General features: G+C 35.5%; 1 protein-coding gene and 1 long non-coding RNA gene across 4 annotated transcripts; one reads left to right on the forward strand and one right to left on the reverse strand.

The window, feature by feature from the left end:
- Positions 1-39,240: 39,240 nt before the first annotated feature.
- Positions 39,241-55,773, reverse strand: LOC126721135 (disease resistance protein RPM1-like). Its single transcript, XM_050424159.1, has 2 exons — positions 52,972-55,773; positions 39,241-39,474 (listed from the first exon to the last, which is right to left on the reverse strand). The coding sequence occupies exon 1, from the start codon at positions 55,544-55,546 to the stop codon at positions 53,000-53,002; it is 2,547 nt and encodes an 848-aa protein (XP_050280116.1). The 5' UTR covers positions 55,547-55,773; the 3' UTR covers positions 39,241-39,474; positions 52,972-52,999.
- Positions 44,390-50,187, forward strand: LOC126721136 (uncharacterized). Of its 3 annotated transcripts, XR_007653836.1 has the most exons (6): positions 44,390-44,656; positions 44,747-44,941; positions 45,231-45,297; positions 47,601-47,668; positions 48,083-48,157; positions 49,873-50,187. It is a non-coding gene; the product is annotated as an uncharacterized LOC126721136 (long non-coding RNA). The 3 variants fall into 3 exon arrangements; XR_007653835.1 differs by lacking the exon at positions 48,083-48,157 and having other exon boundaries at positions 44,392-44,656; XR_007653834.1 differs by lacking the exons at positions 47,601-47,668; positions 48,083-48,157 and having other exon boundaries at positions 44,393-44,656.
- Positions 55,774-72,089: the final 16,316 nt, after the last annotated feature.

The raw sequence follows: 72,089 nt of genomic DNA on the forward strand, positions 1-72,089 counted from the left end.
CTAAGACTTAATTGTCTTTCTGTCTGTCCTTTGCTTTAATTCTTTCCATCTAAAGTTGGACTTTCTTTCTTGCTTTCTTATTTGTTTTTGGAATCATGCTTTCACGCATTTGCATCTAGTTTTATGCATTGCCTTGTTAAATTTTTTTTTTTTTTTTTTTTTTTTGTTTTCTTTTCAGTTTTGGTTTATTTTGTTTTTCATATTAAAAAAAAATTGAAAAATTGAAAAATACAAAAATAGTATGTGCATGTATACATTGGTATTTGTGTACTTTGGATGGCCACTGAAGCAAAGTTTTCTAAACTTTGTATCTTTTGTAGCTTAGATGAGCATCTCTATGCACAACTAAGCAAGTGAGCTTTGTGGCTCGTGTTTGTGATGAGTAAGATTAAGTAATCTCTTGTACTTAGCACTCGTATCACTCTTTTTGATGGGAAGGACTAGAAAATCCTAAGAGAAAGACATAAATAACCATCTCATCACTATTTCCTGCCAATCATGAATGACAATTGTGTGCTTCGGCATAGCAAAATTGGAATGTCAATTGCTTAACATAATTGGGTATTTCTTTTCTATCTCTTTCCATGCATGATTTGCTTAAAAGAAAAATATGCAAAGAAAAATAAAAAGCAAAAAGAACAAAATGCTTTATATATGATTGCAAGCGTGTATACTAGGAGATGTGGGAGTTATAGGATGTACCTCGAAGGTGATAGTCCCCATCAAACAATTATAATTGTGTGTGAGTTAAAGTGATTTTCTCATATCTCAAATCGTCATAACATATATACACTTATGCAATCTTGCGATGTTTTTCACACAAAACACGCAATATTCTATGCTACTCTTGATACATGTGCAGGTACAATGTGATTTGGCCATCACAAGGTTTACATGTGTTAATGTATGCTCACTAAACTGGTTAGACTTGTTTAGTGTATGTGTGTGTGTGTGTGTTTTTTTTTTGGATCCATGTGCTTAAAATTTTTGTTGAGAGATGATTTTGAGAGTCTAAATGTTGATTGGATCATTGATTGAGTTGCATGCTTTATTGCATTCATATCTGTGTTTTTCCCTTCTTGAAAAACTATTTTTAAGTAATCTCGACAACTCCTAGATAGCTAGCTTATCTGTCGAGCTCTTAAGCTGTTTCTTATTGCAATCTCGACACCTCTCGACAGCTAGGTGGATCGATTGAGAAAGCTCCTGACCTCTCGATAGCTTCTCGATAGCTGGTGGATCGATCGAGCTTCTTTAATCGTGTCTGTTGAATTGTTCCTCGACACCTTCTCGACAACTGAATCTGTCGAAGCCTTTTTGCTCGACACCTTGTTCGACACCTCTCAATCGATCGAGATACCCTTGCATGCATTTCATTTTTCTTTGTTTTGCATTTTTTTTTTTCCTTTGTGTCCATAGCATCTTGTTTTTCTTTTTCTTGTAGGTCTATGGTTCCTTGTTCTCCTCGTTCCCTTTATATCAATTTTCTGTTTATCTCCGGTCTTGTCTTTTGGCTTTTTGTGCCCTTTGACAATCGTGTCAAAAAGGGGGAGAAATTTGAGAATTGAATGTCATTCCTCAGGGGGAGTAATAGACATAGAGGGAGAACATCATGTTAAAAGGAAGAAAGTTTTTGATGTAACTAACTTAGGGGGAGAGTTAGTTTGATACACATTGATATTGATATATTTTTTGTGTTGTGTATCTTTTGGTTTTGTAACCATTTACAGACATCATGTGTTGTTTCTATATTTGATGATGATATATGTGTTTCACTCTTTATCTCACATGTGTTGTTTCTTTTCTCTCTTTATACACTTGTTTCTTGTTTATTTAACTTGTCAATATTTTCTACATGGTACCTTGATGTGTTTTGTTTAGTGCCTTTCAGGAAAGACAAGTTAAAGCCAAGTTAAGTTCCAAACCTTCTTCTTGCAGCAACTTCCAAGGTTCAGATCTTTTAGACTAGGCTTATTTATTATGCAATTTTAAGTAGAATGTATTCTAGGACATTCAATGTACTCTTGTGGTTTTGTCACGGATTGCCAAAGGGGGAGATTGCTAGGGACATATTTCAATGTAATTGGCATATCCTTCGACAAAACGCATTTTACTTATATTTGGATAAATCTAAGTAGGTTCAAGATGATCATTACAAGTGGTTAAATTGAAGACATGAAGATTACTCAAGAACTGCTCAAGAAAAGTGCAATCTGCAAGTCTCGATACCTCCCCGACAGAAGCTCGATCTATTGAGATTCATTAAAGCTCGACAGATGTCTCGATCTATCGAGCTTATGGGATTTAGATTATAGCCATCAACGTTTTTATTCGAAAAGGCTATTTATTTATGGGTTTTGTATAATCCTTATAGGACTAGGAAAACCCAAGGTTTGTGGGTTTGTATAATCCTTATTGGACTAGGAAAGCCCAAGGTTTGTGTAAACCTATTTGAAATAGGAGAGCCCATTAAGCTCCTATTTAAAGGAGGTGGAAAAAGAAAAACCCTAACCCTAGAGAGCTTCATAAGGTTTTCTTTTTGAAACCCTAACCTCCTCCTACAGAAGAAAGAGTTCTTGCTGCGTTTCTTGTACGCCTTTGGGTTCTGTAACCAAGCAAAGTCTCTTACACCAACATTGAAGATCTTATTGGTGTTTCTATGTGAAGCTATTGTAAATCAACTACAACAATCAAAGAGTTGCTATGGAGTTAGTCACGTACTTGGATTCATGTAAAGGAGTAAGCCGCGTACTAGGATCTATGCATCAGATTGGTTAGTCAAGTACTGGGAGCCGTGCATCAAAAGGAGAGATTGTCACTATAGAACAAGTCCAATTGGATATTGGGGTATGGGTTCAACTGTAGATTGGTATAAGGTACTAGGTTTCCTTTACTTGTAACCGCTTGTTTTGATAATAGTGGATTCTCGAGAGTGGTGACCTTAAATCATTCGGTAGGGTTTTGCCTTGGTGGTTTTCTCCATTCGTAAACAAATCACCTGTGTCAAATTTAATTTCCGTTGCATTTAGTTATTTGGTGATTTGTTTGTGCTACCACGCATCTTACATGTTAATTTGATTAATTAATAAACTTGGCTAATTCATCACAAGGGGTCAATTCATTTTTGGCCTATCACAGTCGACCACAAGAAATGTTACGTCCTTAGTGATCTGTTGGGGATAATTGCCCACCGTTACGGATAATGTGACTGCGCCAAGAGGGAACACCCTCGTTCCTCCAAAACCAACGAGCGGAGCGTTCGTCGGAACTAGTCGCTTTTTATCAATCCTCGTCTATTGGAATACTGGGTAGTAAAGGATGTCTACCGAGTTGCCATTGTCGACCAAAACCCAGTGTGTGTTGTAATCCCCTACTCGTATGCTGATGATAAGTGCATCATCATATGGGTGGTGAAGGCGTCGGACATCTTCTTCCGAGAATCTGATGACAGGGTTGTCTATCCATGCCATTTTAGGTACAGAACCCGTCAGCTGGACGTTCTGAACCATCCTAAGGTAAGTCTTACGGGCCTTTTTGGATGACCTGGTAACCGTCGTCCCCCCTACAATCATTCTTATGTCTCCTATAGGCGGCTTGGGATGCTCATTCTCCCATCGGGGAGCCTACTCTTGAGGTGGGTCCATCCTCTCCTTGCTGATGAACCTCTGCAGCTTTCTTTGTCTGATAAGGGCTTCAATTTGTTGCTTTAAGTCGTAACAGTTAACTGTGTTATGGCCGTGATCACGGTGGAGGTGGCAATACTTGTCTCTAGACCTCTTATTTAGATCTCCCTTCAGCTTGCTAAGGAAGGTCAGGGACCTTTCGTCCTTAATCTGCATTAGGACTTGGTCGATCGGGGCAGTCAGCGGCATGAAACTCGTGAATCTTCCTGTGAGGGGCTTGGAATGCCTGTCCTCCCACCGTTCTCCGGTCCTAGCCATCTTCCGCCCCCTATCCTACCATATGTCCTCCTGTCTTTCCCGCTTCCTTGGCTTTTCTTCTCGGGCCAGCAACACATCTTTTGCGTTTATGTACTTGGTTGCCCTGTACAGCACATCCGACATAGTTTTTAGGTCGTTCTTGTATAGGAAGAATAGGAACTTACCCTTCTGTAGTTCGTTCGTGAAGGCAACCATAAGTATCTTGTCATTTGCTTCATCGATCAAGAGAGCCTCTTTGTTAAAGCGGGTGATGTAGGACCTCAACGTCTCATCCTCCCGTTGCTTAATGTTCATCAGGCATGTTGTGGACTTCTTATACCTGTGCCCCTTGCTGAAGTGTGAGGCGAACTGGGCACTTAACTCCTTGAAGGTACTAATGGAGTTGGGTGTCAGCCTGCTAAGTCAGATCCTTGCAGATCCCTTCAGCATGGTGGGAAAGGCTTGGTACATGATCTCATCTGGCACCCCTTGAAGGTGCATCAGGGTCTTGAAAGACTCCATGTGATCTAAGGGGTCCTTGGATCTGTCATAATTTTCCACTTGCGGCATACGAAACTTCGATCGGAGGGGGAATGTAGTGACGGATGCTGTGAATGGTGAGTCAATTCGATGGACCAAATCATCGAGGTCACTAGACACCCGTCCTCTAAGCGCATTCATCATAAATTCCATCTGTTCCTTCATCATCTACATCTTGGTGACTATATGAGGTGGGATCGTATCTGTGATGGATGGGCAACTTGTGTCCTATCACTCTGGCCTGCTCAGGGCGTTGCTTCCTTCTAGCCCCTCTTGGCTCCTTCTCTCAGTGCTGGTGCCTTCTTAGTCTTCCTTTTGGGTATCCATCGTTGTGTTCTTCTAGCGTAGTTGTTCCTCTAGGTCATGATTCTGCTTGGTAAGACGTTCCACTGCTGTCGTGAGGGTTTGGACTTGCCTTTCCAGGGCAGTGGGTCGCAGTTCGTCGCCTTGATTGTTGGTTATGGTCGCCATCAAACGAGTAAGTACCATGCAATTTTTTGCCCGGGAAGCGATGAATGTGGCTTATTTCTCATTCCCACAGATGGTGTGAACTGATGATGCCGGAAATCGTCAGTAAGCCACATGGTACCTACGTGCTCGAAACGATGCCTGCAAAACAACAATAGAGAAAACCCTAAGAGAGTACCGGTGTGGTACTGGCCAAACACCCTCCAAAGGTTAAGTCAGAAAACCCTTCTACAACTCTAGAGTGCCAGAGCTGGGGTGAATTATGCGTACCTTTTTTCGAGAGCCATTGGGTTTTTATAGTAGTGTAGAACCGACCTTCGTTTCTTGCGTAGGAAGGTGTTTTCTTATGGAGAAGATCATCATTAATGGGCGTATATTACGAGATCCCTTTTACGATAGAATCCTATTCATATCAGGATTCTATCAATTAGGGTTGATCGTGGAACGCAAGTTATTTCCATTTAGGATTCCTTGGAGGTTACCCGAACCATGTGGAGGTCACGTGGCTTCTTGACCCATCCACCTTATGCCCATGCGTCTTGGATCCGTCCACCATCAGCGCCGTCAAGTTTATTTGAATAGACTTGTCGTCCCCAATTTTGCCCTCTTCAGTTATGTTTTTGTTAAATTTTAGACAATGTTGGCCTATTCAGTGACCATTTATGTAATATCAAAACTATACCTGTTCCTTAACCTTTGAATGCATTCCAGTGTAAGAAACAAATAAATACACATTTCCAATATCATAAAGATGAAAAATCCCTAAGTTGCTGTTGAAATATGCTAACCAATTGCTAGATATCAATCCCACATTTACAAAATGAATGATCACTTAAATGTTTATAAGATTCCAAACAAGGCCTGCATATTGCCGAACTCAGTAATGTGAGCTTGTAACCCAAGTGGGGGCATAAATATGATGGGACTTTGGTCCATACCAGTTGGTCGGATTCAATGAGGCTCTCAGTCTGGCCCGCTCGCTCCAAGCAGAGAGATGAGCCAGTGGATTTAAGCTAAGGCTTTGAGTTTAGTGGTTCCTAAAGATGAGGGAAATGCGTGAGGCTGGTTTCATAGATAAACGACAACCTCCCACTCTTTGCAGTGGAAGGATAACGGGCCACTACCAATTGGTTCCAACATGGCCCATTGGGTTGCCCTACTGACCATCACTTTTTCTGTTTTTTTATCTCTAGTTTTTCATTTCATTTTTATAACCAAATTAACTTTTCCTCCAACGTTGTTATTGAGGATAATTGAAACAACATTTCTTTTAGAAGAATCTAAAACAAACTTGTCCAAGATATGAACTATCTAATCTAAAATGTTGGTTTTGGTTTAAAATGATACTATAGATTTATAAAACTTGGATTTGATCCTAATCTTTAGTACCAGTGTTCTTAATCAAATTTGATTTTCTTAATAGATATTGAACAGGGAAGTAGAAAATGGCATGCACAAATATTCTAAAATTTCAGCATCTTTTTTTTTTTTTTTTTTTTGGTAAAGATTGAGACAATAAAGAAAATATTGTTGTTGTTTTTGCTTCCAAACTTTGTCCATGCCTTTGAACAAGATTTCTTTCCCCTTCGTGAATATAATTACTTCAGTATTATATTGTTTCCCTTCTTTGTGTGTGTGTGTGTGTCTATATATATATACTACTATTTAAAGGGCTTCCCTTGTTTGGGATCCTCATTTTTTTGGTTCAAAAATGCCCCTACACCCCTATGTTTAAGTAGAAACAAAACTAAATGACAATCTGGGAAAAATACAACTACAACTCCCAGTAAAATATTGCCTAAAAAATAGGATCACTCTTTTGTTGGTTTTCAAATTGCTTTATCTACCTAAAAATTGGGCCACTCTTCCGAGATCCTCATTCAATCATCATAAATGCGATGCGACTTCCCTATCAGGTGATGGACATATGTCCCTTCTTCATTTGCTGCTCATGTCGATTTTTCATTGAATTTCCGACGCCTTAATTTCTGCTTTCTTCCTTTTAGAGAAATTGTTTCTCCTTTTTTCTTCTTTGCAGCCTCTGTGTTTGAAGTTTGAAGCTTTCATAAACTCCCACACTTATCCTGGTAAGATTTCTATGCTCCGAATCTCCTTTAATGGTTGATTTTGTTTTTCTTAGGCAACAAAATTCTTCTGTTTCCTTTTTCTTCGCTAGGCTAAGGGCTTTCCTTGAACATTCTGGTGGGAAATGCCCCCAAGTAAATTTTTTTTTTACCCCGTTGTTGCACTACTTTTAGGCTTGTCTTAGTCACCCTTTTTCCTTTAATTCAACATTCTCTGATTAAATACCATTTAGAGATGGTCGTCATAGAGGAAGGGGATTCTGAAATTAGGTCTAACGAGCTCAAAATAGGTCAGTCTTCGAACTATGAGTTTGAGGAACATGGTGTTGACACTATTGTGTCGAAGCTTTTGCAACCCTTAAACCCTTCTTCATCTTCTTCTTCAACCCCTTTTCGTGCTCTTTCTGAGTGTTATTGTTTAAAAACAAAACAACTAAAATCGATAAGGAAGAGGTTCCAATTCCCTCGTGGCACTGTCGCTCACTTACCTCGTCTAAATGAGAAGGCTTGTGCCTTTGCACACGGCGAGGTGTGCTTCTACGAAGATGCCTTTTCATGTGGACTTCGCTTCCCCGTCCATCCATTTATAATGTAGCTTCTTTCTTCCCTCAATATCACTCTTGGACAACTTGTCCCAAAAGCTTGGAGGACGATTATAAGTTGTATGTCAATTAAGGCGTCTGTCCATGAAGGGTATATGATATCTCTGAACGAATTCTTCCATTTATACCGTCTGAAATCCTCTACACACTACGGGTATTACGAGCTCTTGCCTTAGGATAGGAAATCTAGGATTGTCTCTGGACTTCCTTCTTCTTTTCGAGATTGGAAATCACAATACTTTTTCACTTCTAGCTCTGGATGGGAAACTATGTTTGATGACCTTTGGGGCGAAGTCCCGTGGTTACTACGGAAATGGGAGATCCCATCCCTTGGTGCATCCTTTTGAACCTATGTTTTCTTTCCCCATCTTTTTCTTTTTTACAACTTTTGTTTCATATATGTGATTGTTCTTTTGCTGCCTATTTTGCAATCTCTTAGCGTCCTGACTTGGAGAGCTGCTACCAAATTTGGGTTCTAGCTGCCTTAGAATTTGCTTGTGAGATTGATGACTTTGATGATCTGATGGATCCTTGTCGACTATACGACCACTGCCTTGGACCTAAACCTTTAGAATATGTGTTGAGAAAATTCCTTCGAGAAGAGAAAAGTATGTATACCTCCTTCCCCCCCCCCCCCCCATCCCTTTTTCCTAAGGCTTACATCTTCCTCTGATCCTATTCTTGTAGAGATGGCCACCAGATATAGCAAGTATAAATATTCTCATGTTAAGGGAATGAAGAAAGAACCTTTGTCTTAGCTGGCTGTCGACACGAAGAAATGCAAACTGACCCAATAGAAAAGTGAGACGATCATCTCTCCCTTTGTCCACACAGTCCCTCATTCTCCAACTTCCTCCCTCGAAATGATGACGGTAATGCCTCCAACTACTCATTCTAAAGGGAAAAGCAAAGTTGGGAAGAGCGTTTAGGAGGACCTAGCTACAGCTCTTGGGTGGGCCGATAATGTAATTACCGACGAGGAACTTAAAGGGCTGACTTCCATTCCATCTTATGAACTAGTTAGTCATCATATACATAAACTGGTGCAAGTATTGTACTCAATCGATTTTTCATCATTGAATTTTTACCTTGTTTGTAGAGTTTGATTTTGTACTCCCCTTTCAGGTTCTTGGAGAATCACTACGTTTGACGAATGACTACCTAAGCAACGAGGAGAAGGTAATGGTGGCCAACTCGAAGGTTGAATCTGTCGAGGTTGAAAGCCCGAGACTGAGAAAGGACTTAATTGAGGCTATGATCAAGCCACAAAAGCCAAGGAGAAGGTCAAGGAGCTCAACGAGGCATTGAAGGTTGAGAAATTGCTTGTCATATAGAAGGATGACAGAATTTAAGCTACTCTTCTAAAGACTGACAAGGAGCGTGAAAAATTGATTGATTAGTTTCTGAAGTTCGTTCGCTTTTCTGACCTTCAATTTATCCAGTATTACAAAAGCTTTGAGCTCTTTCGTAGATGGACGATGAAGCATCATAATCAAGCTGTGGACTTTTCCAACCTTGACTTTGAGGCTATTGATACTGAGATCCTTGCCGATGAAGCCAAAAAGCAAGAAGAAACTACTTTTGGAGGGGACGGTGCTACTAATGTTGAGCGAATGGACCAAGGCCATGAGGACGAGGTCATTGTTGCACCGTAAAAAGACTTTTGATATCTCTCTTTTTTCTTTTTTATTTGGAAACATTGGTTGCCTCCCTATTTTGAGGCTTTAATATTTCATCTTTGAAGACAATGAACATTTTGGATGTTGGTTGCCTCCTTGTTTTGAGGCTTTTTTAATCCTGTTCAAAAGACAACAATTATTTTGAATGTAGCTTTAGTTCTTGTTTTTGTCTCCTATTATCTACCTAGTTTTGATTGCTTTGACCTTTCCTTTGGAAGGGCCTCCTTTGCAATTTGGATTGAGGGAATTCGTCAATTAAACCTTCTGATAGTTCGTCAGTTAAGTTCCTTAACGAACTTTTACCACTAATAGTTTTTTCCATGGCCTTATGATTTAAACTCATCGAAGGAGTTTTTACCATCAATAGCACTTCTTTACAATTTAAACCCGTCATTAGAGTTTTTTACTGTTAATAGCTCTTCTTTATGATTTAAACTCGTCATTGGAGTTTTTACCACTAATAATTTTCTTTTATGATTTAAACTCATCATTTGAGTTTTTACCATTGGTAACACTTCTCTACTATTTAAACTCGTCATTGGAGTTTTTACCGTTAATAATTTTCCTTTATGATTTAAATTCGTCATTGAAGTTTTTACCATTGATAATTTTCTCATGATTTAAACTCGTCATTAGAGTTTTTACCATTAATAGTTCCCTTACAATTTAAAATCTTCGTTTGAAGTTTTTACCATTGGTATCTATTTTTCATGATTTAACCACGTCTACGACTTTACCCTTGGAGTGTACTGCTATAGACAACTGAATCGAAGGTCAAGCCTTTTGAGGAAGAAATAGCTTGGGAAGCCTTATTATTTCATTCACCCTTATTTATGAAGGGATTACAAGGGAAATAACTGGACCAAATTGAAATGCTGAAAGAAAATGCTAAAGTAAAAGCAATTGTTAAATAAATCTCACTTATGTAATGTTTCATCAGACGAGGTACTCTTATGGATGGAGTTTATTGATTTAAGTACTTACTATTGATAGTACTTCTTGAGGTGCTCCGCATTCCAGGGACGAGGCAATGGGTTGCTGTCAAGGTCTTTTAGGTAGTAGCTTCCTCTTCTCGAGTAACGGATGACCTTATACGGACCTTCCCAAGTTGGGCCTAACTTCCCTTGGGTCGAGTCTCTAGTGACCTGTGAAACTTTTCGCGGTACCATATCTTCAGGGTTAAACCTTCTAAGCCACACCCTCTAATCATGATACTTTGCCATCTTCTGTTGGTATCGAGCCATTCTTTGAGCTGCCTCATCTTTAACTTTAGATAAACAATCCAAACTTAATCTCAGCTCTTCATTGTTTGACCTCTCGTCATAATAAGCTGATCTAAGGCTTAATAGCCCTACTTTGATAGGAATTACTGCTTTCATACCGAAGGCTAGCTTGAAAGGTGTTTCTCCTATTGGTGTCGTTGTAATTGTTCGATAAGCCCATAGTACACTTGGTAACTCTTCTAGCCATGCACCCTTTGCCCCTTCAAGTCCTACTTTGATGAGTCTGAGCAAAGTATGATTTGTGACCTCTATCTATCCATTCGCCTGTGGATGGCCAGGTGACAAGTAATGGTTCTTTATTCCCAACTCTACACAATTCTTTGAATTTTTGGCTATCAAATTGTCGTCCACTGTCAAATATGATTGCCCTTGGGATTCCAAACCTACAAGCAATGTTCTCCTAGATGAAGTTTTGAATCTTTTTTTTTTTTTTTTTTTTTAAACTTAACCTGCTTTTTGCCTTGTGCCAAAGGGCCAACAATGTCAATCCCCCAAGTTGAGAATGGCCATGGGAAAGAAATGCTCATCATTAGTTCTTCGAGAATATGCTGCACATTTTCGAATTGCTGACACTTATCGCATTTTTTTACGAGCTCAATTGTGTCTTTTTGCATGATCGGCCAAAATTAGCCTACTTTGATTGCCTTCCTGACCAGATATTAAGGTCTTGAGTGATTCCAACATATACCTTCATGGATTTCCCGTAACATATATATTGCTTCTTGGGATTCAAATACTTTAAGTGGGGAAATGAAAACGCCCTCTTATAGAGTTCATCATTCATGACTGTGAATCTCGCGGTTCTAACTTTAACCTTCTTTGCTTTAGATGGGTCCGATAGAAGCTGGCCGTCTTTGATGTAAGAAAGGATTGGATTCATATAGGTGCATGATTGCTGGACTGGGAAGGCTTGTAATCCCTCTATGCTCAAGACCATCTGTTCTTCCATATATAGCCCAGTCTTCTCTATGGCATCTTTAGATGATGCCAACCTGGCTATCTCCTTAGTAGCTGAATTGTTCTCCTGCAAGATTTGCTCGAACCTAACATCATCAAAGTAATCAACCAATTGGTTTGTTAGCTTCAAATACCTCTTCATTCTTTCCTCCTTTGCTTCATACTCATTGGTTATTTGCCAAACATTCAGCTTGGAATTAGTTCTCAGCTTTAAATTCTTAACTCCAAGGGCTTTTACTATCCTCAGGCTAGTGAGGATTGCTTCGTACTCTACTTCATTGTTCATCATTGGAAATTGGAGTTGAACTCCATTTTTAAGGACATCCCTCTCAAGTGATGTTACAATCACTCTGAGACCTTCGAGACTTGTGACAGATGAGCCATCTACACACATTGTCCAATTTTCTGCTTCTAGATCAGGATTTGGAAGAGTGAATTCAGTGATAAAGTTTGCTAGTGCCTGAGCTTTGATTGTTGTCCTTGGTCTATACTCAATATCAAACTAACTTAGCTCAATCGCCCATTGGACCATGTGTCCTGCTACATCGGGTTTACTCATGGCCTTCTGGATTGGCTGGTCCGTCATCACCATGATAGTATGAGCTTGGAAGTATGGACAGAGCTTTCTTGAAGCGACAATCAAGGAGAAGGCCATCTTCTCTATTCGTGGGTATTTCATTTCGGCACCATGAAAAGCTTGGATAATGTAGTAAACAGGTCGCAAAACCTTGAACTCTTCACAAATCAAGGCTAAGCTAATGGCTGTTTGTGATACAGCCAGATACAAAAACAAATCTTCCCCTTCTATAGACGAACTTAAGAGTGGTGGTTTAGCCAAATACTCCTTAATGATCTAGAAGGCTGCTTCACACTCGTCTGTCCATTGGAAGACTTGCTTAAGAGTTTCGAAAAAGGGGAGACACTTATTAGTAGCCTTGGAGATGAACTTATTCAAAGCTGCGATTCGACTTGTTAGCCTTTGCACCTCCTTCACCATCCTTGGTGAAGCCATATCAAGCATAGCTTTTACCTTTCTCTGGGTTTGCTTCAATCCCTCGCTGAGAGACAATGAAATCGAGGAATTTCCCTAACGAAACTCCTAATACACATTTAGCAGGGATGAGCTTCATTCGATATTTTCTCAGGGTATTAAACATCTCTTGGAGGTCATCGAGGTGAGTCCTTGCTTCCTTACTTTTTACGAGCATGTCGCCCACATAGGCTTCCATATTCCTGCCTATTTTTTTGCTAAACATTTGGTTCACCGGTCTCTAGTATGTGGCACCTGCATTCTTATAACTTGAAAAAGTATCCATGAAGGTTAGTAGCTCATGCCCAGCTGTTGAATCAATGAGCTGGTCAATTCTGGGAAAGGAAAAACTATCTTTCGGGCATGCATTATTTAAGTCTGTGAAATCCACACACATTTTCCATTTTCCATTGGACTCCTTTACCATGACAACATTGGCAAGCCATTCGAGGTGGTAAACCTTTCGAATAAAGCCTGTAGTTAGGATCTTCTCTACCTTTTCCATAACCGCTTTTTTCGCTCTAGGGCAAATACCTGTCGCCTTTGCTGGATGGGCTTCTCCATTGGATCAACATTGAGATGATGCTCTATCACATCACCATCGATCCCTAGCATATCTTCGTGGCTCCACGCGAAGACATCTAGGTTCATTTTCAAGAATTTCACCACTTCGTCCTTTAATGATGATTAAAGCTCCTTTCCTACCTTGGTAGTTTTAGATGGATCACCTTTCACCAATTCCACATTCTCCATCTCTTCAATAGGCTTAGGCTTCTCTTCCTCCATTATCCAAGTATGATTTTCTTTAGAGACCAGTACTGCTTGGTAACATGCCCTGGCTAAAAGCTGGTCTCCACAGATTTTTCTGATCCCTTGAGGGGTTGGGAATTTCACCTTTAGGCAGTATGTAGAAGTTGCAGCCTTAAGGCGATTAAGAGCCAGTCGTCCTAGAATCACATTGTAAGATGAACGACAATCAATGATTAAAAAGTCTACCTCCTTTGTTACCTATGCTGGATAGCTCCCTGCCATGATCAATATGGAAATGATGCCCCTTGGGAATATAGGATCCCCACTAAAATTGACTAGAGAAGATCTGAAAGGTCGGACTTGCTTTGGATCCAACTTCATCTATTGGAATGCTGTCATGTACATCGCATCTGTCGAGCTTCTGTTGTCTACCAAAACCTTCCTGGTATTGTACCCTACGATGGTTAGCATAATAACGAGGGGGTCGTCATGTGGCTATCTGACTCCCCTTTCATCTCGTTCGGAGAAAACAATATCTTCATCTCCTGAGCGACGATGCTTGGCTATTGGGTGCTTTATGTGGACACTATTGACTTGTCTTTGAACTACCTTTTTCAAGGACCTATACGAACCCCTTATGACCAGTCCTTCGGTGATCATCCTTTTTTTCCCTACATCCTGTTTAGGATGGTCCCACTCATCTTCTTTTTGGTCATCATTAGACTTTTCTTCCATCCTAGGGCGGGATTGATAGTCTTTATTGACAAATTTTTGGAGTTTTCCACTCTGAATTAGTTCCTCTATTTGTTCCTTCAAGTTGCGACCCTCATCAGTGTAATGACCATGATCCTTGTGAAAAACGATAATACTTCTTTGGATCTCTTCATTTTGAGGATGAACTCAACGGTTTAGGCCATTTCAGTGCAGGATCATCCTTTATCTGCATGAGACTTTTGTCTATAGGCAGTAGTAAAGGAGTAGAATTCAATTTTTTCTTCGATGGTGCTTTTGGGCTACTTTTACTGGTCTTGGTGTTTGAGGAATTGTCTTTGCGATCCCTCTTCTTGCTCTACAACCCAACATTTTGTTCTTTCTTTCATTTGCCCACTAATCCCTTCGCGGTTAGTGTGTCTTCTCCATTCATATACTTTTGTGCTTTAAATAGTAGACCTATCATCGAAGTTAGTGGGATCTTTCCTAGGGAGAAGACGAGATCAGGATTGTTCAAGCCTGCTTGGAAGGTTGTCATTATTACCTGATCATCTGCCTCATCGATCTCCAATATCGCCTTGTTAAAGTGCTTCACATATTCCCTTAAGGTTTCTCCTTATTGCTGCTTTACAGTCAGTAGGTATGAAGTGGACCTCTTATTGCGTTAGCCTCCAATGAAATGTCAGAAAAAAAAGTTGCTCAATTGTTCGAAGTTGGCAATTGACGACGCGGGTAGCTTGCTAAACCACACCCTTGCTACTCCCCTGAGGGTTGCTAGGAAGGATCTGCAAATCACCTCGTCTGGGGTTTGTTGGAGGTTCAATATCATCTTGAATGTCCCTATGTGATCTAGGGGATCTTTAGTGCCATCATAGACCTCTAGCTATGGAAGATGGAATTTGGGAGGCAAGGGGCACTCCAAAACACTAGCGGTGAAGGGTGAATCCATCCTTTTGATTATGCCCTCAAGGTTCATTGCCACTTTTCCTTTCATGGCATTCTTCACTTCGTCTAACTCCTTCCTCATATTTCTCATCATCTGATCATTGCTGTAGGTCTATTGCGCAGTATGCTCAGAAGTCTCTCTCCTACTGTTTTCTGGGCTATGGGCTTTGTCATCATTATTGTTACAGTTACGCTGCGACTGGGACGTGTTAGTGCCCTCTAGACACGCCCACCGCTTCAAATCTTCATTTTGCTTCATCAATTCTTGCACATTGGCTGTTAGTGCTTGAATTTGTTGGGCCATTACCATCGAAATCGGCGGCGCAGTTATAGTTAAGTCCATTGGCTTCTAGGAACTTTATCGATAGAGATTTAATGGCTTGTTGAATTATAGCTTGTCATTCCGCACAGATAGCGCCAAACTAGTAAAACAAGAAATTGCCTTGTCAGTACGTTCCTCATCAGCATTGTTGGACAATGAACGTTCCTGTTTGAGAGAAAACACCAAGTAAATGATGACACCTATTTGGGGTCTGCAAAGGACCCTCCAATACTTAAGTTAACTTAAACTCTTTAGAAATCAACAATCTGTAGAGTAATTTGTGTGTAATGTAGATATGATGCACTTACTTGTCTCCTCTGGCTTTATATAGCCCATTTGTAATTAAATGCGTAACTTGTTGGCTTTACCTTGTGTTGCACCTAAGCTGGAGGATTAAATGGCTTAGTAATGATTATTTAATCCTATCCATTTAAGGTTTGTAACGGTCATCCACGGCTCCATATCCGTTCTTCATTCGCCATTAAATGCTGAGTTTATATCTGAGATTAATGCGCTTATGTTCGTCCATTTAAAACGAAGTCACTTGTTTGGATGATCATTATATGGACAACCATTTATCGCTACTTGTCAAAAAGTATCACATGATTCACATGTAAACACAAAGTAGGCCATCTGGTGTATTGTCTTGTTATGTCATAGAGTAATCAAAAAGGGATAATGATAATAATAATAATAATAATAATAATAACAACATTGTTATTAATATTGTTATCATCATCATCAACTAAACTTAATATACATATATATATATATATATATATATATATATATATAACAAAAACACTTGACTTTCTATTGACCTTTTGATATTTTGAAAAATTAGCTTTTAAGGCCTCATAATTTTATACATTATTATTCTATTATATATTTTTTATAATTGTTTTGGTATTGTTGATACCGTATTTTGTCCGCTCTCGATTTGCGTGCTGAACTCCAAAAAATCAAAAAATATTATTTTCTCTCCATGGGGCTGTGAGAACATCTAGAATAACGTGGCACAACTTGTTCGGACACCGGAGCACTTAAAGTGCCTCTTTCAACCAAAATGACTCAAAGCGCCCCTAGTCAACCCTGGGTTGACTGAAAGTCAAACAAAGTCAAAATCCTCACAAAATAACTTTTTTCATGGTTTTGTATCAAACCTGAGCTTTTCGGAGATTTTTGGCAACTTTGACCGAGTTTGACCAAGTTGACTCTTGGTGGGCCCCAGAAGCCCTAATTTTGATCCGACTGTCAAAATGGGTTGAAACCAACGTTATTGCAAATATTATCAAATTCTCATTTCAACGACTATTCATGGGTCGAAATCAGACTTAGAACGGCTGAGATATCATGAAAACCGGGATAATGCACCGATCAATGCGCCACTAACTTCCAGGAGCCATAACTTTTGATCCAACCATTGGATATTCAAGTTCCATACCTTTTTAAAAATAGGAAGTCAAGATCTTTCTAGGGGTGTCAAGAACAACCCAATCCGAGGCTATTTGAAGATGGAGGCCCTTGAAGGGCCACTGCCTCAAAAAGCGTGTTGGGGCTATAAAAGGCCCCAGGCACCTTTAAACCAAAAATAATAATAATAATAATAAAGACTTTTTTGGGTTTTGCTCTCTACCTGGACATTTTCTACACATTTTTCCCTCTCACAAACATAAAAAACACACAAAAATCCCACCAAAGCCTTTTGATTCTTCCTTCTTCACCAAAAATACAAAATATTGTTCTTATACCCAATCGTTTTCTCCTTTGTTCTATACTTTTGATTTGGGGTTTAGGGGTGTGGATGTAGCTTTTTAGCTACTATCCACACCCCTAACTTTCTAAATCTTTTTCTAGCATTTATCTTGCTCTTTTATTCCTTAATAACATGATTTATTTCTTTCCTTAGCATGTTTCTTGCTTTATCTTGCTCCTAGCATGTTCTAGGTTTAGATCCATGTTCTTCCATGCTTGTTTACATGTTTATTTGTCCTTCCTACATGTTTTATGCTTTATGTCATGCTTTAGATGCTTAGATCTTCTCTTTCCCATGTTTTGGTGTTTGGGTCTACATGCTCACATGCTTGATATTACGTCTCCGTCCATGCCTTGCTTAGATCTACATGTTTACATGCATGTTTCTATGCCTATATGCCTATGTCTATGCCTTCACATGCTTTTATGCTAGGATTTGTGTTCTTCCATGCTTTTATGCTTACATCTACATGCTTAGATGTACATTTACATTCCTACATGCATATTTCCATGCTTATATGTGCAGATCGTTCTATTTACATGCTTAGATCGATGTTATCTACATGCCTTATGCCATTATCTATGTGCTTGCGTGATTCACGCCTTGTTTATGTGCTTAGGCCTAGACCTTGTTTGTCATTCCATGTGCTATTGTATCCCTTTTGTTCCTTTTACCACATTTTCTTGTGTTTTGGCCATTTAGTAGGATTTAGATCTTGACAATCATCCGTACACCTTGCCCCATATCAAAGGGTTTGGATCATCCTATTTGCATGTCTATGCTTTATGCTTGTGTTAGCCTCTCTAGTTCTAGGTTTTGCCATGCTTGACACCCTTAGCGGGTTTGTGGTTGTGTGGTTACATCTGACGCCCATGAGGTCTTGTTTGGGTATGACCACTTGAGATGCGTCTCCAGATGCCGGATTGCTTCGTGCATACCCTTCCATTTTCCACTCCGTGCGATGATATGCTTGCCATGCCCGTTGGCTTTGTACGCATCTTTACATGCTTGTTCACATGTCCATGCATGAGTCTTGCTTGCTAGTTTGTCGTCCATGCTTCAACACAATGAAGTTATGGACATTTGATCCAAACCTACATTTGTCCCTCGCGAACACCACCTTTTGTTTGCTTTCTTGCTTGTTTGCCTTCTCGCTTGTTTGCTTGCTTTCTTGTTTCTTTGCTTGCCATGTCTATCATGCTTATCTGCTTTATGCCTCTTTCATATGCTCTTTCCATCTTTTCCTTCCATTGCTTGACTGCTGGTTTCTTGTCTTTGCCTTTGCATGCACACACATGGAGCGAGGACACATGGTGCTAGGGCATTGTCTCCCAGGCGCAAGCAAAAAGGGTGAGGATGCGAACATGTGGATATAAGCCAAGCGGCTATATGCAATAGATTTAGGAGTCTAGCTTCACCCATTTGGTTATGTACTCTTTTAAACCCCCTTCCTTTCTCCCTCTTTTCTCTTTTAGATGGATTGTATTAGGTATGTCATGCCATGTACCATTCGTCCTCAACTCTAGAGCATGGCGACTCATGTTTACTTTCCTACACCTATATTTTGGGCCATGCTCTAGGGATGTAGGCATTTACTTTCCTGCTCTGTGTGCTTGCATTGTGCATGATGTATGTATATATATACCTACTCCCCCCTTCCGGTGTGATTGTCACAGTCCATGTCACCTGAGGCAAAGCGATGCCTAATTTCCGCCGCAAAAGTAAGGTGACATGTCGCCAGATTTTCGCCGTGAAAATTTGGTACTTTACCCAAATACCTTAGGAAAGCATAGATTGGGACCACACCCATTCAAAAGCCAAACCTCAAAACCCCCATGCATGCAAAGCCCCGAAAGCCAATGCCAAAATCATGTTTTTACTGCAAATTTCCGAAAATTAAGGTTTTATCAAAACAATGGACTGTCCTTGGACAGGCGTTATGGGGTGCCTAACACCTTCCCCACACGTAACCAAACTTCCGGACTCAAGAATCAAGATTTTTTGCCATCCACATTAGATTAGGAAAAATGCCCTTTTTCTTAGCCTAGGATTGGTAATAAAATCAACTAGAAACAGGTGACCAATCACACCTTAGAAAAACCCAATGATTGGTAGCGACTTCACTTACCTTTGGTAATTCCCTTAAAATTTGGCCAAAATTCCTGCCACCCCTCCAAAGGTAGACCTACCTTCCTCCACCAAAAGAGAGAGCACCTGAAGCTTCACGCAAACCACACCATCATCGAGAGGGGCCTCCAACAGGCCCCGCGCACATGGGAGCATCGCCACGGCGTGTGGTCGAACGAAGGCCCAACGGTTCTCCATTTCGAGGTTAGGTGTCGACAGGTATTCTACTTTACTTTTAACCATTCGTTGAAATCTTACCATACTGCTTGGTTCCCTCCAAATTCACCTCTTCTCAACTCCAAGAATTAGGCATCACAAGGGTTTCTAACCTTATAGACAACTCCTCCAGAGTATGGAATCAACAATTATTGAACCAGGTTTAAAATTTTGGGGAAGCCAAGCAAATCAGCTCAATCCCCATCTCAAAAATGTGGGGGAAGACCAGCTCATCTGGCCCCCTTTATTTTTCTGGCACATATACTGTCAAGAAGGGATACCAACTGATAATGGAAACTCTAATCAAGATACAAACTACAATACGGACAAAGGGAAAATTTGGAAACACCTCTGGAATGTTGGCAGCAATGGAAGCAATACAACAGGCAATTGGGAGGGGATTCACAAGCATGATGATTCTAACCAAGGCGGACAAGGAAGCAGCATATAATCCGGAGAGATTCAATCCTAGACGAAGAAATCAATCATTGGAAAGATGCAGGAAGAGCAATAGGGTGCATTGTAGTTAATGATTTGCTAATGGATCATATTAGAAAATGGGCTAACCAAACTGCTTGTTTTTTTATAAACCATGTGGAACCGTAGTATGTGTTTTCTTTTGTGGTGTAACAAAATAAAAAATAAAAAAAAAAGCTTTACATGCTGGAAACAGGTGTACTTGTGTATGTGTTCGATTATACAGACTAGGTTCTAGATCAAGGACATTGGTCCTGTAACAAATTTGCTGGTCTAACAAGGTAACCATTTTTGTATAGACAAGCTTCCATCATAAAATTTATAATTTGTGTAGCAATGGAATTAATACTAATCAAAGTTGCAAAAATATTGCCATGGGAATGGTAGTTGACTAGCAGATTGTTGAAAGACCTTTCTATTTTGTTTTTTGTTTCTCCACATCCTTCAGGAGTGAGGCTTTCTTGTCTTTGGGTCTTTATCCGTTCTTCATCAATCCAAACAAAAGAATTGAAGGAAGAACATAAAAATTACTACTCCATCATAGCAGTTAACGACATTTGTTTGCAATGTGATGGATACTTCTTGATTAAAACCTTCTAATTGTGTATGGCAATGTCTATTCCTTTGTATGACAGGTTTGCTTCTTATACAATAAGAAGAAACAACCTGTCCATTGCTGCAAGTCAAATAAGGAAATAATATCTATGTTTGGGATGTTATAGTTAAATTCTACACAAATTGATTTCAGCCCTCAACATTAACAGTCATATCTGTCTATGCACAACACAAACCGGTCTTCAATGGACCTAAATCATCAGTTAACTAGTGACCAATCTTAACCTATTGACTTTTGGAATTGGAAGTTTTCATGCAATCTCTAATTCCTTTGCTAAACAGTATGTTGGGCTTTGTGGAGCCTAGTTTGTTTGATCCGGTTCGACGACCCGACCCAAATAATATTACGTGGTTTTTAATGGAAGATTTATTGATCCCTGTACATAAAAGGCTTGCAATGAACAAAATAGGAATAAAACAAGTGAGATTATGCCTCTTTTTTTCCATGAATGATGTCAAAAATCAATTGCTAGAATAGAGATTGCTAAACCTCAAAGCACCAGGTGAAGTGGAGACAATGAGGTAGCAGTCCCACATCGACTAAACGAACAACAACGTATACGTTTATAAGCTTTCAAACAATGCACCTGCAGCCAAGCTTGGTCAAGTGGGGGGTTTTGGCTCACGCTGGCTCGCCTGCTCCAAGCAAAGAGTTGAATCAATGGCTTTGGGTGAAAGCGAGCTGGTGGCAAAAAGCTCTGGGTCCAGCCTTTCCTAAAGTGAAGGGGAATGCGTGAGGCTGGCTTCACAGAGCAGCGACCACTCTCCGCTCTTTGCAGTGGAAGGATAACGAGCCGGTGCCATTTGTGTTCAATATGGCTTGCTTGGTTGGGCCCAACTGGACCCGTTTTATATAAATTATCTAATGCACAACATTGTTGGTTTTTGTTAGTCTTAACAGTGATAATTTTATGGTTTATAAGAAACTAGTCGCTAACCCGTGTGATGTACGGGTTGTTTTAAATCAAATGTTAACATGTTTAGGTTTAAACATTTCTTAAATTTCAATTATTGAAAGCTAAATTGTCTCTAATATAAGATGACACATGTAATATTATGAAGTAATATTAAAAATGAGATAAATACAAATATTATGAAGTAATATATTACAATAATCATAATGTGCTCTTACATTTGGTTTAATAAGTAATATACAATTGTGCTTACATCTTCAAGCTTTATCCAATGCTTTTCAAGAATGTATTTCCTCCCTTTCTTAGGCTCTTCTCTTTTCTCAACTTCTTCAAGCCACTTAATTTTTTGCCAAATTAGTATCAAGAATAACACCAAATTATACCAATACATCAAATATTTACAATGTAAAACCAAACACTCTTAATGTCAATAAATTTCATAATAACCCCACCCAAACTATTGAATTATTAAAAAAGTTCAACATTTCTATAATCTTCATGAAAATAAGTATTCCATTGGTTTTCATCATGAATTAAAGAAATAAATAACAAAATAGATTATTCACACACAAAAAAACTTCAATATATCCAAGTTATATAAAAAAATACTAGTACAAATTGTGCTAAGGTGGAAAATGGTACTATCTTTTGCCATATATAAATACAACATGACTTGAGACCTCAAACATTAAGAATACAAAAGCCAAAAATCTAGATAGTTATGGCTTTTGTTTCAAGTTTATGCCAAACCAAAACTAAAGGCATGCTGAGTGCAATTCACAAAGGCTTAAAAAACAATCCAAAAGGGGAAAAAAAAAGTCAAACCATCTCAAGCAAGGTAGTTCCAACAATTTTCCTGAATTTCTCATGAATCGAGTTGCTAAGATAGGATGGTATTAGACATCCAATTAAATGAGCAAAAACCCAAAATCAATGTCATTGTCAACATGAATTACCAAGAATTATTTAAATAGGTAACTGATTTAGTAATATATTCTAAATGTGTTTCCGCTTATGATTTAGTGATCATTGATTGTAGTAAAGACAAAATAATAAACCAAAACTACATCAAATAGAATGGAATGATGCAAGGAAAGCCACACGCATAAAATTGTAGAGATAGCAGTTGATGATCAAGGAGAAATCTGCTCCCATCAGCACCACTTCAAACACAGTTTTTTGAGGCATCAATCAAACAATTTGATTGTGATAGCAAGTAGCTTACCCTCTTAAAAAAAAAATGAGAAATATTCCTATATATGTTATTTGCTTCAAGAATTAAAGAGATTAGCATAAAAATTTCAATGTTTCTATCTAATGAAAAAACAATCACCTGCATCACCATAGTTGCTGCTGTCAGCTAAATTCAACTCATGTTTTCCATAGTGACCAGTAATTTATAGAGGCAAAGGAACCTAGAAATTAAAAGCAAAAGCCTAAACTAAATCCTCTAATTGATTTAAGAATTCCATTTTGTTTTATGCAATTACTTTCAGTTATAGTCTTGCAGCCTTGCAAGTATTTGAATGTATCTTATCTAATCAATGTGTCAACTGCATCATACCTTGCATGTCCATGCGTTCATGTGTTTGAAGACAAAAAATCTTAACAATATTCAAATCTGAAAAACTAACCAACATTGTGCTCATGGGCATTTCTAAAATCTTAACAATGTTAAACTACACTCTACAATTTTCTATTTGTGTTGAAAAAAGTTTTAAACACTTGGGTCACATGGGCTACAAAAAATCTACCCACACCAATTTCGCTAAGGTAGCATAGCATCCTCAACATATAAAATTTAGATTGTGTTGCGACACACAATCTGAACAATGTAATGAATGTCTAACCTCAACGTACTCCACACCAATTTTGCTTAGTTTCCACTAAACAAATTCAAACCCATAGCTCAGTTTCCACCCAAAAAAAAAAAATCAAATTGATTATCACCATTTTAATATCTATTTAAAATATTGAAGATGTGACTCACTTCAAAAAATATTATAGTCAAAACACACTACTAAACTCAGTTAAAAAGTTCCAAACTCAATTATAAATACAAAGAGAAACACAGCTAAAACTTCAATTCAATCAACATTAAGTCTGACTTACAACTTTCTGCTTCTAAAATTTTAACAATGTTAAGCTACACTCTACAATTTTCTATTTGTGTTGAAAAAAGTTTTTTACACTTGGGTCACATGGCCTACAAAAAATCTACCCACAACCTACAAAAAATCTACCACACCAATTTCGCTAAGGTAGCATAGCATCGTCAACATATAAAATTTAGATTGTGTTGCAACACACAATCTGAACAATGTTATGAATGTCTAAACTCAACGTAATGAATGTCTACAACATGCATAAAAGAAAATACATACTTTCTAAGCACAACTCAAAAAAGCTTTAAATCAAGTTTAGTGTAGTTATATCAATTTTGGCATAAAAGTAAACCACAATCAAGTGAACAAATCAGAATTTCTCAAAGCTTTAAATCAAGGCAGTTAAAAACTAAAAATAGAGTTCAGAAAATTTCATGTCCCAAATCATTTCATTAAGCAAAACATTGAAACCAACCACACAAACACAAAAACCTAGTCACGAAATACAAAACCGACAGAACAATATGAAATACATAGCATTAATTTCAGCGAAGCTTAAATACATACATAGTATGTACACATATACGCACAAACAGAACACAACTAAACAAATTGAAACCCATAGCTCAGTTTCCACAACAACAACCAAAAAAAAAAAAAAAATCAAATTGATTATACTAAACTCAATTACAGAGTTCCAAACCCAAAGACTTATCTAAGTGTGTGCACAAACTCAATTACAGATACAAAGAGAAACACAGCTAAAACTACAATACACAATTTAGTTGCAAACAGAATGTAATAAACCATTTAAAAAAAAAAAAAAAAAAACCCAATATAAAATTTTCTCAATTGAGTATATTTTACAAATTTTGAAAACCAAAACGACATAAAAAGCATATTATGATCCATTTAATAGACAAAAAATCAATTGAAAGATATAAACTTATATGTATGTATATTATAACTCTAACCCAAATATACAACAAAAACAAGGGTAGGTATATAAGAGAGAGAATAAGATCAAACACGTATTTCTATTTTTGCTTACTTTGAGATTGAATTCCAAGATTGAAACTTAAAATCCAGAATTCCAACAACAAAAACACACAAGAACCTCTTTATCTAATAGATCAGAAAATAGAAAATCAAAATTTTTGTATATTAAATTAGAATTTTTGTTTTTTTATAGAGCAGGGTTTTGATCGCTTACCGTTGCCGAAAAGAGATTGACTCAGATGGGAGTGATGACCAAGGAAAAGGATTTGCATCTAGGGTTTTCAGTTTTGGGGTTTCCTGCGTATTCTCTTGCAGACTCCAATCGTGTTTCCTAGCTGAGTTTGTGTTTGTGTCTAACGTTTTTTTTTTTTTTTTTTTTTTTTTTTTTTTTTTTTTTTTAAGATAAGCATCCAGTCAGATGGGAGTGGAGACAAAGAAGAAGGATTTGGGTCTAGGGTTTTCAGTTTTTGGGGTTTCTGCGTATTCTCTTGCAGACTCCAATCATGTTTCCAAAGCTGAGTTTGTGTCTAACGCTTCTTTTTTTTTTTAGATAAGCATCCGGTTTTTTTTTTTTTTTTTTTTTAGTGAAAAGAGTTTTTAATTTTATTTTTAAAATTTATCAAAAAAAAATTATTTTTAAATATTGTGCTGACGTGGAAAATTGTGGAAGTTTCAAAAGTTTCGGTTTTATATACATGTAGATGCCTGAAGTGACAATGGCTTGAATGAGAGAATTGTAAACAAATTAAAAATAAGCCCATAAACATCATCACCAGTAATTTAAAGCCCATAACACATATGGCCCATGCAATTGTCAAAATTTGCCAACGAATCCAATTAAACGGAAAATTAGGGCCCACAGCTGGGCCAATATTTAGTTTACTTATGTTCTTTTTCAATATGTGGGGTGGACCATACCCACCAGTGCAAGAGAAACCGACAAAAAGAAAAATTAAGAACTGTGGATTAGAGGGCGAAAGGGTAATTTCACATAAAGTTTAGGCGCACTAGAAAGTAAGAAGTCTTTCAAATGAGGTTAAAACATATATGAAAGTAATTATCAAGAGAGGACTCCATAAGTTAAAAAGTCTCTCAACACATATAAGACTCAAAAAAGAATATCATGTCTGTTGAATAAACATTCTTCCATGACATGTAGCCATTTTTCATTAAATTGGAATCAATCATTATTTAATGCTAATTATCTTGATCCCTTAAATTTAGCAAATTAGGACATGGCACTTAGATTGCCATTTCTAGAGAGAAATTAGAATATGTTATCCTTTTCAAGATGGACATTGCTCAATGCTAATGAGTGTTAATACCTAGAAAATATAATTGATCTTCCTCAAGTTTAGAAGGTCTTTGTGTGACTTCAGCTTCATTATAACAACAAGAAGGATTCCAACATAAGGAAAAATGACTAATTAGGAGAGAAAGAAAACATAAAACCTTCATATACTTATACACTTATACACCCTTGCATTTTCAAATACATTCAGCAAATATGGAACTTCTTTATGAGTTTCTAATTACGCATACATGGGCGAGTCACCACTCGTGAGTTAGTAGCGAGATCCAATCGCGAGTTGCCTCCTGATTGCACACACTTGATCAACTCTTCACACTCTCTCACACACAACCCTTACATTATTCCCACCTAAATACAGGGTTTCTAAATGCTGAATTACAAGCAAATTTGGCATGGAATAAAACCAACACATAGTTGAATAAATTCAACCTTACAAACTCTTAATTATCATTTCTTTCAAAGTTGAGGTCTTTCTTCTCTTTTTCAAGTTTGATATGTATCACATAACCTCAAGATGCACTACTAGCCTTCATCATTTTTTGTAGATGTGAGTTGCATAATTTGCTCCTAGAACTAAACCTAGGTCAACAAAGAAGTTCAATCAAATTTAAACATGTGGAAAATCGACAAAAGACCACAAACAAGATTATCATAATTGAGTTTGTTAGTTTAATTTGCAAATAGTCCTCACTTTTAAGATTTTATTGAGTACAACTAACAAAATGTGTTCCACACACATTACAATTATTATTTAATTTTCAACTAAAGACATGAATTGTTCTTTCTCCCCGAGCGCACCAAAATGCTATCTCCCCAATTTGGGGAGAAAACTCAAGAGAAAAGAGGGGGCAATAAGGTCTCGCTTGGGAGAAACCAAAATAGCCCTTATGCCTGTGCAACACTCCCTTTGATTTTGTTGTTTTATCTCCTTTTTTTTCCTCATTTTATTTTGATTTTGGTCCCTTTTTTTTTCTCTTTTGATGTAGTGCACATCCATTTTTTTAATAAAAATATAATGGTATGTTTGGTAACTATTTTTTTTTTCTCAATTCTCTACTTTTAGAATAGTTGTCTATTTTCTAACACACAAAAACTTGTTTGGTAGCCTAAAACAATTAGAAAAAAAAAAAAAGTAGTTTTCATTTCTCAAAATAAAAAGGAAAATAAAAACAAGCATTTACATGTTTTCTATTCATAGTTCTTGGAAAACACAAAGAGAATAATTTGAGAACCACAATTAATGAGCCTACACCCTAGTTCAAACCCCACTAGCAACAAAACATAGAATTTCAACAATTTTTTTTTCTCTCCACTCCATATTGTGGAACTTTAAAACCTCAGAGAAGATGACCACCTGTATTCATGGTATCATCATTAGGTTTCAGAGGGCTTCAATTTATTTTTTTCAAGTAACTAAATGTGTTTTTTATTTTGAAAACATATAAAAATTGTTTTTTGATATTATTCTTAAAAATAAGTTTTTGAAAACAAAATTTAAAAACATTAATCAAACATAACCTAACCTGTTACTTTATTTTTTATCTAGTAGGGGCATGAGAGCAAATTTATTCAAACTACATTTTCCATCATCTCAATTTTCTTCTCTATTTACCAAAAGAGTCATCCTTCCACTTTTCCATTCCCTCAACCAATTAACTAATCACCATGAGAGAAAATTAAAATCTCTTCTATCCTTTTACTTTTCCATCTTATCCCCATTTTCTATCCTCCTACAGGTCCATCCCCCAACCAAACAAACCCTAAGTCTCCCTACACTTTTATGATGTAATTGCTATTAACTATTTTTTTTTCTCTCTCTCTCTCTTATTTAGTACATAAATTTTGCTATTGTAACAAGTAGATCCTTAACAAAAATAATCATGTTGAATTTATGTCTTGCTTAAAGTTATATTTAATATCATCACCATTATAAATTAGCAAATTATAATTCATAATTACATCGTATTCCTACCAAGTTTGGCCTACTTCCAATACTTTTCAACTAGACATGTAGTTAGTTTCTCATTGAGATAGAATGATATGGTAGTGGATTTTAATCTCCATATTGTATTTAGTGAGTAGGTAATGTAGGTAATTTTAATCTCAATTTAATAAGGTACTTAATTATCCAAACTCAAATGCTAGATTAAGTAAATTAACACATTTTTCTTAACCCAAAAAAGAAAGTAAATTATCACATAAACAAATCTAGTTTGTAGTCACTATATTTCCTCACGAGGATCAACCTTGCAAAAATGACCCAACATTTTTGATTTATTAAGTATTTTTTTATGGAGGTAAGAAAAAAAAACTTTTTTGGGGGGTGGGGAAGAAATAATACTTGTGGTTTCTAATGATAAAATACAAAGCCATTGAGAGTGGGAAAAAAAAAAAAAAGCAACAAAAATGGTGTTTTTCATTTTGATAGAAAGAGAGTGGACCCTTTCCAAGCATTCCCCTCCAACTAAGTTATCTGCATATTAACCTTTCACAAACCCATCAAGCAAATTAAATTGAAAACAAAAAATAAATTAATAAATAAATAAACAAAATTTTAAAATTAGCATGCTTTTCCTCTGATATGTGCCCTTACAAAAAATAAAAAATAAAATAAAATAAAAAAAGCTTACATTTTTCTAGCTAAGGCATCTATTACGATCAGTGGTGGAGTCTGGAAATTAATCTAGGGAACCAAACTAAGTATTTAAAAAAAAAAAAAAAAATCTTAGATCAAAAAAATTCATACTCAAAACAAATACTTTATTTTATAGATTAGCTTTTAACTTAATAAAGTTATGTATTATTATGTTTTATTGTATTAAAATTATTTATAATTGATTCTGAATTAAAGTATCTAACTGCCTCTCTTTCACATATTCTAGCCTTTTTAGAGGGTTCAACATAGTAGAAGATTGTGCAATAGTTAAGATTGTTTTTATAAATTAGTTATATAGCAAATTTATTAGAGAGAAAAATATATGAAAGTGTAAATTATAGTTTAGGTACAATTAAACAATCGTTTGTCAATATCTCAAAAACTCTTACATTTAATAATTCTATAACTCAAACCATTACTACCCAGTATGCAATATCTATATTTACTAAATACCAGTTTGAATTGCCTCATTCCTCATCACTAGAGAATCCTTTGAAGAATGTTGATTAGCTAACAGATGACGTATGCCATACTATTATAAGTCATTTAGCTAACAAAGTTTTGATATTTTCATTTTTAATTTTCAATAACTATAAATCAAAAATATAGATAAATATTCTGGTAATTCACTGATTTGATTACATTAATATTTATTATTAGCTTCATAAGTATTTACTTCTTGTTATTCTTCTTTTCCTTCTCATCTTCCTCTACTAACTGTAATTGTGTTTCTCATCGAAAAAACCATTAAAGGCATAACCGTACAATTTAAAGGCTTGGTAGTTGAAGCCTCTTCAAGTACACATGATGAAAAGAAACTTGAAGATGAGAATAAGCAATTTCATGCTTAGTTTGCAATAGCATGCAATCACATATTGAGGAGCTATGTGAACTACTTTTGATCCTACTTTCTGAAAAGTATGTCTTGTATGCTTGCTTTTGAAAATGGATGTTACAGCAATACAAGAAAATTTTGAACTGAGGAGGCAAAAATATATCCCCATCTTTGGATAGCATTGCTATCTTTGAGCACATTTTCTTCTTTGAACACCTCTATGATCCAAAAAATGGAGCTATCAAGAAGATGGGTAAGTTTCCTTTCCTTTATTCGAATCTGTTTATTAATTCCACAAGTAAATGTTTGGAAAGTGTTATAGCAACTAACAATTTTACAACAACAGGTTTATAAACTAACATGACAATAAATTGCTTAGTGTCACATCAATAACATGATAAATTAATTAAAATAAATATTTACTTTTTGTTTTTTTTTTTTTTCAGTTTTAACATTGAATGAGGTTTCTCCATTTTCTCCTCTATATATTACAAACTCAGCAAACACTTTAATCTATGGAGACAACTTAACTTTCAACTAACAATATTCATACCAATTAAAAAAAGATAGGATTGAAGTCTGTATCTGTGATAGAAAGCTATAAATTTGTCCAACTAAAGCCAACTAATCAATTATGTTATGTATTCTAATTTTGGAATAAAATTAAAGTTTGAAAAGATAATCCAAAAGGAGAAAAAAAGAGGTGCAAGAAAAAGTTTTAATATAATATGTTAGGGACATATTTATGTAATTGGCTAATCCTTTGATAAAACACACTTGTAATTGAGTAGATCTAGGTTAAGTTTAGTACTTCAAGAAACAAGTGTTCAAGTTAAGTATTGAAGCCATGCAAGTCTGACCAAGAAACAAGTGAAGGAAGTGCTGTTCATTAAAGCTTGATAGCAATCTCGACAAAAAGACTTCTATCGAGATTTAATGTTGAAGCTCGACACAAGCTGTATCTGTCGAGAATTACGAAATTAGGTTTTCCAGATCTGATTACATGCATATCCGTGAGTATTTGTATAGGGTTTCTTTTCTCACAACCCTAAACATATATAAGGATTATTTAAAGAGCCGTCATAAGGGTGCAAGGTGATGCAAAGTGATAATACATGCATATTGTGACCGAAGGCAAAAATTGCTCTTGTTCATCATTCTCTCTGTAGAAGCTACTACATCTTTAAACCAAGAGTTTTATGACCAAGGAGCTTCTTAATCTTCATTATTGATGAACTGATGAACTGAAGAACTTTGCAGCCAACATCTTCTTCAAGTTGGTGAGTTAGTCACATACTGGGATCCGTGCATCATTGATTAGTTACCTACTAGGTTTCGTGCATTGAACGGAGAGATTGACGCTACAATATAAGTCCAATTAGGTATTGGGGTAAGGGTTCAATTGTAGGTTGGTATTGGGTACTGGGATTCCTTTTACTTGTAACCGTTTGTGATTGATAATAGTGGATTCTTGGGAGTGGTTACCTTAAATTCACCCAGTGGGGTTTTGCCTTGGTGGTTTTCCCCATTTGTAAACAAATCACCTATGTCAAATTTATTTTTCGTTGCATTTAGTTATTTGGTGATTTGTTTGTACTACCACGCTATTGCATGTAATTTGACTAATTAATTAACTTGGGTAATTAATTAATTTGCAAAGGGGTCAATTCATTTTAACTCAACATAATATTTACATGGATGTGTGTAAACATACAAGCCTATTGTACATTTAAATAGTGTTGCAACTTGCAAGGCTACTATATATGGTCCAATTATATGGCATGAGATGCTTTCACCTTTCACCCACTCCAATTAAAGTTTGTTAAAGAAGATGGAAGAGTTTATAATAGAAGAAGAGAAATGGGGAATAGAAAGACACAAACTTGAGAGAAGAAAAAAAAAGGTGCAAGAAAGTGAAGGATGGAGAGTAGTTTCTGTATAGTGAATTAGAAGGTTTACAGGTGTAAATGCTATTTCCAGTGCAAACCATGCTAGTTCAATAATACTTCAACCAAAACACAATCATTTTGAAATCAATAATTCAAAGATAGCATAACCACATGTTAGATCATTAACCATTTTAGTGTTTTAAGGTTCAACTTTCTACAAGTTTCCTCTTTTGCATATTTATATAAATTAATGACTTGAAAGGGCCAAGTAGCCTTGGCTCAAATGACACTTCCTTTCACATGTTTGGGTAGATGGTGAGACCATCAGTTCAAAACCCACCTAGATATGTGTGTATAGAGAAAAATATAGATGACTTGAAATGTTTAGATATACCTCAATTTCAAAAGATTTTGGTAATTCACTGATCTGATCACATCAACACTCATCATCTTTATAGGTATTTTCTTCTTTTTGTCTTCTTTGCCTCTTGAATATTTTGGTCCTTCATCTAGCCCTCCTCTTACTCCTCCTTTGCCTCTACTAACTATAACTGTGTTTCTCATCTCAAAAATCACTAGGGTTGTAATCATACAATTCCAAGGTTTGGTAGTTGAAGCCTCTTCCAATACACATTATCAAATGAGACTTTTATAGGATATTTATATGAAGATGGTGTATTTTCCACCCAAAAAAAAAAAAAATTAGAATTCTATTAAAGCACAAAAAATCTAAATCCCAAAAAATCCGGCATAAATCTAAAATTTTTTGGAAGAAACAATAATAACAGTGTTTACTAGCCTATCCACACGCACCTTGCGTGTGTGCTCATAGCCTTTTCTTTTCTTTTAATAAAACATATGACGCTTTAAAGTTATTACCACAAATAGTTAAAGCTAAAAATTAAATGTGTCCAAATTTATGGATTTAAAATTTTATTTTTAATTTTCAATTTTCAATTTACCTTTATCTCTTAATAGGAAAAAACTTATTTTATGAACATTAACGAATAATATAGTATATCATTTTTATATCATATTCAATTATATTATTATTATATAGTGAGTCCACTTTTGAAATTGATACAGATTTACTAGAATATGATTTTCTCAAACTTACGTTGTTGTATGTGCGAATAAACATAAGTACGTAGTGTTCAACGCTTCCCGTAAGACTTTTGCACTTTTGCATTTTCTCATTGTCTAAAACTATGCTAATTCCCATATACTTACATATGCTTTATAAATCTCAACTTCATTTTGTGTACACCATCATATGAGTTCAATAAATTTCCAATTTATATGTAAAAGAGGTAAATAATACAGCCATACCATCTATATTTTGAATTCACTTAGACATTAGCAATTGGTGAATTTGTAACTCTTTGGGATCTCCCAAAAAAAGAATTTGATGTTGTTTGTAACATGCCAAACAGTATTATGAAAATGTTGGATGTTCTAAGGCTTAGTTTTTCCAGAAAAAAAAAGGAGTGCTTGGTTGATGTTTATGTTCAAATGAAGTGGATGTGTTTAATGCAATTTATAAGACAGTCTACAAATGTTTTTTCAAATAAGAATGTGCATAAATACATACATCCATATATCATACAATTCTATAATTACTTACTTGGAAAGACTGTAGCTACATTACTATCCAAAAAAAAATGGTGAAGAAGAAGCATTTTGCATTTGCATCACCAAAAAGTTGGTATTTTATTTACATTTGTAAAGTTGTGATTTCCAACTAGCCTTTGTAAAGGCCACATGTGAAGCACATGATTAGAAACTGAAGAGTCATGCCAGCCTGTCATTTCGCAAGTACTTCTTGAGAAAGGTCATCTCGCGAGGTACCCACAAAACTCTCTATTTGGCAAAAATGAAAAGTGCTTTTCTAAATTCTTTACACACACTATATATACCCTCATTACTCACGAAATTGTAAGGAGTTCTTTTAAGAGAGAAAACCCTAGCAAAACACTTGAGAGTTAGAGATTGTCATACCCACAATCATCTACACAAATTCTCTTGGTTTTTCTCTACTCCCACCTCTCCATCTATACATCCTTGATAGGTTCTTAGCCCAAACACTTACCTCACCTATTTTAAGTGTTGAGAGAAGTTTTGGTGCCTTTGGGAGTATTGGAAGAAGCCATTGAGTGGCGGATGCAGTCAAGCGGAATTGCGGGATCCGAAAAGCTAGTGAAGACAAGACTCTGAAAAGTCCGTTGGTAGCAGGAGCTTGGAGGGCTCAAGTACATTGGGTAGATTAGGTTTGGAGGGTCTTTTTGATATTCGTGTACTCCAACTTATTCACTAATTGATCGATTTCGACTTGGAGGGTCGCGGAGAGATTTTTTGCTGAGTACTTAAGTTTCCTCTTCGATAACACGTCTCGGTGTTATATTATATTTGTATCTCTCTTCCCTACTCTTTAAGTTTTACATTTATTGTTCATTGTGGTTTGCATATAGCTTAGAGTAGTGTTACCGATTTATTGCACTTCATTTACTCTTTTTCTGCACTTAGATAAGTTAGAGAAAAAACAATTTAGTAGTAGAGGTAGAGGTAGAACAAGCAAGAAAAGGAGAGAAAAGAAAATAAAACACAATAAACTAGAGAAAAGAATAAGTAATAGGAATAAGGGCATGCATCAATAGGCTACCCATTTCTCTCCCTCTTGACAAACCCACTCTCTGAGAAATTAAGAGTTAAAGTTTAAACCATCTAGGTTCTTTTTCCAAAGTGCGCAATCTCTATGGCAGAAGCCTTCTTTGAGATTACTCACATTGGAGATCAGCTCCCTTTTTGGACTTGCATTTGCTAAGAAGCTAAGCTCATTTCTCTAGAAAACGAGTGTTGATGCCCATATTTTGGCAAAAGGGCCAATGGAAAAAGAATCCCAACAATATGAAAAAAGGCGAAGAAAGAAAATAGTAAAGTAAAAACCATTAAGCACGAATGGTAGGAATAATGGTCCACGAGCCCACAAAGTAACAAGCTGGCTCCCAAGCAAGCAAATGGGCCAAGGAAACCCTAAAGAATGAAGTAGTAAGCTTGTGGGAATTATGAGAAATAGAAAGAAATCACAAAACGGGCTGAAAGAGCCCAAATAAAGGAATTAGTAAATGAAATTGATTTAAAAGACCAAAGGTAAAGGATGTGGTAATTGGGCCGGGGAATCCCAAAAGATTTAGCAAAAGCCCATGAGAATGTAAGAAGCAAGAAAAATAAAATGGGCCAAGGATGCCCATAGGATGGGATGGGCCGAGGATGCCCAAAGGAATAAAATGAGCCAGGGAAGCCCAAGATGTTGTATGGACTGACCCAATAGAAATACTGGGCAATGTAAACTAAAGAAATGAATAACACATGAAACTGGCACAACAGGCCCAAAGGAAGTCCAACAAACAATGTTAAACAATATCATGGCAGAAACAATGCAGTGGCAGGCAGGAGTATCAACTAGCCCACGAACTAGAAATGAAAGGAGACACGGGCTGAATCAAAGAAGAAAAAGCCCACACCCAAGCAATACCCAGCCCAAAGAAGAAACGAGATGCAAAGAATGAAGACCCAATGACTCATCCACGCCACAAAAAGTTAAACAAGAAGCAGAGCATGCAGCAAGACCAAACAAACTCGCAAACAATGGCAAACGCGTGAACACTAGACAAGCAATGGACTCATATGGGGGTGGAGTATACACAAGACTTAGGCACCACCTACTTGTACCCAGCCAATATAAGGGCGGTAGGCCATGAGTTAGAAAAAAAAAAGTGTGGTCTGGCGGTAGGGAGAAGGAGGGAAACCTATTCTAGGGTTCTTGCTCAAGCTCTTTTGGGGCAAATGTCCTGCTGGGATAACATACCACCCAAAAGAGGCAAACATGAGCTGGAATCATTAGGTGCATGTTATAGGAGTTAGTAAGAGAGAAACTCAGCACTTATCTAGATGGGAATGTCATAGGAAGCAAGAAAACAAAACAAAACAATTTTTGTCTGGGAATGAAGCGTGGCGTAGCCAACATAGGATAGTGGTGGTGGCTAGGCAGCTAGTGGACCAATGGGCAGTTCGAGAAGGACACCCACAACATGCCAAAAGTAGTTGAGAGGTAAAATGGTAAATCTTATCATGGTAGGCAGTATAAAAAGGCCTTAGTCGTGCATAGTGAACAACAGAATGGGAACAAGGAGGAATAGGAGAAAAAACTGAAAAAAGAGAAGTAGGAAACAAAGAAAAACAAAGAACATAAACAAAGAAAAATTAGATAACTGAGAGTGAGCAAGAAAATAGGAATGATAGAGTGAAAAGCACACGCCAGTAGGCTGCCCACTTCTCTCCCTCTCAATACCCTACTCTCTAGCAAGTTAAAAATATGAGATTTAGCCACTTAGGTCCATTTTCCAAAATAGGTAATTTCTATGGTAGGATTCCCCTGTGAGGTTACCCGCATTGGAGATTGGTTCCCTTCTTGGATTTGAATATGCCAACGAGCCAAGTTTAGCAAGCTAATCCTCTTTCTTATTTTGTTATGATTGTCTAAGGACTAATGTTGTGCTTGTCAAGAGTTGACAAATAAGTCTAAGACCCATTGGAGCTAGAGCCTTATTAGTCCCTTTGGCCCAAAAGGCTAATCTAATTAGATAATCAGTTATTTATATAATAAGAGTTATTAAATAAAGTAACTGCCAAGGAGGTTAAGATGTACGTATGATTAAAAGAAGATAAAATAGTTTTTCTCTATAGAATCTTGGATATACACTTTTCCAAAGGAAAATCAATGTACACAAGAACTGATTGAGAGACCACTCATCTTGGGCACCATGTGGAATTGGGATGAAGATTGAAAGTATTCTCAAATTTTGTTTTTGAATCTCACTGCATCAAGGTACGCTCTCTTTTCTTTGTTCTAGAATTCAAGGTTACATGTTATCTTTCATGAATGAAGTAGATCCTTGTGTTACTTCCGCTATGGGTTTTGTATGTTGCTTTCGCTGTGGGTTTTGTATGAGATGCAAAACCAGTTTTTCCAACACTATTCTTCCAACCCTCTCTTTTAAGGTATTGTGTTTGTTTTTGTATAGTACATGGTATCCACATGCTAGCTCTGTAATAAATAAATACTCACATGCTATTGTATTGTATACTTGTATGCTCTGTCTCACATGGTTTATGTATATATCTTACATGTTTTGATTGTATATATTTTGTTGAAGTTAATATTCACATGATAGCTATATGTAAATATTCACTCACATGTGTGTGGGTGTGTGTGTATTGTTTGCAAAAAAACATTTAAAAAAAAATCAAAATGCCAATTATTCTATTTTTTCATAAAGAGTTAACATTGGGAATAAATTAAAATGAGATACTATCTTCGGATAGGTGTTATGGGTTGCCTAACACCTTCCTCACATGTAACCAAACGTCTGAGTCCAAGATCTCTCATTCAAAGACTTTTGGTTTACCTTAATTAATGAACCTTTAAAATTTGGTTTAGTTAATTAGGTAACTTAAAATAAATTAGACATCTAGGGAACCAATCACACCTAATACAAAACCAATTTTTGGTGGGGACTGCTAAAATAAAAATAAGAAAAATGGACGTACACACACACTACCCTAGATACATAAGCACATATAAGTCACGTTGCCAAGGACCTAATGAGCAACAAAACCCAAACAAAAGTTCTAAAACTTTTTTTTTTTTTGTTTTGGGGGGGGGGGGGGGGGGGGGGGGGGGGCGGGGCGTCCACAAGTATTATACTTGATCTCAATCCCACAGAATTTAGTGGTATGTAAGGAAATAGTACACAGCTTTGGGAAAAAAAATGACCAACTGAGTATTAAAGTTGATTTTTCAAAGTCATGTCTCCTATGACTAACTCTTGCTACAATTCTTCTTCTTTTCTTTTCTTTTTCCTTTTTTTTTTCCTTTTTTGAGATAGTTCAACCTGTGGCGTCCGCTCTTAATGATAGCTCTATTATCAAACCAAGATACCAATCGGTTTTTAATGAGAAATTCATTCACCGAATCTAACAATGCATATCAAAAGTCAAATGCACAAAGCTAATAAATGGGGCAATCTCAACCTCTTTTGTATTTATCCCCCTGCCTATTCATACTCGGCATAGAAGTACTGACTATAGTGTAAAACATTGGTTTTCATGCCTTTTGCTCTTGGTCTAGTCAAACAAGTAATATTGAGAAATCCAGTTTTTTCAGTTCGAGAGGAGTTCACCCAAGCTTTATCATCTCCCATACTTCATTTCTCACAAATTGAAACTTCGTTTTTCAATATATATATATATATATATATATTAATTTTATCAATTTTTTAATGTAATAAATTAATCAAAATATGAAACTATGATGTTTTGAGAGTCACTAATAGCGCAATCTTGATGGACACTTACAAGGAGACTAAATTGAATAAAGTTGAAGCTTAGAGGATTGAGTTGAATGAAATTGAAATTGCATGACTAAATTAAATTTTAAACAAGATTATAGGATGTAATTTGTAATTAACCATTTGTTTATAATGTGTGGAAATGAAGTAGAAATATCAAGTTGATTTTTAATTTGAAATTAAATCTTTAACAAATTAAGAGAGGGAAAAAAAAAATCAAAGAATCAAACTAAAGAATCTATTGCTGTCAATCCACTTGCACGTCATTCATGATGAAGATTGAGTTCCAATTGAAGTGGAGCATATGAATATTCCCCTGGATTTTCTATATTATGCTTTTTACTTTCCAGTTCAGTTCACATTATTTTTCTATAATGAGGATTCAATATTTCAATGTGTTGGTTTTTAAGAATGATTGTAGTTGTTTATCAAAAAGTAGGGTTTCTTGAAGCTTTTCAATGAGCTTTGGTTTGGTCTCCTATGGCTTCCTACGGCCATGGGGGAGCACAAAAATGAGCCTTTGGCTTGACATTAATGTAGGAAGTATTGCATGTTAATAACAAAAAAGTTCCAAGTTGCAATGAACAAAATAGGGGTAAGGGAGAAATATGCCTCTCTTCTTTTCCAGGAGTGATATCAATTTGATTAAAGTTCGAGCTTTAGATTATTGGCTAATCCTATAGAGTGAGAAGAAGAAAATTTTTATGGTCTAATGAATGTGTCTAAATTAGACATCATAGAGATTTCTTCAATTGAAAAATATATTCCCTACATGAACATAGACAAATATTCCCAAAACTGATGTTGAACCAATTGCTGGAATAGAGATTTCTAAACCTCCAAGAAGACCTAGAAAATCTAGGTGAAGTGAAGATAATGAAATGCAAAGACAAAATGATGGAACATTGACCTGCCCATCCAAGCAAAGATATGAATAAATGGGCTCTTCGCAATGGAGAGTAAGAACAGATTGCTTCCAACTAGACTTCATTCCTCTGAACCAATAAGTATCCATTGAGACTAGTCATCACTTCATTACTTTCCTAACAATATCCTTTGATCAGGTTTGGTTGTCTAGGAACCAAAAAGATTTCAAAGGAAAGGATCCATGTGCCCAAGAGATTGTGTTGAGAATCAAGAAAGCAATGATAAATCATAGCCTTCTTTGGATGCCAACGAGCACTCACGGCACCAGTAGACCAAGGGTCAAATTGATGAACATAATTCTAACATGGCCTCTCCCCCCACCCATCCCACTCTTCTATCACTCTAGACACAACTAATGATCCGTTTGGATTGAAGAGGAGTAGGGTAGAGTAAATTTTACCTAAAATTAGCCTATTTTCAGCCAACTCTACTCTACTCCCCTCCACCCCCTCCTTCGTCCCTCCCTATAAACGGGCCCTAAAAGTCCATATTAGAATGGATTAATAATTCAAGGACATTGACAATCTAGCGATTGAAATGAAATGCAAGCTTCTTGTAAAGATGAAGCTCTACAGTCACGACCCAAATCCATATTTCTATGGACTTTGAGCTAAATATATCTTTTAGTAATAAAAATAATTAATAAATAAATAAAAGTTTTTGAACTAAACTGACATATAATACCTTTACATTCTTAGTACTTAATTTTTTTAAAAAAAATGAAACAAACTATCCTCACCATAACATGTCTATTATACATATAAGTCTAACTCTCATTTTTCTTTTCCTTCTTTTTTTTCTTAGCGATTCCATGTAGCAATTACCATGATAACAATCTCTAATGACCAAAAGTCTCCAAGTACAATGAAAATTCCAAGCATTACAGAAATAGCTAATAAACCAGCCTCTGCAACTCCACGAATCAATTCTTCCCTCAAAGCTTTATATCTGAAACATCAGAATAGAAATGGATGAGCTTCACAACTTAGTAGCAAAATACATAATGCCAAGTTAACAGTAAGATTTAGTTTCCCTATTTCATAACAGAAATCCGAACACCAGGTATGATAAATTTAATGTGGAATAAGGACAAATAGAATAATTTATTTCAAATAGAAAATGCATGAATTTTGGCTAACATAATAATTATCTTTCAAATACATATAAACAATCATGGTTAGGCATGTGCCACATAACATACAGTCCTGTGAGTGAATAATTCCAACATTTTTAACCCCTCTTGGCAGGGCCAAATGATACCAGTACTGAACAAATATGTATAAATTATACCCTTTATGTAACGTCAGATGATCCTATGAACAGGACTAGACTCCACAGTAACTAAGTTTCAAAGTCAAATATGAATAACTGTTTCTTAAATAAACCATAAATCATATTGCTAGCATGCATATCAAAACAGAGTCTGAGACTAAAGATTATAAACATATTCACATAGCATCATAATTCAAGTTAAAATATCTGATTACAAAAATTTATTTGGGAATTTCTAACATCATAATCTGTCTAAAAACTATATTACTTATTTCATAAGTGAATTTCTTTAGCAAATGAAGTATAAAGTCTATAGACAACAAAGTGTTTGGCCCTGGAAGTATGACCAGATATCATATCAGAACAGTAGTTAACAAATAATAATAATTATTGAAGTACATTTGTTATACATAAATTGACAAACTCATAAGCTCAAAAATACTAATTTGAGATTTTTCAAATGAAAATTGAGAAGTAGAAGATTTACAAAGAAAATCAGCTATACATATATGTTACCTCAAAAATTTAAGATACTGTATTAACTGATGGTAACCACTAGAAAAACCTTGTCTGAGTTCGAAGAAATGCCTATATGCTCACATTTATTGATCAACATTACAACATGAACACAGAAAATAAGGACTTAAAAATCATTTTGTTTCAATCCGCTACCTCAAGTTCAAACATAATGTTGTACAAGTTTATCTATTTTCTGAACCTCATATGGCACTATACTGACAAGGCCATTCTCACCTGCTGTGAAAGATTCCAAATGTCATGTATTCTAATGTGATTGTCACAGCAGATCAGCCTACTTCTACCCTAGATTTAACATAAAAAAAGAAATTTACAAATCTCAAAATTTTCAAGATATAAGCTTCTATATATTGACCAACTGTACCAAAATTTGAAGTCAATATTCAACTCCTCAATCGAATTATAAATAATCCAAGTCAATGTCGTTAGACTGCATTCTGCAGCGAGTCAATCCTAATTAGGTAAGAATTACTGCCTGCCCAGTTTTACCCCATTATAATCCTCCCAAACATCTTTTTTTTTCCCCCTAAACAGCATAGATATAGTACTATTAGAGTTATTCTCACCACATTGTGATGTCATCAAAAGGGACCCATCAAGGTTCTCTGGGAAATCCTAATGTACATAGTTAATATTCTATACTAACAGATCATATCCAAATAAAAGTCAAATTCAACCTAGCTTATGAATTCATATGACAATTCAATGCCAGCATGTGCAGTACTCTCTACGGTCCAACCTAAAGCTGGTTATATGGCATTCAAAACGTGCAAAGTTATCACGTAGGTATTTGTCAAGCAGTCAAGCCTATCTCACAAGTTTGACGCAGCTTCACGAAAAGTATAACATGTTCTCGACACCTAGTATCTCACAAGTTTTACACACTTGCAATAGATTTTGAGGTTATAATCCATTATTGGCACCTAAAGGTTATTCTGATAGAGAACAGAGAAAGATGGATAAAGTGAATACCTAATTGAGAATCTAGCTTGGACATTGGATGACTGCCTCTAGCCCTCATTGTCTCTCTCTTTCTCTTCAATTAACATGATAAAATCCCTAGTTCCTCGTCCCTAGCTTTTAAAGTTGGTCCCTCTTTTTTCCTTATTCTGGGATGGGCCTTACAACAGTGTATATCATTAAAATTCACTCAAGGTCTTCTAATCTTTGCTAAGGCAGAAAGAAACCAGCCATAGCTATCAAATAATGCATAGAGAAATTTCAATTATCATTAAGTCATTCTGTCAATGCCAAGAATTCAAATGTAATTTTTAGCAAAAATGTTAATTAATCAAAAGCCACAGAGATTTGCTCCTATGTTAACCCCAGTAAAGCAGATTTCCACTCAAAATACCTCAGTCTTCCATTGAGTTGCAGCGAGTCACAGAGCCACACTCTCAATGAAGTTGTGTAAAAGATTCAGAGTCAAGTCCAGGAAATAGCAAGGGACTATCTAATAAGGCCAATAGCAGTAGCCTCACCAATTTATACTATGTCCTCTCTCAATTTTCAAAAATCTGCATGTTCTAAAATGAATGGGTTGCCATATGGAAGATAATTGGAGAAGACAAACCATGGGTGAAAATTCTAAATTGTAAATGCTTGAGAGGCATGCCCTTCAATGCAATAAAAGTCTAAAAAATACCTTTTAAGAGCTCATGGCAGTAGAAAGAAATTCTGGGTGGTGAGGTGCGGGAAGAACCATGGATACCCATGAATAAAAGTCTAAAATTAGTAATGAGATTGGGTGTAAGATGTGGGAAGACCCATCGATACCATTCCTTCCTAATTTCAAACTACAACCAAAGCATCCCCCAAGCCTGTACAAATCAACTTAGTCTCAAGAGTTTTTTTTTTTTTTTTTTTGTAAATCAGTGAACATTATTAATCAACAAAACAACAAGTACCCTACGACAAAACAGGGAAGAAACCCTCAGAATAATTCTCTGATAAAAGATGAGCAAAAGATACAGAGGAAAAACTCTAGCCAAGACAAGCTAGAAACCCAAAAAAAAAAAAAAGTACTCTCAACCAGTGAAACAATAGCTACTATGTTGTTGTAACTAAGAGCTGAGAAGGAAAGAAGGTCCATCCCCCACTGGAAACACAAGGTGCAATTTAAAGCAAAATTTTGGTACTTTCCTTCCTCTTTCCATTCCATCCAAACTGAGTCTTGGAGTTAATCACTGCAAGTCCAGTCCAGTGGAATAAAGAACTTATTTGGGCTGATTTTTAAGAAGATTAGCATCAAATATTCAAATATCCTCAAAATCCACTTGTCACAAGATCAGCAAACATATAAGGTAACTTGGACCCTACACACATTTGAGTAATTTCACTTCTCAATTGGCTTACAGATTCAACCAACCAATATTGAATAGAAGAAATAATGGAGCAGTAAGATTTAGGAACATCTGAACATGCTAATCTAGAAGATTGCATGGAACAAACTTCCTAGTTGAGCTGTGTAAACTGAAGATTCGAGATAAATGACAAATTATGCATGCTCTGTAATTATGGAGATGTAAGATTTGTGAATGTTTGAAAACGTTAATCATTGTCCACAAAACAGGGACTGCTGACACTAACCCACTAACACTACAAATCTGGACTTGGATGATAGCTAAAGTTAAATGTAGAGTTGTGTGTAGTGGAGATAGTGATTTGAAAGACCATTCACCGTTATCCCTCACTCTAATACAAGAAAGGGTCATTTTTTGGTATTGTGACTGGAGCTTGATCTATCTTATTGGTATGCCATAATATTCAATGATGATAATCTTTTCTATAGGTTTCCCATGTTGCTAATGCTTCTATATCAAATACTAATTAACTCTTCATTTGCTGGTTCATGGTGTGTATTTTCTAGGATAATAAGCAGTGCTTCTATGATCACCCAGTTCTGCGGCTTCAATACTCTGTGACTTCAACCCTCTTTGAGGTGAACACATTAATTGTCTAGCAATGTTTCTTTTGAAAATTGTCTCTTTGCCTGAGCGCGAGCTCTCACAGACTTCAACCCTCTTTGCACTGTTTTTACAGATGGTGTGACTCCTCTATTAATCACTAAACATAATTTTTCAGCTTCCAATCGAAGAGACAAACCAAATGACTTAGTCTGCTTCATAAAAGAGCAACTACCACCAGCTCCTAGCAGTAGAAGGATAATGGGTGTGTGCCACCTATATCCTATGGGTCCAAATTCTTCGTTACCTTTCCCAATCTTTCTTCACTACCACAAAATACTGTCCACATTATTCCAACATTGCCTCTCCCAACCCATCAGACCTTTCTTTCATCCTCGACAGAAAACTATAAATCCATAGTAGAATGTATGAACAATTGCAGGACATTGACAATCCAGCGATTCAAAAGGAAAGCCTCTAGTAAAGACAAGGCTCTTACAACATTTTTAATCCCTCTTGACAGGGCCATATGGCACTAGTAACGAACAGATTTGTATATATTATATCCTATGGGTAAGGTCAGATGACACCAATTGCTTACAGATTGCCATATATTATTCCACCATGGAAAGAGCAGGACTCCACAATCAACAAAGTTTCAAATTCAAACATGGATAACCATTTCTTAAATAAACCATAAATCATTTTTGTGAGCATACACAATCAAAAAAAGTCCAAATATTCCAAACATATTCACATAATATTGGGATGGAAAAAAAATTATATGGGTATTTCGAACATTATAAATCTGTCCAAATAATATATTACTTATGTCATAGAGGAAATTTTTTAGCAAAAAAAGTGTAGACAACAAACTTTGGCCCAAGAAGCATGAACAAATATCATATAAACAATAATTTACAAATTACAATTTCTATTTAAATACATTCATTAAACATGAATTTTTTTTTTTATCTAATACTATATATAATAGCAGAAGCCTTTAATGAGGTGCTGACACGTTAGGAAAAATGACCTCTTAAAATTTTGCCATGTGTAAGTTAAAAAGCGATAAATTATGTTGTTTGGTAAATCTACGGCACCGTTTAAGAGCCTCTTATTATAAATAAAAAAATTAACCGCATAAATCAATTAAAAAAACAGGCTTGCTTGCTGTATGGAGAAAGAGGAAGAGAACGGAGTGGTAAAAATACAAACGAAAGGCTTGAGAAATATATAGTCACAAAGAGAGACAGTTTGTATGGCGCCAAGAGAGAAAAAGAGAGAGGCGATGAGGCCTGAGAGAGACATGGAGAAAGAAACTGAGAAAGGGGAAGAATCAGACCACCGGAACCACAAGCACATAGAAAGAAAAATCTATGGCCCATCAAAACCGTAAATTTTTTTAGATTTGGGTATGAAATTTTACTTTTAATTGAGTTTTCCTGTTGGGCAGGTTTAGATTTGATTTGTTTTTGTTTTTGTTTTGGGTTTTTAAAACACAGAATGATTGAGAGGGATACAGAGATAGTGTTCGTGAATGTCGCTGCCACCAGCGTCAGTCCGGCTTCCTACCACCGTCAGTAGCCTCGCCATAGAAGAAAAATCTATGGACCATCAACACCGTAAGGCCATATACGCACCACCATCAGATTATCGGAACTGCCGCCAGTACCTTCTTTCCCCCTTTTTAGATCTAGGTATGATTTTTTTTTTTCTTTTATATAAGATTTATGTATGATATTTGATTTTTTGTTTTAAATTCTTTGATAGGATAGGTTTTTTTATTTATTATTATTTTTTAATAACTTACTGAAATTATAAAAAAAAAAAAAATTTTGAATTTTAGTTTTGGTTTTTCACCGTAAAGAAACGAAATTAAAAACAATTTCCTGTAACTAATCTTAACAAAATCCTTGGGATCAGATAAGTGTAGGATTGAGTGTTGTGCTGATATTTGTTTTTTCTTTTTCAATCTCATTTATTTAGGTTTATTGTTCGGTTAAGGTTTATCGGAACCGCAGGCACAGAGAGACAGGCTATATACCCGTAACCGGTAAAGTTTTTGTTTTTTTTAGCTTTCATTTTATAAATCTGGGGATTGAATATGATTTAGGTTTGAATTTCTTGGTTGGATTGGTTTAGATTTTGTTATTTGTGTTAGGCTTCCATTAACAATGCCTTCTATAGTATAATACTATAATACCAGTTTTAATATAATATGGTTTTAGATATCCAATAAGTTAGTGATTATGTTGGAGAGTTTGCAATCATCACAACAACAAAAAAAGGATTTGTACTATGTACATCATACCTGTTTGATAAATGTCTTATAGACGTGTTTATTATTGGTATGATTTTTTTTTTTTTTTTGGGGTTTAATATTGTTGTTCTCATCAAATTCAAATTCTTTGAATGTATTAGTCATTGAAGTTAAAAGATAACATTTTTCTTATGCCCATTTTAATTATAGTTATCTAATCTAATGAACATTCTCTGCCTATCACATTCAGTATATGAATGACTTATATAATCTCTCTGATGGACAATATTGGGTTATCGAACATTAGAATTTTTAAAATCAAATAATGATGCTTGCTGTTTTGGAAGACAACAAAGCTGGTGTATCTGTTATTCTTTATTATTAGAAGAGAAAGCTCATTACAGCTTAAGTCATACAAATCACTCAATTTTAGTCTTCTGAAGATAAATAAGTATGTGTTGGTAGTCCAAAAAACTCTGCCATTTCCTAGCAAAGCATTGACCCAACTGTATGTAATTGATGGTCTCCACGTTAGAAAGATTCCACTAATGGTAATGGTAACTACATTTTAGTAATATGCTCACAAATTTTTGATAAAATTCTGCCGTTGTTTTTTATTCTAAAATTTATTTTTATCATTTATAATTTACGTTTTATGATGTGGAAAGAAGCACTAAGTTCCTATTTTGATGTTGTTGTTACTTATATATAACATCCATAGTCTATTGAATAATTTATGTTGTTAAAGAAACCGATTGAAGTGGATAAGAATGTATGATTTTCCTATCAATCTTGATGGGGCACATTATAGATTATCTCTATTGTTGTTGTTGTTTCTCAATTGTGGTGTACATGGCATTTAAGTTACATTTTTTTTTTTGCAAACCAATCATTAATGTAGCTTCAAGAAAATTAAATATACATGATTATTATTGAATTATCAAAAAAAAAAAAAAAAAAAACTTATTGGAGGCCTTTTGTTGAATACCTAGCATATATAGTCATCTATTTTTACTTACAAAATCCTTCTGGAAAAGAAAATAACAAGAGAGATGGTTTTGTAGAGCCTAAGAAGTAACAGCCAAGACATACCCTATACTTTATGCCAGATTAGTTAATTGCAACAGATTAGGCAAACTGATTAGATAGTTAAAACAAAAACAAAAAAACAAAAGAGAATCTTAACAATATATTTTGTTACTGTAAACTGATGGAAAAACCTAATAGAATTTTATTGTTCTGTTCTGTTTAGTCCAAAACAAAAACTAATTGAATCCACATACTTCTAAAAAAATGACAAAAATATGCAAAACAAAACCAATACAAACCCAAATATGTCAATTAACCAAATCTAAACTAAAATATCAGATAAATACAAGGTAAGTCAAGTCATCCTAACCTGTCAGTTTGATCTACCAACTCTTCTTACAAAACAGCCAAGTGTTTTATATGGCAAAGATCACTGTAGAGCTATAATTAAAAACTAATTGAGACATACCCCATCCTTAAGCCCAGATTAGTTAATTGCAAAATGATCAAATGTATGGGAAGGAGTCTTCCCTAGAAGATTGTAAAGAGCCTTTCAAACTCTATGCGCCGCTTGGTAAAACTTGGAAATTTCTTAAAGCCAAAAAACTATGGTATTGAATTGCTTTAGTTAGTATAGAAATTGACTAACAACCAAAAGTTCTTTCGCTTTATTCATGAACTAATCTATGATCCTCTTGAAACAAACCTTGCATATGACCTAAGATGGTTTTCAAATTTCAGTCTACGACAAAGATTAAGTTTTCTTGATTTTGAAGGATTTCAGTTGTGATTGGTGATGACTCTATAAATGAGAGTTTCAATTTCAAATAGTGTTTTATATATGGATTACTCTATGTTGTTAAATTTGAGTTTGGTATTGATTCAAAATTTGTAATGGTTCATTTATATAAACCTGCCATGTTTTCTGAATTTTAGATAATTATAATTAATTACATGGCACACAATCACGTCTTATAGGATCTCAGTTTCTAGCGCCTCATTTATATTGGCTCTTATTAGGAATTTTGTATTTATAATGACATATTTTCCCCCATATGTTAATGTAGATCACTCATCCCTGACTTATAAGACTTTTGGCTACTATTGGATAAGAGCTACTAAATTAAATTGAAAGGTTAGGAATGCCTAATTTTCCCTTTGTAGCTATTATTTAATTTGTAACTTTTTGTCCTTTGTTGATGCTTGATTAAAAAAAAATAGAACTAAAATAGAAAAAGAGAGGAAAATGCAAGAGAAGCGCGCCTAAAAAGATGGTTGCAAAGTTTTGAGAAACGAACCAATACAAAATGGCATGAAAGAAAAAATAGTTTACAAAATAAACTTACCCAGGCTAGGAAATACAGGGGAATAGTAATTGCTAAAAAAAAAAAAAAAAGATTGTTCTTTGTTGCATTCACTTGGTACAAGTACTAACTTTTATGTGTTAAGAGGTTCACTTCTCTTTCTGCCACTTTGTACTTATTAGTTCTTTATACATTCCTTTTTCTAAATTTGAAAATAAAACTTTCTATTCACATTTGATTATTAGATATTGACGTTGACATGGGCCATTCCTTTGGAGAAACTAGAATTAACATAAGTACAGATGATACTTTGGTAAAAGGTAGGTCCAGTTGTTGTGATGTTCTTCAAGGAATCCATGAATCAGATAATGAGAGTGGTTGTGAAGAATTTCCAAGTAAATTACTTCAATTTACAAGAAGGAAAAAAAAAAAAAAAACTTGACTTTCATTTTGTTCACATCATTAATGTTGTTCCCATATTTTAAAATTCATATAGGAAAATCTACTGAACCTTGGAATTTCGGTCCACCTTATTTATGCATGTATTGTGGTTCAATTTTATGGTATGAAGAGAGAATAGTAAAATCTAAGAGGCCTAAGAACCTAAAATTCTTTGTGTATTGTATGGAGGGTAAGGTTAAGTTGCCTTTGCTTAAGAAAGTACCTCCTCTTATTGATGAGCTGTTATAACATTCATTTTGTTTGACAAAGGAGCTAAGAAAATTGTATCTAAGACTGCAAAAGAACTTGCAGAGATGCAAGCAGAGGCAATTTCAAATAGAAATGTCAATTATATTTCTTTATTGTTTGAGAGCTGAACTTTTATAAACCTTTACCAACATTGTACACATACATATCATTATATACCATTAAAAAAAAAAATTACAAAGGTATGTTGAATGTTTTCCGTAGCTTTTCCTCTTAATACTTTATCTTTGTTAATATTTTCCTCTTATTGTCTCAAGCTTCATCATGTAAGAATTCTATAATTACTAATTACAATTTCGAAACAAAATTGTATATTTGGTTTGTGGTCTTTAGCATTTTTTAGTTTTTCTTACGATTTTCATGAATGTTGTTACCTTGGGATGCTGTATTGTGAAATTTCTCCAACGTAGTCTTTCCTAACACAATAATTGCATCCTATAAGATTTCAACCTCACAAACACTCGATAAAAAGGATTGCCCATTATAATCTTGATATGATTGCTTGATTAACAGTAGAATACAATTACAAAAGTGAATGGTTAGAACTTAAAGTAAATTATTAATTAGAATGAAGACATGAATGTGAATGAGAATTTAGAAATTTACTTGAAATTCCAAGTTAAAGAAATTCTTATTTTTTATTAAAGACAATAATATATCCAATATGGTTTATATATTGTATCTTAAAATTGAGGTTCACATGGTTTGATTGATTTGGTACATTACTATTTATTGTTGAAGAGAAATTTCAATTTTGAACATTTCTTAAAATTAGATAAATTTTCATTAGAATACTCAAGATATTTGACAATTTCTAGCTTGCAAGGTCAGTATAGTACTATGAATGCAATAAACTTATTAAAAAAAAAAAAAACTAATGGTATAGGTCATGATGTATGTATGTATACTTAGCTAAATTTGTGACTGTGTATACAAAAATTGAAGTTGGATGTAAATGTCCTACCAAGGGAGATTCAGAATATAGTTGGCAACTAATAATACTTCCAAACATGTTCTAGAGATTCACAAAATTAGAATGTTTTCAGTTAAAATTATTTGTGGCACACACTTTTTTTTTTGCACCATTTTTGTTTGGAATTCCTAATATGCACATTATTTACTATGCACACCTACTTGGTACATAAGAAGTTCTCATCAAATTAAAAATAATATATTAGAACTTCTCATGATGCCTTCAAAGCCAATGTAGTACAATGAAAGCAATCTAAATTTTGCTTATGAGAAAATTGTAACTTATTGTTTAAGGCTTTATTAAATGTTTGTGAATTCTTGAAGCACCTTTTAATTTAAGTGAAAATTATTGTAGGACACAAAAGACAAATTTGTCAGAAAAACAAGGGAGGACAGCAGTTCTCTATTTACAACTGCCATATCTGCTAAAGAGGAAAATCAGATGATGATAGCATACCAATTCAAATGCTTCACAAACGAAGCACGGCTACTAAACAAAATGCATTGAAGAAGAAGAAAATTTGAAGAGAAAAAAAATAACCAGTAGATGTACTACATTACCCAGATGAAATGTAATGTATTTTATTATATTCTTATGTTAAGTTGATAGAATTTTAAATATGTAAAATGTTCCTGTGTATTGCGTGTGTTAAATGATTTGTATTGAATATTTTTTGGAATTTTTTTTACTGTGTATTTAGGATTTAAATTTGTCAATGCCTTACTCTACAAAGTTCTATTTAATTTTCGGTTTTGTTTTTCCTCTTACCTGTTCTTTTATTTTTAAAGAGGGGTTGAAATTGTGGGACTTTGAAATTTGAAAGTATATAATGTTCTTTTTACATAGTTTATATTTCATAGATTTTGCATGTTTTGATTGTGAGATCTAAAAGTATACAAGCACTTATACTTATTAAGGTATTCTAGAGACTAATAAGCTCTAACAAAAAAAAAAAAAAAAACCATTCAAGAGACCCATAACCTGTATCAACAAATAATAGTTAGCACATATATCTTTAACTAACATTACCTCCAAAAAATAATGAGAACCAATCTCTACTGAGCATGATATATATATATATATATATATATATCCCTTACAAGGGTGTGAATGAAATGATTCATCAAACTATTATATATGTACATAATGATTAGCAAATGGACAAATACATTTTAAGTACATAGTAGAGGATCAAATGCAAATATAGAATTATGACTTAAAAAATATTAAACCCGTAATGATAAATTGATTTTAATCTACATAAACATTAAGAGATATCTCTTTTATTTCAAATTTTTATATGTTCCTTCAAACCGTCACACAAATTATGATACATAACTCAAGGGCTCTAACTAATATTATTCTGACTTTCTATTCCATAAACCTGTAACCATTTTTTTCTTTTGAACTTTTTGGTTGTAAAATTTTCTCTAATCTTATGGTTTGATTCATTGTGGTTCCTAGGAATGGTAGGTATAGTATTTGAAATTGTCATGCAAGTTTTAGTTCGATGTGATTCATTGCGGTTCCTAGGAATGGCAGATTTTGTATTTGAAATTGTCATGTAAGTTTTAAATTGGTGTGTTTCAACCTTATATGTGGTTTTTAAATTTTTTTTTTTTTAATTTGTTTCTATGTATTATTTTTTGTAGATTCTTGCTTGAAGCAAATTAGTAAATGCTTCAAAAATAAAATGATCTTTGCAAATTGTTAGCAAATTAGTAAAGGGCAGAGTATTGAAAACCAAAATTGTAGAGCACTCCACTGTAGTGCAAAGTGTGCTACGCAAGCCATAATCCAAGTATAAATTTTATAAATGTGTTTTTTATATGGCAGAAGCTTGACAAGATGCTCAAAATAAGTCAAGCTTTAATTGCTTAAAGTCAAATTCTTTTTTTAGACACTATATGCTTAAATATACTACATCATTCAAGTTTAAATGTATGTAGTGGAAGTATGATAACTAAGTTTATGTTGGTTGCAAAGTTCATTAATATGTAAAATGACCCCGCGCATTGCGCGGGTTAAACACTAGTATATATAAGTAATAAAGATTTATTAATATCAAAGAAAATTACATAAATCAAGTAAATCAAGAAAAGTAAAGAAAGAATGGATTCTCAACGCCAACAACCAGTCCATTAAGGTTCTAAAAACAGAATAACTTGAGATCTAGCATAGTTATCTCATTATCTTCAAAAAACCTGCTATTCATTAAACATGAATTGACAAACTCATAAGCTCAAAAATACTAAATTGAGGTTTTTGATATAAAAATTGAGATGTAGAAGATTAAAAAAGAAAAATTCAGGCCAATACATATATGTCACCATGAAAGCGTAAGACTAAAACTGATGGCAACCTCTAGAAAGACCTTACTTCCTTGTCTCAAGAGCTTGAAAAAATGCTTATATGCTCCTATTTATCAATTAACATATCGATGAAGTCATGGAAGAGTAATATGCTATTATTTTGCAAATTCACCTATTCAAAGAATTATTTTATTGGGTACTCGTTTGAAGTCCAATTGAAGTGAAAGTCGTGCCATTTTAATGGTCTAAGTTTGAGTCTTTAGGGTTAAAACAGTTTTTAATTTGGGTTTTTATTTTATTAGTTATGGTCAATTCATAATTTCATATCCAGGGCAAATCTATAATTACTACAATTCCTGCGAATTAAGGGTATTTTTTTTGATAAGTAATAAGAATTCATTGATAGAAAAAAAGATACACCCAAGCACACAGGTAGTATACAAGGGGGAGCAAGTCAAGAATGAAAATTACAAAGGTCAAGTAAATCCAAAATAGAAAGAGGATGGTTTCTCCACACAGAGAACCATTCAAGTAAGGATCGGAAGAAAAGAAGCTTGAGGTCAGGCAAAGCACGCTCAGAGTCTTCAAAACATCTACTATTCCTCTCCTTCCAAATACACCACATCAAGCAAAGAGGAATGATCTTCCAAATGGCTCCATTGCGGAGGCGACCAAAGTGACCTTGCCAACAAGCAAAGAGACCAACAACAGAAGAGGGCATGTATTAAGGGTATTTTGGAAATTTAGTTGAGTCCAGAATCTTCTAAGAAATTCTAAGCATCTTAGGTTTATTTTCTTTGGGTCCAAGTTAGTATGTATTAGGTTTTATTTTACTAGTCAAACTAGTAATCCTAATACTACTGGGAGTCCTACTACTACTATTACAAGAAAGAATCTCAATATGTATTGTGCCAAATGTTTTTTTTTTTTATATAAGTTATTGTGCTCAATGTATTAGAAATAATGGACTATAACCTTCAAGCTACTAACCATTGATAGTGCCACTAGTGTAACCAAATATCTACTACTAATTCATTTGACAGAAATGTGAGATTTAACAATCCAAGAAAATGAATGTGCAATCATGGCAGCATGTTACATGGAAATATAACAACAATATTTTTGTTCATCCAAACCATACCAAAGAGGTGCTTCAACGACAACGCTTCTCATCCTTTTATTATACTAATAAGGTCTTGTGGAACAAGCACTTCCTCCAGCTGGCTGAGCAAATTCTTTGTTACGTGCACCATGACCAAGCTATCACATTTTTTTATTGTCAGCTTTTGAAGTTTAGGCAATGCTCGTTCTTGAATCACAACCATGTTTAACCTATTGCATTGTTCAATTTCTAACATCTTCAATTCCGAAAAGCATTCAGCACTAAATTCCATCACCGTACCAGTGTAAGCATCATACAGATGAAGCTCCTTTAGTGAAGGCAAAGCCTGAAGGGCCTCGAGTGGGCTGCTCTGCAATTTTGACCATTTGAGCTGTATTTTAGACAAACTGTTAAGTTTACCAATCCATGCTGGAATTTCCTCCAACCTCCCTCCAAGAATTAGACTATTAATCAGTTGAGGAGAGTTCGTCACATAATTCAAATCAAGATACTCCTCCTTGCTTGCTGAGTTCACATACAAAGAGCAAAGATGCTCCATCTTCTCAATGGATGCACACAAATTTTTTCCATCTTCAACCTTGAGTTCTGTGATCCCAAGTTCCCTCATATGAATCAAGTTCCCTAACTCTTTTACAATGCTCTGGTTCTTGTTGTTTGCCTTGATAAGTGATAGTTTCTCTAACATTGTCAAACACCCAATTCCTGAAGACACTTGTGCCCCTACAGCAGCCTGATATGTGCCTCGGCCACCAACAAACAAAAAGAGCAACTTATGAAGTTTAACGATCTCCATTGGGAAAATGGTGACAAGAGTTTCTTTAAGGTCCAAAATGATTAAGTTTTGAAGCTTCTTAATAGATTTTGGAACTGAATCTATCTTTGTATTCCTCAGACTTAGGTACGTTAGGAGGTTGAGTTTGACAGCTTCTTCAGGAAAATGATGCAAGGCTGAATTTTCCAAATCTAAAACTGTCAACAACCTGACCTTTCTGAAAAAACTTCTGGGAAATGATTCAATTCGATTGTCTCCCCCAAACAGAGAAAATGTACGAAGATAAGAGAGGTCCTTGCTTTGTAATATAGAGGGGGAGCAATTGTGGAGAGATAAGCGCCGGATCTTCTCACCCCCCAAACTGGTGTGTTGTCTGCTCACAACAGTAAAGAAGTTGTCCTTCATAGTCTCGGAAAGAATGAACCCTCTTACAAGATTAGAAACTCGACAACTCCTTACTTGTCCATCTAAATACCATCTGCTCACTTGAACCAAGCTCATTTGAATTAGCTCATCTAAGTACTCATACGCCACTTGCTCTAGAGTTTTACCTCGTTTTTGTTCAATGAATCCCTCAGCTACCCACAGGCGAATTATTCTTCCACATTTGATAGAGTAATCCTCAGGAAAAAGGCCAAAGTACAAGAAACAAGACTTGAGATTGGGCGGAAGACGATAATAACTTGGCCATAAAATTCTATAGAAAGAGTGACTAAAAGGATTATCTGGTTCATATTGAAGGGAATCATGGACCTTCCTAAACTCCATCATGCTTTGTTGCTTATTTGACAAGAATTTTCCAATAGTAACAATTGCATGCGGCAATCCTTCACATCTTTTTACAATTTTCACAGACCAATCAACCAAAAAATCCGGGCATTTACCATCCTGGAAGGCCTTATCACAAAAGAGCTCCCAAGCCTCTTCGCATGTTAATGGATGAAGGTTGAGATCATAGATATAATGACTGGAACTAGCACAATAAGAACCTAAACTGCGTTTACGTGTGGTGATGATTATTCTACTACCAGTATTATTAGAAGGAAGCACATTTTTAATCCAATTCCACTCATTCTCATTCCAAATATCATCTAAAACAAGGAGGTACCTTTTATGTTGTAAACAAGAGCGCAACTTATTTATTTTGTGAGGTAATTCCAGTGCCTCACAAAGTTTCTCTAACAAGCCATCAGAAGAGCGTGAGACGGAAACCCAAGCTTTGCAATTAAAATTTGAATTCAAAATATGGTAAACTTCGCTAATAAGAGTTGTTTTACCTGAGCCAGCATCTCCAATTACTGAAATTACCTTATCACTTGAATCTTCAAGGCAAACAAGACTAAGAAGAGGCTTTATATGCTTCTCAATGCCCACATGATGTTCATCCCCCAAAAATAAATTGGAACTTGATCTTACCGTACGAACGTGGGGGGGACAAATGCAAAGTGCATCGATGCTTCTAATTTTGCACTTGATCGCTTTCATTCGGGAGGAAAATCGCTTTGATGGACAAAACATGCTCGCATAAATAAATTTGATGGCCTGACGAAGATGACGGGGGCGTTCAGTAGCTTCATACATGAGATCTTCAATTACATCCTGAATTTCAAAGGCTAAATCCCGCACATACGATCGAAGCTTCAAACCCTCGGTATCTTCTCTTCCTTCTGTGTCCTCCAGGTAAACTTTTATAGTATTCAACCATTTTCTTAGCTCTTCAATTTCAATCTCAATACGCTTGAAGTCAAACCAACTTTCGACGAGCCACAGTGACAACTTATCAACTAGAGTTATTGCTCCGAAGACTGCAACTTCTGCCATTCTAAGCAATCAACTTTGTGACCGATTTTGGTGAAAATACAAGTTAGATAGGATTCACGAAAACAAAGGAGATCGAAAATACAAGCTAGACAAGATTCATGAAAACAAAGGAGATCGAACAGAAGCAGATATGGATTTATTGGATCTATAGATCTATACAATTACATTCAGGCGTAAAGAGTAAAGTGAATAAAGATGAACAGAGATGGATTCGGTCCCATCCGGACTCCTGACTATAAAATAATTTATAAAGGGCACAAAACTTTCTCGCACGTGCCCTGCGTGCACCGCTATACCATCTATTCCTTTTTCTTTTCCTTTTATATAGAGAATCTAAAAATTACTTCTTCTTTTTTTTTCTTTTCTTTCTCTTTTTTTGAGAATCTAAAAATTATATTCTAACTATAGTTCAGTTTATTCCCAAAAAAAAAAAAAAAAAAAAAAAAAAAGAAGGTATAGTTCAGTTTGGGTAAATCTCTATTTGCTAAGTTTTAAATATTTTAAAATTTTACTCCAAACTAAATTTTAACTTTAATTTAATCATTCATCATTTTTAAAATTTTTTATTTAATACTGAAAATTTTAGTCATTCTTACTTGTATTTCTATAATTTAATCCTGATGAAACTTGGTTAAAATTTGAATTTTATTTTTGAAATATGTTTTCCTTTATATAAAATTTTATTAATTTATCAATCTCACTAGCATCCTATTTTTAATATTAAAAGAAAGAAGAATATGGGGTTTATTACGATAGAATAAATTATGTGAAAAATATATATATATATATATACAGACACTTGGCGCAATTATGACTTTTAGACCCACTTTTTACCATATTATTAGTCTTTTCTTTTCTTTTTTACAAGAACTATATTTTTAGTTAAAGTGTTGTGTGGGGGTCCAAGGACAGCACCCCTACTAGGCTGTGCCCAAGGAGCATATGGACCCAATGAGGATTTAAGGATAGCTCCACTGTTGGGGCACACCTGAGGAGCGTATAGGCCCAACAAGTAGAAACAATAGTGGGATAGTTAGCATTACATGAAGAAAGGGTTTGAACAAGGACCACTAAACAACCCAAGGAGGAAGAAAGGAACCTTGTCCCAAAGGTAACCACCCCAAGGTAACGGGGAGGAGTAACACCCCTTGTTTGGAAGTGTAAATGGAAAGGGAGTGGGAAACGTGTTAAGGAAGCACCCATCACCTCCGCATTGAATACATTGCACCAGTTAGGTCAGCCGGATTAATGGCTGAATGACACCTGAACAGTGCCAAGACAAGCTATAGCTCACTCAACACTTCCCTAAAGGTGGGATGGGACAAGCATTTAGGGGGATTCAACCACCCTCCATGTGGAGGGTCAAGATGAAAACTAGCTACTATAAAAAGATGAGAGATCACATTGAACAAAGATCGGAACTAGGAATTCAGGCTAGGAGTTAAGTGTGAAATGGAATTAAGTGTCGTTGGATCTGTTTTTCCCTGTGGCTCATTAATGACTTTAACCCCATATATGGGGTTTCCTGAATTCATGGATGCACCTTCGAAATTTTGAGTTTACCTTTCACTTTCTTTCCGTTGGCCAGCTATCTTGGAGAATAACTTATCCCGTGATACATGCAAGGAATCAGGCGTTACCAAAAATCATTGATTTGCCTTAAATGCACATATATTGGATCCTTCTTCAGCACTGACTCCCCTGAACCCTGCTCTGATTAGGCAACACCAGTACCCTATGCACATGATTTCTAATGATCAGTAATAGGATCTTCTTGAGCTGTTTTGATCGATTGAGTTGATGGCCCTACTTTTGACTTATAGAAACCAAGTATTGAGATAACTGATTTGCGTGAAGTAGAGAAAGGTGGTGCTCGCATACTCGGACCAAATTGTCTTTAGGTTAATGAGAGTGCTCCTTCAGTTTCCAGCCAGAGTGCATAATCCTTGTCGTCGTGATCGAGACAGCCACACCAGTAGCAAATATTTGGCAAACATTCATATTTAAAACTAATCCACACTTCTTTATCTTTCCCTAAGGAAACTAGGCAACCATGACACAGGGGTTCAGAGATATCCATAGAAACTCCTACCCAAATGAAATTCTCCCCCTCAGAATTTGCTAGTCTTTGTGGGTATGATATGACCTAAGACTTCGCAAATTTTCTCAGTTGCTTTTGTGTTCATGTACCTAATTGGAAGGTCATGAACTTGCACCCAGAAGGTCGTTTTCTCAAACTTAAGGTCATCAACTAAGTGGACATGATGCAAACCTCAATCTACACGCTTTGAGACCCAACAAATAATATTGGAATACTTGCTCAAGAAAGCTAAAATTCAGATTTTGATAGAAACCCCTACCCAACGTTTATAAATGAAACGCGAACCAAAGGTATAAGTAACAAACCTCGACCCAATGATTATAACTGAATCACAAACCAAACATATAAAATTTGAACGCTACAAGGAAGAATCCCTAATAAGTTTACAGTTCTTGAAGAACCAAAAGAAGAGCAAAGCCTTATCTTTTTCTGATTTTTATTCAATAAATCCTCTATTACAATGAGTGCATGCTATTTATAAGACATGACTAAAAATAGGAAAATATAAAAAAATAAAAAAAGTTCTAAATAATAGAAGTCTAAAATTAAGATAGATTTGGTTTGAAATTAGCAACTCCAGAATAGGAAAAATATCTATTAATTGATATGGAGCTGGAAAGTCAATCAGCCATTAATTCACACCATAAATCACGCCCAATTAAGTTAGATCAGCCCTCAATAGCTTGGATTAAATTTATTAAACCTTTATCTTCTTTTGGACCAAGCTTGGAATGTCCTATGTTAGGATTAGCCCAAATATCTTGAATCAACCCATTAAGTGCTTCTTTGATCTTCTTAGATCTTGCTTTAGTAATAGGCCCAATTGGAATATGCAAGGATCCTTTAATGCTTGTTGATTTTCATCATTCCTCCTCTCTTCAAAAGGATTCGTCCTCGAATCGTCACCTACATCAAAAACATCAAATGTAGCACTAATGTTATACTCACTTGGAAGATCCAACTTGTATGCATTATCATTAATTCTCTCAAGGACTTGAAATGGACCATCCCCTCTAGGATGTAGCTTGGATTGCCTATGGGCTAGAAATCTTTCTTTTCTCATTTGCACCCAAACCCAATCACCTAGTTCAAAGAAGACTTGTCGACAGCCCTTGTTGGCATTGGTCGCATATTGCTCATTTTTCTTTTCTATATGTTGTCGTACACTTTCATGGAGTTTCTTCACCATCTCAGCCTTCTTTTAACCATCCAAACTAGTCATTTCATTAACTGGTAAAGGCAGCAAATCCAAAGGAGTTAGTAGATTAAAACCATAAACAATCTCAAATGGTGAAAAATTTGTAGTAGAATGAACACTTCAATTATATGCAAACTTAATGAATGGCAAACAATTCGCCCAATTTTTCAAATTCTTCTGAATTATAGTACGCAACAAAGTAGATAAAGTTCTATTCACTACCTTAGTTTATCCATCCGTTTAGGGGTGACAAGTAGTCGAAAAAAATAGTTTAGTTCCCAACTTTCTCCACAAGACTTTACAAAAATAGCTAAGGAACTTAACATCATGATCAGACACAATACTCCTAGGAACACCATGGAGTCGTAGTATCTCTCTAAAGAACAAATTAGTGATGTAGGTTGCATCATTAGTTTTATAACAAGATAGGAAATGTGCCATCTTTGAAAACCCATCAACAACCACAAAAATTGAATCCCTGCCTTTCCTTGACCTAGGCAAGTCTAAAACAAAATCCATAGAAATATTGACCCAAGGTGCACTAGGTACGGGCAAAGGAGTGTATAATCCATGTGGTAAGACTCTAGATTTGGCCTGCCTATAGGTAATGCATCTAGCACAAGCTCTCTCCACATCACGTTTCATCTTTGGCCAAAAAAATGATCATGCAACACGTCTAAAGTTTTCCTTACTCCAAAATGACCCATTAAACCACCTCTATGTGCTTCATGAGAAGCAACTCACGCATAGAACTATTAGGCTCACAAAGTCTATTTTCTCTAAATAAGTACCCATCTAGTCTATAAAATTTACCAAATACTGCCTTCTCACACGTTCCATACACACTAGCAAAGTCATCATCATTAGCATACAATTCTTTAACATATTCAAATCCTAATCACTTTGCATTTAAAGGAGAGACAAAGGCATACCTTCTTGATAATGCATCAGCTACAATATTTTCCTTACCTTGTTTGTATTTGATTACATAAGGGAAGGTCTCAATGAATTCCACCCACTTGGCATGTCTTCTATTCAACTTACCTTGTCCTTTCAAGTGCTTCAAGGACTCATGGTTGGTATGTATGACAAATTCTTTTGGCCAAAGGTAATGTTGCCAAGTCTCCAATGCTCTTACCAATGCAAAAAGCTCCTTGTCATATGTTGGATAGTTCAAAGCTGCCCCATTTAGCTTTTCACTAAAATAGGCTATTGGCCTCTTCTCCTGCATCAAAACAGCTCCAATACCTATTCTTGAGGCATCACACTTAATCTCAAAAGTTTTAGAAAAATCAGGTAATGCTAATAAAGGAGCACTACATAACTTTTCTTTAATTTCAATAAATGCACGATCTTACTCACTACCCCATTTAAAACCCGCAGATTTTTTTAACAATTTCAGTGAGTAGTGTGGCTAGTGTACTGAAATCTTTGACAAATCAGTGATAAAAACTAGTCAAACCATGAAAACTTCTTACCTCAGTGATTGACTTAGGTATGGGTCATTCCTTGATAGCCTTCACCTTTTCCTCATCCACCTCAATTCCTTTTGTTTGTTTTTAGACCCCTTAAAACATAACCAGATTAACCTAGTTAATAAGCCAAGTGATTACTTAGTCAAATTATCAAGTCTAGGTTAACACAAACATCATATTATTGTAAAGTACAGAAAATAAAGAACATAACAACATGATAACCCAGGGAAACCAAACCAGTAAAAAAAACCTAGGGAGGATTTAACCTAGCTATTTTCAAGGTAAACTGAATCCACTATGAAAGAATTGAAATTTACACAATAGCGATTTAGACCACTAACATCCTATTGCTACTTCGAGTAGGAAACTTACTACCATAACCACGTGATAGCTCCGAGTCCACGGACTACTTCTTTCTTGGATTCCCAGTAAGTACAAGCACTCCTGCTTATGTATCTTTAAGCTCTTGAATCAACAATTGAATTGATCACCTGACATAATCTTGAATCTTGGAAACCCTAAGTGTATGTGAAGGCAACCACCTATAGATCTCACAGAAGATTCACACACACAGCATAAAGAGCAACTCTAAAATGTGGCTAGGGTTTTCCCTTTTATACTTAAGACAAAACATAAAACCCTACACGTCAAATGGACTTGGGCTGAATTGGAAATTCTGCAAAAAAAAAAACAATCTACACAACTTTTGATCGATCGAGTCTAATTCTCGATCGATCGAGCCAGGCAGATTTACACAATAAATCCTGCAGCTACTTGATTCCAACTTTACATACAACCACATACTTTGAGCAAGTCTAAATAAGACTAAAACGTTTTGATCATGGTTTGCCAACATTACAAAATGAAGTTCTAATACATTAGTTCCTAATTCCTTAGAACCTAACAAGCTGCCTCTTTGGCAATCCATGACAAAACACAAACTAAACAAAGTGCTCAAAGTTACATAAAAACAGCCCATTACAAAAATATTGTCCAACACAAAAAATCCAACCTACTTACTATTTATCAATTGCAAGTGTAGATAGCAGCACGGCTGAATCAACTTGTATATTTCCTAAGACACTCGACAAACGCATGTGTGAAAAATACAAGTAAAACAAAAATAACTTCTTGATTTCACATAACAATAAATAAAGACATATACCATGAATAACCTCATAAATATAAATCAATAAGCAATGTGAAACAAAAAACATATACAATCAATGTATCTCCCCCTATCATGGACAAGCCAAATAAATACATCATGAGCCAAAAATGTAAATACAAAATGAAGCACCTAGATACAATCTAAAAGCTCCACAGCTCCAAAACAACAAAAATCTCCCCCTAACTACAAAAACTCTACATTTGTACTCCCCCTTTTTATGACGAATTATCAAAGGACAATCACTCATCATCAAAAGTAGGTGGCGGAGGCATTCGTCTCAAATGCTCCAAATCTGCTCACAAGGCACAAAGCTCATCAAGCATGTCCACAAAAAGCTGACCATGAGCCGCCTGAACGGTTATGACAGTCTCCAACATACATCGAATGTCTGAATCATCCGAGGTAGAAGGTGGAGGAACAGCAGCAACAATAGGATCAGTAGACTCCTCTGCTGTAGTATCACCTGTAGAAGAGGGAAGAGGAGGTGCGACACTGGAAGACCCAACCCTAGGATGTTTAGAGCTTGCTCTCATTTGAGCAGTCCTCCGCCTAAGAAAGGTGGCACCTATAGGAGCGATAATATGGACAGGCTTAGATGCCAGAAACTCATCTAAACCTAGATGAAACAAAATCCGGTGAATAAAAATAGGGAAGAAAAGAGCATGAGCAGGAGAACTACTCCTATATACCTCAATCAAAGAACGAATGAAAAGATAAGAAAAGCTTATAGAAGCAACAGAAATAAGGGCATACAAAAAGGCACATCTTTCCAAAGGAATGGTGTGAAGATGAGAGCTAGGTCAGATTGAATGGCAAGAAATCTGAAAGAAAAGATAGTGAATCTCAGTCAACTCGTGAGAGGTGATCCGAGGGTTAGAACCCCACTGGATAGAAGTACCAGTAATAAATGACATAATGTCATCAAGGGGCGGAGACTCATCATACGGGTAGACAGAATGCTGGACCACTGGTACCTCAAGAGCAACAGCCACTACCGAAGGAGTAATGGTGTACTCATCACCCTGTATCCAACTTCTCACAAGAGTGTTGGAATCATAGGAGTGGATAGAGAGGTTCGAATAGAACTCTCTAATCAAGGTAGTCAGAGGAGGATGATTAACATCCAACAAAGGTAACCAGCCCCAACGGTCAAAGTTTCTCCTAATCTCACCATGTAGCTCATCTAACAAAACCTTTCTCTCAGCCCAAATGTTCCTCTTAAGGTTAAGCTTCTCATATGCTTCCTGGTTTTTCTCACTCAAGAACCTCTCACTATCAAAGGGGGAAGAAGAAGAAGAGGATTTCCTATTAGTTCTAGTCTTCCTAGACATGATGCTAAAGATCAGAAAGATAGACACAGAAGAAAGAGAGAAAAAAAATAGAAAAACCAAGGGCAGACTGCAAGTTAGCACAGAAAAATATAAAAAAAGCAATTCTATATGATGCATGAACAATATCAACACATGATGCATGCTCTAATGCAGTGAGAATAAGTTCAATTTTACTTCAAAATCACAAAATTGGCTTGAGCATAGAGTTTACACCAAAAACCCCAAAATTTGATAAATCATTTTCACAAAACCTAACAAATTGATCATTACCCAGGAGAGACAACATATTATAATGATCAAATGATTCGATCTAACAAGCCAATTTTATCAAATTAAGCACAATTGAACAAAACCCCCAAATCGGGTAGTTTCAAGCCCTAGAAATTCCAATTTTTCACAAAACATCAAATTGATCAAATTAATTCACAAAGATCAGTTTTATATTGTCCCACAACAAAATCCCATTGATCAATTTCTAAAGAAAAGGTTTAAATCAACAAAAATCCCAAATTTTCATAGATTCGACATTCTCCCTAAAATGCATGAAAAAATGCATGAAACATGAAAATAAATAAAAAAGGAGGGGTATAAAGGTCTTACCGGCCTTAGATGACAAAAACCCTTGAAGAAATTTGGCTAAAAACGACAAAAATCTTGCTTGGAATCTTAGACTGATCGAAAGGAGAGAGAAGAGCTTTTAAAAGTTTTGAAAAAATGTTTAAACACGTGAGTAGCAAAGCTTTTTTTAAAAAACTCTCTATACGATTTTTGATTAATTGAAAATTAGATTCGATCAATCGAAAATCACTTTCGATTGATCCAACACCGATCGAGTGGGTCAAATTCAAAGCAAAATCTTAATCGCATTTACGATTGGTCGAAAAACAGATTCAATTGATCGAAAATCTGGAAAACACAATGTTTTTGAAAAACAGAGCAATATTATGCAGAAATTCCTCAAAGCATAGTATTTAATGAATAAATTGCATAAGTATGAGATGAAATGCTCTTCAAAAAACACGTGTATTGAACCCAGATCTCCCAAAAATAAGATTTTCAATCAATTATCATGAAATTCTCAAATAGCAAACATGTTTTGCACAAAACTCAAGGAATTCTCAAACTTGGTTGGCCAAAACAAAATCATACACAATAACATGTACAAAGTTTAGCAAAGAATAACGTGTGTAGTGTGTGCAACTAGCAGAAGCTTGAGAGACATGTAAGGTGATATGTAGATAGAAATTAATCACAATTTTTACAAAATTCATCACATAAATTTGAGAGAGACTATCACCTAAATAGTTACATCATATAACTCTCACATTTCCTAGAATAAAAGCTTGCAATCATGTAAGTTTCTTGATTTGCCTCATAATATACACACCAATTTTATTTGATTAGAAACTTATTAAAATGGCCAGGATATTGTATACACCAATTTTATTTGATTGTGAAGTCATTAAAGCCCAATAATGTACATACCAATTTTAGCATTTAATCCGAGGCTACACCTTATGTTCTTTTTATACATGTGCTACACTTTCTTGAGCATAGAATCATATGATATGCACTAATGTGTTTATGATTGGCTAGTAAACAGTGATGAGATAGTTATTTATGCTTTTCTCAATAAGTTCAAGTCCGACAATCAAAAGCATGTGACTTCAAGATCAAGATCATATGATCAAAAACTATAAACATCTTCCCACACAACATGCATTATAAGGTTTCAACTAGTAAAGTGCAATAAATAAGCTCATCCAAGTTAAATAAGGTACAAAAGCATGTTATGTAAAGATAAATTGGTCAACCTTGATTTCAAATCCAAGACAAATAATGCAAAACACATTTTGGTTTCCTTTTCCTTCCTTTTTTTTTTTTTTTTTTTTTTTTTTTTTTTTTTTTTTTAAAGAAGAAACAAAAACACTCTTAGAATGAAATGTAGGAATGTTATGCAATGCAAGTCCTAGAAACAAAAAGAAAACAAAAAACTAGCAAAAAACAAAGGTCACAAAGAGTAGAGCGATGAAGCACAAAGACCATGTCAGAAAGACTCAATTAGATTGAGTCTTCTGTATCCAAAACTTTTTAGATACACCTCGAGCATTGGAGTTCTTTTTTACATTACAATGATTTCCAACTCCAAGATTAGAATAAAGGTTTAGAGCCTTTACCAATTCACCAATAAATACCATCGGATCTTGTGCTTGTGGCACAGATACTTTTGGTTTGTTTGCTCGTTTAGCAGCTTGCAGCTTGAAACAATTTGGATGTATGTGCCTAGATTTTCCACAAAAATGACAAACCCATGCAGGCTTATCATGCAACTTGCCCTTAGAAGGGTTAGGAGCCTTAGGTTTAAACTCTTGAAGATTAACTCTAATCTTCCTAGGATGTGTAACCTCTACAAATTTAGCAGCCTCACTCACGAAGGTTTTGACAACCTCACTCACAAGGGGTTCAGAAGAAGGAACAAAGTTTGTGGAATGGGGTTCAGGCACAGAGATACTTTCTACAAAACCTAAACCAGTTTTGTCAAAGGGAGACTTTTGAACACTCAGCATGTGATCAAGTTTAGAGCTTGTAGACCTATTAGTTTGTTCTCTAGTAACAGATAATTCAAGTTCTAAATTCTTAACTTTATTAAACAAAAGCATGTTCTCAGTCTTCACATTATTCAACAACTCATTAGCATCAAACAGTTTCACAAGCAAAATTTTCTTTTCAAGTTTAAGAGATGCAATTTTCTTTAGGCCTAAATCAACACTCATAGCATTCTTAGCAGCAACTTTGCAAAGTTTATTGTAGGCTTCTTGTAAATCTGCATCCTCAGAGAGTTCCCCATCAGAAGGGTTCTCCTTAACAACAATACTTTCATCAACTACAGCAGTAGCAGTGAAAGTAATGAAGTTTCCATCCTCATCACTACCAGACTCATTGTCAGAAACTTCATCATCACTAAGGGTTACAGCCATAGCTTTACCCTTAGACCTCAAGAATGTAGGACATTTAGATTTCACATGACCATACCTTTGACACCCAAAACATTGTTGACCCATAGAATTATTAGAAGGTTGACCAACTTTTTCTTTAGGCTTTTCATTGTTATTAACTTTAGTGAGATCATTCCTCCTAAAATTTCTAGGTTCAGCAGTGTTCTTACCTCTTGCCCTTCTGTTATTGTTCCTAAGAAAATTTCTAAAGTTCTTGGCAAGGTAAGCAATCTCTGTAGTAGAGAGCTCATCATCAAATCCACTTACATCAACATCATTAACAGACTTGAGAGCCATTGATTTGGATTTGCTGGTCTTAGGTAGGTCCAACTCATAGGACTAAAGAGATCCTACAAGTTCATTAACAGGGATGGAGTTCACATGCTTATTTTCAGTGATGGCAGTCACTTTGGGTCTAAAATCCTCAGTTAAAGATCTAAGAATCTTTCTAACAATTTTAGGTTGATCATAGATTTCACCCAGATTATATGCAGAATTAATAATATCATTAAGCTTAGCATAGAATTCATCAAAAGATTCATCATCAGACATCCAAATGCTTTCAAATCTAGTTGTTAATTGCTGCAACTTATTAATTTTAACAGCCTTTATGCCTTTATGCACAGTCTGGAGGATATTCCAAGCAGTATGAGCAACCTCAACATTAGAGATTCTTTTGAATTCCTCCATAGAAACAGCATTAAAGATAGCATTTATAACTTTACCATTGAAAGCAGCTGCTTCTTTTTGAGAAGTTTGCCACTCACTAACAGGAGTAGTAGGCTTCTCCCATCCGTATTTAACGAAATTCCAAACTTTCTCATTAATTGATTTTAGGAATGCTTTCATCCTTACTTTCCAATAAGCATAATTATTCCCATCAAAGTGAGGTAGAATGACAAGAGAGTGTCCGTGTTCCATGACAACAAGAGTCAAGGATCAGCTCTTAGATAAAAAGATTTACAACAAGAGAGCAACCTGCTTTGATACCACTTGTTTGTTTTTAGACCCCTTAAAACATAACCAGATTAACCTAGTTAATAAACCAAGTGATTACTTAGTCCAATTATCAAGTCTAGGTTAACACAAACATCATATTATTGTAAAGTACGGAAAATAAAGAACACAACAATATGATAACCCAAGAAAACCAAACCGGTAAAAAAAACCTGGGGAGGATTTAACTTAGCTATCCTCAAGGTAAACTAAATTCACTATGAAAGAATTGAAGTTTACACAATAGCGACTTAGACCACTAACATCCTATTGCTACTTTGAGTAGGAAACTTACTACCACGACCACATGACAGTTTCGAATTCACGGACTACTTCTTTCTTGGATTCCCAACAAGTACAAGTACTCCCGCTTATGTATCTTTAAGCTCTTGAATCAGCAACTGAATTGATTACCAAGTTTTTGACATAATCTTGAATCTTGAAAACTCTAAGTGTATGTGAAGGCAACCACCTCTAGATCTCACAAAAGATTCACACACACAGCATAAAGAGCAACTCTAAAATGTGGCTAGGGTTTTCCCTTTTATACTTAAGACAAAACATAAAACCCTACATGTTAAACGGGCTTGGGCTGAGTTGGAAATTTTGCATAAAAAAACAATCTGCACGACTTTTGATCGATCGAGTCTAATTCTCGATCGATCGAGCCAAGCAGATTTACACAGTAAATCCTACAGCTACTTGATTCCAACTTTACATATAACCACATACTTTGAGCAAGTATAAACAAGACTAAAACGTTTTGATAATGGTTTGCCAATATTACAAAATGAAGTTCTAATACATTAGTTCCTAATTCCTTAGAACCCAACACCTTTCACGCTAACAACATAATCAAGAAACACAACTGTGTCCATGCAAAAGGAACATTTCTTTAAATTGGCATATAGTTTTTCTTTTCTCAAAACAGTAAGCACACAATGCAAATAATCGATATACTAAGTTCTTACTATACACCAAAATATCATCAAAATGGACCACAATAAATCTGCCTATAAACGCACGCAATGCATGATTCATTAACCTCATGAATATACTTGGTGTATTAGTTAGACCAAAAAGTATTACCAACCACTCATACAATCCATATTTAGTTTTAAAGGCAATTTTCCATTCATCACTCTCTTTCATCCTAATTTGATGATACCCACTTTTCAAATCATTTTTTGTGAAAATACATGATCTATGCAATTCATCCAACATGTCATCTAGCCTAGGGATGGGATGTCTATAGTTTATCGTAATTTTGTTGATAACCCTGCAATCAACACACATTCTCTAAGTTCCATTCTTTTTAGGCATAAGCAGCACCGGCATCGCGCAGGGATTCATGCTCTCTCTTATGTGTCCTTTGGTTAGCAACTCCTCAACTGGCCTTTGAAGTTCCTTGTCTCCTCCGAATTACTCCTATAGGCTGGTCGGTTAAGAATTGTCGCACTTGGCACAAAATCAATTTAATGCTCTATTCCTCTAATAGGTGGCAATTCACTAGGCACATCATTAGGATATACGTCCTCATATTCTTGCAACAAAGAGACAACAACACTAGGCAAATATTCATCAAGTTCGTTAGTATTAAAACATGCCTCTTTGCACAAGAGTACGAATATAGGCTGATTTGTATAAAAAGAACTCTTGATAGCACTCGCCTTAGCATAAAAACTCGCTTGTTTTTTTTTTTTTGTTTTTCTCTCATTTTTTTTTCACTCTCTATTTTCTGTTCACTCTCTTTTTTCCTTTCACTCTCTTTTTCATCATCTTTTTTTGAACTCTCAGTCTCAAATTTTTTTTTTCAAGTCATTCATTCTTTTTAATTTCATTTGATCTTCATACACTTGTCTTGGAGTCAACGGTACAAGAGTAATGGTTTTATTGTCTTTTATAAAAGAATGTCTATTCTTGAACCCGTCATGATTGACCTTCCTGTCAAACTGCCATGGCTTGCCCGATAATATGTGACCCACATGCATTGGAACAACATCGCAAAGTACTTCATCCTTGTACCTCCCAATTGAAAAAAAAACCAGTACTTGCTTATTTACCTTAATCTCTCCACAATCATTCAATCACTGCAACCTGTACGGTCTAGGGTGTTTCAAGGTAGGTAAATTCAAATTTTCAACTAAAATAGTGCTAGTCACATTAGTACAACTCCCCCCATCAATGATCATATTACATACCTTATTGTTGATGTGGCATCTAGTATGAAAAATGTTCTCCCTTTGTTGTTCCATGTCATCCTCTTTGACTTGGGCACTTAAAGCACGCCTAGCCACAAGTGACTCACCCTCCACTGGATACTCCACATCATTGTCACAAGCATCGTCAAGTGATGGAATCTAGTCATCATCGCCCTCACTTTCAGTTTCCACCTCTCCATCAATACGTGCAGTCATGGTTCTCTTATTTGGGCATTGTGAAGTTATATGACCTACTCCCAAACAACGAAATCACTTAATATCACGATTATGAGTTTGGGATTCGTTTTTACCTTTTTTAGTGGTTCGGTTTTGGACTTAAAAACAGCCCCTTTGTCTTTCCTCCCATTCAACCTCCATGAAGCAGAGGAGCCCAAATTTTGAAATGACTGAGTTCCTTTCCTTTTAAGCTATCATTCCACCTTTATTGCCATGTGCACCATGTCCTCCAACTCCACGTAGTGTTATAACTCCACCACGTTGGCAATGTCCCGATTCAGCCTATTCAAAATGGTAGCTTCTCTATTCTTCTCTACATTAGCCCAAATCATGGCAATCTCCATCTATTTATGGTAGTCATTCATCTACTTGAGTAAGACTTTGTAATTTCTGATATAAGTCCATATAGTAGTGAATAGGGACAAACTGCCTCCTCATGCTAGCTTTCATTTCCTCCCAAGTCTCAATAGGCCTCTCATGGTTTCTCCTTCTGTTCATCACAAGTTGATCCCACCATATAATAGCACAGTCAGTAAACTCAATGACAGCGAATTTTACCTTTTTCTCCTCGGAGTAGTTGTGGCACTCAAAGATCAACTCCACCTTCTTCTCCCATTCCAAGTACGCTTCAAGATCGTTTTTCCCTTGGAACAATGGTATCTTCATTTTGATGTTTCCTAGGTTTCTGTCAGTCCCATCCTGCCATCTCGAAACTCTTTGGAAACCTCTACCATGCCTTTCTCCCCTTGGCACGAACCTGCCCTCGTGGTTCAATGAAGCTTGATCCTTTTCATCTTCGAACTCATCCTTGTGGTCGTCATCAGAATCATCCATGCGTGCACGCCTTTCTTGCCTTCTAGCATTAAGGGCTCTTTGGGGGCGCTCCTCACGCAAAGTAGCAATAACAGCGTCTTGCCTATCCATCCGATCTTGATTCTCATTAAATACCACGTTCATGCGCTCAAACTATTGTTGCATAGCCTGCAACATGAAGGACGACTCCTCCCCTCCTTATTTGATGTTTCGCTCCTGGAACACATACTTTTGAAACTACAAAAAAATGTTAGAAATAATTCCTCACAATACTCCCTCATGTGTTTGCACTAAAATTATGTTACTCACACTCATGTTTCACTCTTAAATTGGCTTTTTCCTGATATTAGTCTAACACTCTCTTGCCTTTTTCCACTCGTAGCTTCCCCTTTTCAGTTCTTCATTAAACTAATAAACTTGATCAAGAAATTCAACTTGTAGTATTTAAACTAATACCAACGGCAAGAAAATATTACAGAAACAATAAATCAAAGGAAGAGGGCAAAAGAAATTAATATTTTGGTCTGAGAGAACTAAAACTACAAACAATATTTTTTTTTTTCTGTTTTCTATTTCTTTTCTGAAGTTTCTTTTTTTTCACGTTTTTTTTTTTTTACTTTTTTTTTTTTGGAGCTTGGTGTAAGATTTTAACTTAGTGCACATCACAAAATAAGAAAAAGGAATAAAGAACAGAAAAGGAACAAGATAGGATGATAATAGGAAACAAAAGATAAAGGGATAGTAAAACTGATTTTAGAACCTGTGCTTTGATACCAAATGATGCGAACCTCAATCAACAAGCTTTGAGACCCAACAAATAATATTGGAATACTTACCTAAGAAAGCTAAAATTCAAATTTTGATAGAAACCCCAACCCAACGTTTATAAATGAAACGCGAACCAAAGGTATAAGTAACAGATCTCAACCTAATGATTATAACTAAATCACGAACCGAAGGTATAAAATTTGAATGCTACAAGGAAGAATCCCTGATAAGTTCACATTTCTTAAAGAACCAAAAGAAGAGCAAAGCCTCACCTTTTTCTGATTTTTATTCAATAAATCCTCTATTACAATGAGTGCATGCGATTTATAAGACACGACTGAAAATAGAAAATATAAAGAACGTACTAAATAATAAAAGCCTAAATTATAAAGCTGATTTGGTCTAAAATTAGTAGCTCCAAAATAGAAAAATAGCTAAAAAAACATTCTAAATAATAGAAGCCTAAAATTAAGGTAGATTTGGTCTAAAATTAGCAACTCAAGAATAGAAAAAATATCTATTAATTGATATGGAGCTAAAAAGTCAATTAGCCATTAATTCACACCATAAATCACGCCCAATTAAGCCAAATTATCCCTCAATAGTTTGGATTAAATTTATTACGCCTTCATCTTCTTTTGGGCCAAGTTTGGAATGTCCTATGTTAGGATTAGTTCAAATCTCCTGAATTAACCCATTAAGGGCTTCTTTGATCTTCTTGGATCTTGCTCAAGTAATAGGCCCAACTAGAACATGCAATGGATCCTTTAATGCTTGTTAATTCTCATAAGAACGTTATCATAGCATTGCATTACCACCAAATGCTTATCAAAGCTCCATGATTCATTCAAGAGGACCTTATCAGCTTCATCCTTGTTGTCAAACACGAACAAAACTTTGAGATTACCCATGTTGTGAACCCAAAAGCCATTACATGATCGCCAAATAGGGGTGAAGGTTTTTGCAATGAAATTGAAGTTTACGACACGCTTAGTAAGGAAATGTGAGGCAATAAAGTGTTCTTCCAAGCTAAAGTCCTCATCTAGGCAGGACCCAGGACCCTCCTTGTCAGACAGTGTAAGACAATCCCATGTTTTTGTAAGATCATCCATTAGGAAAAAAGAGTTTGTGGAGGTAGAGGACAAAAGAGAAGAAAGTTTTGATAGTTGGATAGGACAAACAAACTGATTCCCAACACTCGTGGAAAATAACCCAACAAGCTAGAAAAATAACCTTGTTATTTCTTTGAAGAAAAA

Source organism: Quercus robur, chromosome 4 (genome assembly GCF_932294415.1).
Source record: "Quercus robur chromosome 4, dhQueRobu3.1, whole genome shotgun sequence".
Taxonomy (NCBI): Eukaryota; Viridiplantae; Streptophyta; class Magnoliopsida; order Fagales; family Fagaceae; genus Quercus; species Quercus robur.

Excerpts from the sequence above, each read along its gene's own strand:
- LOC126721135 (XM_050424159.1), bottom strand. The coding sequence starts at position 55,546 with ATGGCAGAAGTTGCAGTCTTCGGAGCAATAACTCTAGTTGATAAGTTG.